We start from the raw sequence: 72,089 nt of genomic DNA, 5'->3' as shown, positions 1-72,089 counted from the left end.
TAATGTAAAGATGAAGGTTCTGTTTTTTTGAAGATTCTTCGTTAGCCCGAATCGAAAACGGCCCCTCTCCTACAGAAAAAAAAAACTAGGCTTTCTTTTGGTGCCCCACAAAAAGTAGGTCCTTGATATCTGTGGATTGAATTTTACATCTCGTCTACAATATGGAGTTTTGGACAACGTGTTAAAAAACTGTGAATATTTTAAAAAGAAAATTCTACTATTTGGGGAAGCAGTGGGGCTCTGACGGTGATGTCACTAAAAAGGAATACTACTAGAAGTTGGGTCCGCCCACCCATTGACTAGATTTTGGTTTGGTTTCCCACACGGTTATAAGCAGAGGAAAAAAGGCAGGTTAGTTTGGTGAATCTTCGGCGCAGATCTTTTAATAAAATACTCATAGAATATGATGTTGGCCTCCGATTTGGATATTCATATATCTATCCCGGTTGGAGTGCAATAAATAGGTTTAGCCTAGATGTGTCCGAGGTCTTTACTTTACAAATCAATAATAAATGCTAAATTAGTTTCACAATTATATAAAAATAAGAATAAAGTGCGTAAGAATAAATATTGTATTAATATAAGTTTGATGTTTATAAAATTGTACATGCACCATCTTATGTGTTAACTAAAAGTTGATCTATGTCGTTTAGTTTTTAGATCAATGGCTACTATTTATTGCTGATCTCATCTTTTATATCATTCTTTTCTTGCCATAACAAGCACATTGCTTACAGAAATACAGATACTCTGCTTAATATATATTGGATTAGAAAAATGATATTTTCCAAGTAAATGAGATTTTCTTTCCACCATATTCCACTATTAATTTCACTATTTTATATATTATTACAAAAAAAAAATACTACTCTCTCCATCAGCCAAAAGTGGACCATTTTTACTATATTGGGCGTTCGCAAAGAGTGTACCACTTTCATTTTATAGAAATTGTCTCACCATCCAGTTTAATCTTTTATCCTTAGAAACACTCTTTATTTACAAAAAAAACTCACCCTAAATTCAATCTCAACCACACATCTCATAATGTGGTGGGACCCTTTCTCCACTACATCAAAATCATCACCAATTTTATTAAATCCCATGCCTAGGCAAAGTGGTCCACTTTTGGCGGACGATTGGAGTACTATTTTATAATTAATCCTAAATAATATTTCTCTCGTCCCTTTTTTTGATCAATAAAATAAATAAATAAAGGTAACCCCGGTACCAGCAGTACCAAAATTAGTACAGCAAAGGTAGCATGTACTCACGAGAGCACCACGTAGAAAAGGGAACACTCGACTCCACAATTTGAAAAATCTTATTTCAGCTTTGGATTAATTAATCTTAATAATTAATTATTTAAAAAATGATTTACCCTTGCTTTGGATTAATTAATCTTAATAATTAATTATTAATGCAAAAATTGGAAATTAAATATAAAAATAATTATCAACTCTACTTGAATTAGTGAATCCTGAGTAATTATCTTAAAATAATATTGAAATACAATAAATTAAATAAAATATTAAAATAATTAGAAACTTGAAAAGTTAAAAATAAAATGCAAAATAAGACACTAAAAATGAGATCGAGTAATTCCAAGTGATATTTATACTGGCTTATAGGAAACAATAAATCTATGCAGCCACATTGTGGCCACCCACACACTAATATAATAAGGATAATATTGATTTATTTAATTTATTTTTTTAAATAAAATAGGATTTAGTTATTTTATTATATTCTCTATATTGTACTTATTTTTTAAAATTTTTTTTTGCATTTTTTATTTTTAATTTATTTTTTAATAAAAATAAAAAAGTTACCAAAAAATTGCAAAAAAATTACTATAATGTAGATAATATGATAAAATGACTAAATCTTATTTTTATTTTAAAAAATAAGTTAAATAAATTAAATTATTTTCTACTTAAGTAAATTGTGGGCAGCCACAATGTGGCTGTTTAGCATTACTCTATAGGAAATGAGTTTTTTTTGTGTGTGTGTGTGTGGCGCCGCAATTACATGTGTGCCCCTAATCCGATAGTAAGGCTAGAGTAATGAGGGAATTTTACAGTAACATCCTTCTTGATAATAATCGATACAACCATTCAAATTGACTAAAATTATTAATGCTATTTGGGTAAAAGTTACTCAACTTCCGACAAGGGAAAAGTAATGAAAAGGGGGCAAAGGCAAATCATCCAAAAGACGCATTATGGTTGGAGAGCCGAGGGAGTGCTATTATATTCATATCTTCTTCTTCATCTTCTTTTAGAAAGTTACTCATTTCGTCCCACGAATTTTGATACGTATTTCTTTTTAGACCGTTCAACGAATCTTGATACATTTTTAAATAAAGTACTCTTTCCGTCCCACGAATCTTGACACTATTCTTTTTTGGACCGTTCCACAAATCTTGACACATTTTTAAATAAAATAATAATTAATCCAAAAATAAGGGGTCTTAATTGCATCATCTCTCTCCTACTTTATCACTTAATAACTTTCTCTCTCATATTTTATCACTTTTAAATTTTATTACCTACACATTTAAAACACTAATCTACAACTTCTTAATTTTCATGCTGAAACTAAATGTGTCAAGATTCGTGGGATAGAAGAAGTAATAATTATTACATTCTCTCTCCTACTTTAACACTTTTATTATCTTCTATCTCCTACTTTATCACTTTTATACTTTATTACATACACACTCAAAACATTAATCTACAACTCTTTAATTTTCGTGCCGAAACCAAACGTGTCAAAATTTGTGGGACGGAGGGAGTATTTCTTTTAATTATAAAATTATCATGAGAAAAAATAATAAGAAAATTCTATCTTTGAATTTCTCATTTTCTACAAAAGAAAATTTCACAATTTTTCATTCTTTCTTTTCACTCCAAGAAAGAATAAATGTATCATATCAAAAATGAAGGGATATATAATATTATCTCTCATTGGAGTGAAAAGGATAAATGAAAAATGGTGAAATTCTCATTTGTAGACAATAAAAGAAAATAAATGATGAATTTAAAGAGAAAAAATATTTTTATTCCTTATTTTCTCATGATAAATTTTAAAAAAAAAAATAGCCCTGTATTACTCATATATGAATGTATGTTTCTGATATTCTATTTTCTTCCATACATATGTACACTCGTACATATTTGAATAAATTGTTATACTTAAAAGGGGTTATTGCCCCTAAATACATGAACTATGACCAAATTCTAGTTTATAACACCACCTTTAGATTTTGCCCCATAATTCATCACCTTTCAATTTTTTCTGGAATCTCCCATGGCCAAAGTTTGGAATATTCAAGAATAGCCCCATTATAAAATTCTTTGTACTTCGACCCCTAAAACTTTTGGTTTTGGACTAAAAGACAATTTATACCTAAAAAATATATAAGATTGGGCTTGAATGGTATATCGGCTGGAAACTTTCCTCGTGCCCGATAGATTACCTGGTAATCTGGGTCTGGACTGTAAAACAACGCCACGTACTTTCGAGCAAAAAACAGTTTAAAAGATCCTTGTTTAAAATGGTATCAGAGCGGGTTTTTATAGAGGAATTATATTATTTTTAATTTATTTTATGATTAACCTATGTGGGAGGAGACTCCATTAGAAAATATGGATCCGGACGAATGTCCGAGATGTATTGTGTACAGGAAATCTCTTCAAGATTTGGAAAGAGAAACTACTCGTCTTATAGACGATCTCAACTGGAATAATCGAGCCCTCGTGACGAATATTAGGCGAGGAGAAGATGCAGAAATTATTCGTGATATCATCACGGGTATCCAATCATACCATGAGACTCTCATGGGAATCGTCGGGATCAGAACGGCGATTGAACAAACCAGAGACGAGGCCCATCATTCGCACGATTGATGGAATCAAAAGACAAGGCGAGTGTAGCTTTTCCAGGCTACCAAAAGATCGAGCCAAGCTCTTCCGACAACGTCAATTTGCGGGAGATCCAAAAGACGGTGGAATATTATGGCGTCAAGCTGTACGATCTACCGATGGAGCTGAGCAGAATATCACTCAAACAAGAGGAAATATTAACCCTCTTGTGTGATATCCAGAAAAGAATGAAGGAGATCGAAAGGAGAAAACCATGTTCCGGGAAAATTCGGAAGCAATGGTCCAACGACCCGACGAATTCCCCTATATTTGATGCAACACCCAAGGAGTTGCAGCCGAAGGATATAATCCGAATCATGAAAGGCAAATATCATGAATAGCCTTGACAGAATCGGATTAGAAGATCTACAGGAGTTAGCAGAATCCTTTGCTAACCTCAATATGGTGGATCTAAAGATGAACCAAGGAGATGAGGTGCCCAAAACCGAGCACCAAGAAGAAAGTTCGTCAAAAAGAGGTGGGGCTTCAGATGATGCAAGCCATTACCAACGAACCAAAAGACGCAGGCCACAGATGCGGGACACTCCTGTAGGGAAGGCCACACTTGAACCAATCCATCCATATGGATTGATTCTCAACCTCGACGAAGCCAGTTTCAAAGATTGGGAGGATCTCATTGATGAATGGGCTTCAGCTTTGAATATCGTAGTCACCACAATTGAGTACGATAAAAAGGAGTTTGCCAAAATCTTCGAAGCAAGTCTGGGAGGAATGGCAAAACAATACTGGGAAAAAATCGAAAGCTCAGCAAGGGAAGAACTGTTTTCTAGCTCTAAACCTTATGAAATCATTAAGGAGGCTACTAAACAGATCAAGATCCATTTCTTGGGAATGGGTTTTTTCGAAGGATCCGCAGAGGAGAAACGCAAGAAATATCATCAAGCACTCTACAATCTAAGATTAATAGTGCTGGAGCCAAAAGCTCTTGATGAATTTCTACGTCTTTATACCCTATATGTTCATATGGGAGTAGTTGATGATACAACCGCCAAGGACCTCTTTTTCACAAAGTTTCCAAGTCCATGGAGGGAGATGCTCATCAACGAATATGTATCACCGGGAGAATATCCCCTTGATAGTGCCTCAAGAAGGATGTCCTATGTCCACAAGAAGCTGTCCGAATGGTGCCAGAAGGCGGCGGACTTAAGGAATCTCAAGAAATTGAGAAGACTCAACAAGAAGTCCCCATTGATGTGCGACAACATTGATCTTCCAACAGAGATTGGTGCCGAGTTGCTGTATCAAAGGAGGAGCCGAAAGAAACATAGGTATCAACCCTATGAAAAGAAGTCCAGAAGAAGTTCTTGGAAGCCAAGAACTATGTGGACCAGACAGAAGGCACGCTCCTACAAGTCAGGCCAACGGAGCGGACCATCAAGAAACCGATTCTCAAATCAAAAGAGAATCCCGGCGAGAAAAACTTTCAGGCGCACTCAAGCCAAAGCAAATGAAAGTTTTAAGGATTGCAACTGCTGGTCGTGCGGTGCACAGGGGCATATTTCAACCAATTGCCCAGACAACGAGAAAAGGCAGATAAGGAGATTCGAATCCACACCGGATATCGAAGACGCAATCTACCACCAGAAATTGATGCCCGTGTATCAATTTGAAGATATATCCTCTGATGAGAGTATATATGAGCAAGAAGAAATCTTTAGTTCTGAGGATTCGGAGATGACCGATGGATCAACTGGAAATGAGTCAGACTAAGGAGGAACACGAGGTCCACCACATCCAGAAGGAGGATCAGAATGGATTCACGAGCCATTTTCTGATTCCACAGGAAGAAGTGGTGAAAAAGCTCGTAAAGAAACTCAATAGGGAAACCGGAGAGGTACAAACATACCAGGGGTTTTCCAATGGGAGATTGAATCGAGTTTTTAATAGCTTGATACCATCCAAAAGGAAGCATCATGTCTATTTTGGTGTCACAAACCGAGAAATGGCGCTTCCAATGGAGATTACAAGTAATCAGGTGGAAATCCAGCTGGTTCCTGCTGAAGATATTAGGCAGGATCTTAAGAAAATGAAGCCAGAAGTCGCAAGCACGATGAAATGGATTCATATTGGAGCAATTCAGTTGGTAATCAAATCATCCCTCTCCCCAGGGACTGACCAACCAATTGATGTCGCACTTTGCGACAAAAGAATCAGAGATACTAGAGCATCAGTTCTGGGAGCCTTTTCGGGCAATCTCTATGCCAAAAGGATTATAACCGAGTTCTATCCGCAGATCGCTTATAATCTACAAGATTCATCCTTCAGTCGAGCCCTGACCCTCTATCAGGACTTCAAAAAGAAGGAGCTTATGACAGATGGAAATAGGCCATACTCACTGACTTATCAAGTCTCGTATGCCTTATCAAATTCCCATCACACAGAATTATTTCTGGGAAAAGAGTTCATTGAAATTCCAGAAATATTTAAGGAGGTAGCCAAAGCAGTCAAACCAAACCGAGTGGAGATTCCTCAGATCGGAGAAATCGACATCGATATTGGAGACAAGACGGTGCTTAGCCATACTCAAAGTCTCAGACTAGGAGCACCGAGGCTATCATTCCAAGGAAATAGGCTAACTTCAGGGCCTATTACAAGGAGTTTCTCTCAATCATATGAGAGAATGGCGATCCAGGAAACACCAGCTCCAGACATGAAGGTTAAACTCAAATGTCCCGAAGGATGGAGACAGGTTTTCACGAGATTTGATACAACAAGCAGGGAAAACAAATTTCCTTGTAGCTCGTTGTATTATCTGGCAAATCCAGGGGATAACCGATATATTGGAACTCTGGAAGTTGGAGGCTTTGAAATCCAAGCTGAAGGCCAAGCCGGACAAGAAGCGGACGTCCTGATCTTAGGACGAGATTTCCTTGACAAATACAAACCATGGTCATGGAAATCAGGAAGAATGGAGATCACAATCGGACGCCAAAGATTGATGATCCAATGACAAGCCCGTTCTCGATATACATCTCTGTTGGGATGTTATACGAAAAATACAAAGCAGAATACTTTGCTGCTTATGTGGATTCAGGAGCAGGAATCTGTACAGCAAAACGAGGAGTCTTTCCAGCAGAAGTGGAAGAAGATCTACCTCGAATTGCAGGAAGGGATTTCTCCAAAAAGATTTTGCTCCTATCAAAGGGAGTAAAACAGACGGAAATACTGATCGGCGGTGCAGGACAGACACCTTGGTACAAAGTCAAGACTCCACCGATATATTTCCATGATACCGGAGCAGATATATTATTCGGAAATAATTTTCTGCAAAGCTTCAAGAGGTACATACAGGACAATGAAGCCAGGCGGCTAGTGTTCACAACCAATTGTGATCACAAGATCATTGTGCAGAGGCTTACTGGAGCCTTACATCGCTCAATGCCAATCAAATTCCGCAGCAAGCGTGGTGATGATGGCAAACTCCGGCGACCCCAAATGAAGGATCAAAGGAGATTCGGAGAAGTTTTGCTCAAATGCAGAACTGAGGGATTCCCAAATCTCTCTGAGGAAGAAACTCAAATCCTCAAAGTATCCCTGATCTCACACAAAGATATCAAGGAAGAAGAACAGGTGTCCATGGCCGACGTCAAAAGGAGGATTCAGAAAAGTTATCATGAGAATCCTTTGGCATGGTGGGACAGGAACCAGCTTAGAGCAACCTTGAAAGTTAAAACTGGAAAGGAGCATGAGTTCGTAAGGTTCAAACCTATCCTGATGAACCCTCAAGATCAAAAGGATATGGGAAGTATAATCAAGGAACACCTTGATTTAAAGTTGATCGAAGATGGAAGATCACCCTACAGCAGTCCTGGATTTCTGGTGAGAAATCATGGGGAGATCAAGCGAGGAAAGCCAAGATTGGTCATTAATTACAAAGGGATTAATGACATTCTTGAGTTTGATGGATACTTCATCCCAAGCAGAGAACACCTCATCAACTGCATCAGAAGTGCAAGGGTATTCTCAAAGTTCGATTGCAAATCAGGTTTCTACCAGATTCGCATGGAGGAAGGAAGTAAGAAGTTCACAGCCTTCTCTACTCCACAAGGACATTATGTATGGAATGTCATGCCAATGGGGTTAGCCAACGCGCCTCAGATATTCCAAAAAAGATGGATAACCTTTTCAAAGATTATTCTTCGTTTATGTTTGTTTATATTGATGACATCCTTATTGCATCAAAAAACATTCATGAACATGTCAGGCATCTGGAGATCTTCGCGGATGTTTGCCAACAAGAAGGACTAGTGCTGTCAGAAAAGAAGGCAGTCATTGCTACCCAGAAGATGGAATTTCTGGGGATCGAGATCGACGAATCTGGGATCATTCTACAAGATCACATTGTGGAAAAGGTCCAGAATTTTCCAGAAGATCTCAAGGAGAAAAAACAGCTCCAAAGCTTTCTCGGAGTTGTCAATTTCGCAGGGATGTTCATCAAAAACCTTGCGGAACATAGAAAGATCTTCAGTCCACTACTGAAGAAAGATGTTCCATTCATATGGAAGGAGGAACATCGGGAGGGTATGAAGAAGCTGAAAGAGATTTGCAAAAATCTCCCGAAGCTTTCAATACCACAAGACGAGGATGACTTGGTCCTCTACACCGACGCAAGTGATTTATGGTGGGCAGCAGTGCTCACAAAGATCACCCCATATGGAGAAGAACCTTGCAGATACTGTAGCGGTCTTTTCTCCAACGACGAGGCTGTGCGATTGGCACATTAACGAGAAAGAATTCTTTGCAGTGCGGAAGGCGTTTAAAAAATGGCCGCTTTTCTTACTGGCTAAAAAATTCGTTTTGAAAGTTGATAACACTAACGTTAAAGCTTTCTTAACAAAAAAGTTTGAATCTAAACCTGAAAAGGCTAGATTAATTAGATGGCAAGCAGAATGCCAATATTATGATTATGATATTGTCGTTTTGAAATCTGATCAGAATGTTCTTGCAGATTTCCTTACAAGGGATGGAGCTCCCTGAAGCGGAGGCCATCGAGGCAATACAGGGGCAGCTCTTTGAAAGCTTAGAGCTGCTACAACAAGAATGGCAGAAGTGTGTACTACACACTAAACAAGCAGGAAAGATACAAGCGGCTGATGAAGCCAAAGTATCTAGCCAAATTGATGTCTGTTTCATGAAGATGTTCAATCTTCAGGAAGCAACTGAAAAGCCGCTCTTGCGCGCAGTCCGCTGAAAATCGGGCTAAAGCAATGCTTTCCGTACAGGGCGGATTACCTGTAGCAGGGGATTCAAGTACCCCTAGCCCAAGTCCTGAGAGAATGGCTTTACAGCCGGACGCTCGAGGAAAAGATGTTGTTAAGGGGTCACTCCCTGAATCAACATGTCAACCCTCCACCTCTGGGGAAAAAGAGGGAGAGATCAGCCTTAGGCCCATGACAGGCCAAGTTAAGGTTGATACTAATCTTATTATTTCTTCTCCTTCTTGGCAGATGTATCAAGATAGGTGGGAGAAACTTCTCACGAGGAGGGGCATTAATCCGGGAAATTGCCGGGTTGATGTTGCAGGAAAATATCCAAGGGTTTGGATGACTCCAGGAGCCAATCCAAACGATGTTAAGGAATGGTATGAGTTTGGGGCATTAGCCTCAGTTTATACTACTTCTCCGGCCTTCACCGAAATTAAGGGTCTACCCAAATGGATCCAGAAAACGGTGTTCGACACATGGGAGAACAACGAGTCCCTCAAAAGGGGAGACGTTCTGGAATTGTACTTTTTTAGTGCAGCACCAGAGCCAGTGGGCAAAGGAGTTTACGAAGCCTTCCATTTCATCAAGCTTCGGAGACCAGATACAGGAGCATTGAACCGAATCAAAGTTCCTGAGTTTAATGCTGCCATCGTCTCAACCTTCACGGAGGATCAAATCTCCACGAGACGAGCATGGGGACTTTGGGTCTGTCTAACAGAGATGGACAAAATGAAGTCCAGATTCAAGTTCTCTCAGAACTCAGATCTGGGAAAATTCCTGGTCAACACCATGACAGGAACCACAACCCAGTTTGCCGAAAATTCTTTCGAAAACAAGAGGCAGACAATATGGGGAAACAAGATAGCGGGGAGCAAAGAGACTCGTCGCAAATTCTGCAATATGGCTCATGTGAGCCATTGGATCGAGAGGATCTGCGACCAATGTTCGTCGCAGAAGGAGCCAGAATTCGGAAAAGGTTTCCTCCCGAAACCTGACAGAAGAAGGTTCCGGTCTGATGAGCATGACGAGCGACAGACACCAAAGGGAAGAACTCCTCGGGCACCAAAAAAGTAAGGTGGCCGACAGAGCAGAGTGAATCATGTGATTCACAGTAAGGATCGCACCCACAAAAGAAACGACAAAAGTGGGTGGAATGACAGGAGGACCACTCAGCACTCCAGGACAAATGTGAGTGGAAAGAAAGCAGCCGGCCCCTACCAACATTATCACAAAGCGATAAAGCAAGGGCCCAGCACAAGTGACAACACCAACAAGTGTCGGCAATAATGGCCAACAAAAGAAGGTGGCTGTCAATTTCAAGTAAGCTGGCCACGAGGATAGCATCCAAGGCCAACCACCAAGCAATAATAGAGGGCATCAGACCTCTATAAAAACACAAGAGCTGGAGAGAAGGAGATTATCGAAAATTTTCACAACTTTCTCACACTACACACTCTCTCTTCAGAATCTATCATTTGTAATTTTTATTTTCTGTTTTTTAAAGTTTTTCAAGTTTTTAGTTTTAGTTTTTTTTTTATGTACACAAGTATTAGCTACTATGAGTAGCTAAACAAGTTGTCTCCTCCCTTGGGGAGTTTTTATGAAATAAAATTAATTATTATATAATTCCTCTATAAACGCTTAGTTTTTGTCCAACTATTCCGGGTTGAGTAAAAATTATTTTTATTTTTCCGACATATTATTTAGTCGGCACTTAGTGAAGGAGAAGGGTTGCAACCATCTCTTGCGAGTGCGTGGTTGGTGCGTGCCAGGTGGGCAGACGAGCCGTAAAACGCAACAAGACCGACTCCTGAAGAAGACCAGTCGACGAAGGTATAGTGTTGGTTTAATTTAAGAATTATTTCGAAGTGTTACGGAAGCATGTTGGGCCTGATTAATTGTTAAAACTGTTTTGAAATCATAATGAGGGTATTTTGTCTTGGCTTTGTTTGATATGGGGGTTATTTTGCAATTTTGATTATTTTGGGGTAGTTTTAGAATTTTCAGAAAATGGTCATGGGAGAAACTAGAAGAATTATAAAGGTGGTGTATTATGGAGCAAAAACTAAAGGTGATGTTATATTCTAGAAAATTGGGAAAGTTGATGTATTTATTGGCCAATACCCCTACTTAAAAAATCACAATCATCCAAAGTTAAACACACATGACACTTTTTACTCCAAATCAATTTGAATACTAGTACTTTTTATTATGTTTAACAACATTACTAATAACATGTTGCGCTCTAATGACGCTTTAGTCTTCAATTCTTGTCTTTGTCCTCCTAACAATACAGAGATAGACTTTATAGATTAATTATCTAAGACTCTTACGTTAAAAGAAGACTTAAAGCAATCGTTTCACGTTTGCAGATGATAAAATGAGTGCGATGAATGTGAGCTGGGTGAAATCAAACTTTCAAGTCGTGCGAAAGAAAGAGTATCTTGCAATCTTTATAGAGTTTCATGTCCTGGTCAGTTTGCTTCATTTTTCACTTTCATCGTATAGCCGTTGCAAACCTCTCTAAAAAACAGTCAGTCAACATGCTTCTGGGATGTTGGTTGAGAACATGCTTATGAAAAATAGGAATAAATTGTTCCATTAACTTAGATCATGATCTAACCTCAAAAGTAGCTAATCATCTAAGAGAAGTTATTTAGATACAAAACAATAAGAAAAGATAAAAGGGTGAGAAATATTAAATATTTATCTTTACTTTTGAGAAATCAAAGGTCAATTTAAAGGAAAACTTCCGAAATATATTACTTCCTCCATCCCACTCCAATAGGCTCATTTTCCTTTTTGGAGTGTCCCACTCCAATAAGCTCATTTTTCTTTTTGTGTAAAGAAGTTGTATTTAATTGGTGTGGACCACATCACTTTACTTTACTACCACTTTTCTACTAAAAAGTAAATTTTCTTAATTTCCGTGTTCAAAAGAAATGAGCCTATTGGAGTGAGACGAATGGAGTAACATAAACTTAAAACTAATAATAAAATGTAATCATCCTTCTATTTGTGTGTCAGAGTCAACGTTAATTCTTAACGATTATATTTTGGGGTAACAACATTTTGTTAACGGGTGAGTACTTAATGTACTTTTAGTTCCAATATAATATGAAGTTATTTAATGTGTGTCAGATCATAGATAGGTGGATTCATATGAAGTTATCTACAAGAATGTATATGTGTATTCATATCATACCAACGCTGTTTTCACACCAAATGACTCCCACTAAATTTGGTGTATATAGGTGGATCCCATATACTTATTTTTAAATTTTATACTTATTTATGTTACTTACTCCGAATCAATTTTTATATTTTTTATTATTTATCTTAATTATAAATAATGTTATTGTGGTCGATTTTGACAACAAGTTAATCTAATAAAATTAAGAAAAAACTAGCTAAAACTTGGTGCGATTTTGCTGAGGAATAGGCTGGATTAGGAGAGAATCCAGAAGGTCCAAGATTTTCCGTCGAGCTCGCAGAGTCGAAGACAATGGCAGCGACATCGAGGGAACCAGTAATTTCGGTGAGTTTGTGTGTAAATTAAAGTTAAAGAACGGTGAAAGGATAACAAGCGAAAATAGGATTTTTTTTATTATTATTTTTTTTATCGCTCAAGTAAATTTGACAGAGATTTAGGAATTCAAAATGATTCGACATGTACAATAAAATGGCTATCTTAGAAATGCCCAAAAAGATCGGAACCAGAAATCGAACCGTTGAACCGAACCGTGGTCAACGGTTTCGAAACTGAAATCGTGGTCAACGGTTCCAAACCGAAACCGGAAATGTGACTCACTGACTCCACGATTCGATTTCAGTTTTAATTTTCCCGAACCAGCGGTTCACGGTTCCAAACCGTGGAACCATTCATTTTTTTTTTTTTTAATTTTTACTATATTTTGAAGTGTTGTATGAAATGTAAATAATGTTGAACCATTTATTTAGATTTTAAATGATTGAGATAAATAAGCATCAAATGTAAAAATGAGAAATGATGTATTTATAGACGTTTCTAGGCTAAGGGAATTTTTGTTCTTTCACATTTAAATACAAGAGGATATTTTTGTATTTTCAGCTCTTTATCTTATTTTATCTCCCAAGAAAAATTCGTCATTTTCTAGACTTAGAATTAGGACACAATCAAGTAGTGCTATTATAAATAATTATTATAATTATATTTTGTATTTAAAAATATTTGCCTTGATACCGCACCCAGACACAGTCACATGTATAGAGACAATATTGCGCATTTTTTTTTCTTTTTTCGTGATTGCGTGTATGTTATTTATTAAGAGCATTCGCAGTGATGACACCCGATAGGCGGGGTACTCTCTCTTCCCAACGGCTCTTTTAGCCGTTTTCTTATTTTTTTTGTTTTTTTTTTTTAATTTCTCCTTTCTATAAATACCTCTCTATTCCTTCTTCGAACAAACACACACACAGATTCTCTCTTTCACTCTTCATCTATTTCTCCTTCATTCACACATTCAAAAATGGAGCAATTCGACGATACTTCGTCATCTTCATCCGACGGGATCATAGAAAAGATCATCGATGAGCTCCAGGAGCAGCAACAGTTACTTGCTGCGATGTACTCCCAACCGGCGTCGGAACGTGTTATTCATCACCGTCAATACGTCCACCGTAATCGTGAGGGCGCCCATTTACGTCTTATGCAAGACTACTTCAACGACAATCCGACGTACGGGCCTACATTTTTCCGACATCATTTTCAGATGTAGAAGGAGCTGTTCTTGCGCATCGTCAAGGCTGTTCAAGGTGAAGATAGTTACTTCCAAATGAGCCATGATGCACGAGGTCGAGACTCTCTCACACCTTTGCAGAAATGCACGGCGGCTATCCGCCAATTAGCCATCGGCGTCAGTGCGGATACTTTCGACGAGTATCTCAACGTCGCCGAGACAACGAGACGTCTATGCCTCAAGAAGTTCTACACGGCTGTCATCCAAGCTTTCAGAGCCCATTATCTTCGCTGTTCAACGTCGGCGGACATCCAACGCCTTACTCAGATGCACGAGGTGCGACACGAATTTTCCGGGATGCTCGGGAGTCTTGATTGTATGTATTGGGCGTGGAAGAATTGCCTAAAGGCGTGGCACGACGCATATACACGTGGTGATCAAGGGAGCCCACCTTGATTTTGGAGGCCGTTGCATCCCACAATCTGTGGATTTGGTATGCCTTCTTTGGCGTTGCTAGTTCGAAGAACGACATCAACGTTCTAAACCAGTCGACTCTCTTCTCCGACGTATTGGATGGAACGGCGCCGTCGGTGATCTTTCAAGCCACTCAACGCTATTACCAGATGGACTACTACTTGTGCGACGACATAAATCCGGAGTGGTGTTGTTTCGTCAAGAGTCCACCGATGGCGACCAATCCGAAGGAGGCGAGGTTCAAGAAGATGCAAGAATCGGCACGGAAGGATGTCGAACGTGCCTTTGGAGTGCTTTAAGCTCGATGGAGAATCATTCGAAGTCCGGCGCGAGGTTGGTACGTCAAGAATCTCAAGGACATTATGATGTGTTGCATCATTCTCCACAACATGATTGTGGAGAACGAAGGTGATAGAGCTGCCCGGCCATTGGAGAGATGACGACGCATGACACGGGGCGTCTAGCAGTGACTCGAGGGAAAGTGCTCGAGCAACCCCGATTTGCTTCGAGGAATATGTTTAGCCCTATTTTGTGATGAATCGCTGGGTGTTTACGTGTTATATTGACTTTTATTTTGGTCTCTTTCACTTAAGAGTTGAATGATTTGAGCTTTTGTGCTAATTTTGTTGTCTCAGGATTTTGTGCTCACATTGATTGATATGTGAACAAAATTAAAGTCAGAATTTAGTTGAATGGTCTGATGAAGAATCAAAGTTCGTCTCGATACGAGTTCGTAGGCGAAAACGGATCTAAAATCCGACTTGAAACGAGGGAGAACGACCAAAACAAAAACGCCGCGCGCACGGCGCCCGCCTAGCCTCGCCGCTCGCCTACTTTGGATCTACGAAAGGGGTAGTAGGCGGCCGCCTACTTCTCTAGGCCACCGCCTACTTCTAGGCCACCGCCTTCTTCTAGGCCACCGCCTACTTCTAGGCGGCCGCCTACTGCGTGATCTGGCAGTTACGAATTTTTTTAGTTTAAAACCCATCTCTAGGGTTTCACTTTATATCTTCGAACCCAGCAGCCTCTAGGGGCGATTTCCACCTTCTTCTTAAGGTTTTTAGAGTTTCAAATCAATTACTTTCGATTGTGGATTCATTGGATTGCTTTGGATGTCAATTAACATTTCATCCGATTGGATTTCCTTGGATTGCTACGTTTTGTAAGAACTCTTTTGATTCTCTTTGTTTTATGAATCCTTTGGTTATTTGAGTTTTTGTTGCTTGTCTTTAATGAATATGATGATTGAAGATCATTGTTGTTGATTCTATATTCTCTTGGTTATATGAATCTTTTGATTAATTGAGTTTTATGTTTTATGCTTTGATGAATGTGATGATTGGAGATTATTATTGTTGAGTTTAGATAATCTTGATTTTATGAATCCTTTGGTTAATTGAATCTTTGTTTTATGCTTTTGATGGATGTAATGATTAGAGATTATTGTCGTTGAGTTTAGATAATCTACGTGATTCGTAGTTCGTTGCTATTGCTTACGTTTTTCCCTTCTTGTTGGTGAAGGTTTAGAGATTTCTTTTTATGGAGATTAAGATTTTCTTTGCATTAGAATCTTATGCTTGATTTAGTTTATTGCCTAGGTAGTAATTAATCTTTGATGTTTATGAGTTTATGATTGTTTGGTTTAGTGTTTGAGTTTGAAACTCTAGTTGATTTCATTAATGTTCAAATGTCATGTTTTAGTCCTTATATGTTTTCTACCTTAGTTAATGTTTATTGTTCCTTTCTGTTTATGCCTTGGTGATTAGAGAGCGAGTTAGTGACAGACCCAATTACCTGATTAGAGTGTTTAGGTTTATTTCTTGTTTTCTGTGCGTAGCATGATCAAAGCCCTGTTTAGCCTTCCTTGAGAGACGACTTGGGTTAGCTTATTACACTAGGACGACCTCGTACGATTGCGAGTCAATCCATTAGGTGTTTTGGGTTGAGTCAAATTTTGGCGCCGTTGCCGGGGAAGGCTTTAGGCATTTGATTGTGTTGCATTGTTTTCCGTGTTTATTTTTGTTTATTTCTTTTGACTCGGTTATTTTCTCCCTCCGGTGCGTTTGATTTGTTTGTTCGTGTTGTGTATGCAAGGACGTAGAAGCTTGAAGAGAAAGCTTGCACCTTACTACGACAACATTCATCGACCTCGGGAGGTTCTTTCAAGCCTGGAGAAGGAGTCCGAGTCCAGTTCGAGAAGTTTTGTGGAATCACAGTTTCAAGAGAAAAACTGTGAAGAGAGAATTGCTTCCGATCCCATCCTGAAAGCCGTGGAGGAGACGCCTTCAGTGCATTCTGAAGAAGAAAAAGAAGAAGCTCGGCCTAATCCTGACCAAGAAGCAATGGCGGAGCAGAATGTCCAGTACATGGGAGATTTTTCCAGGCCAGTTATTGGGACCACTAGCACTTCTGCGATAGTGCTTCCCACGGCGGTCCGGAATTATAATCTGAAGCCCAATGATTCAAACCTGTTGCCGCTCTTTTATGGGATGCCCAGTGAGGACGCCTTGCAGTTCATCCGTGATTTCTGCACCCAAGTGCAGACCTTCCCACTGCTGGAACTCACCGAGGATCAGTTGAGACTCAAGTGCTTACCCTACGCACTCAAGGACCGGGCGAGAACGTGGTTGCTGTCCCTACCGCCGAACTCCATCACTACATGGGGAGAGGCGTGTGAGAAGTTCATGCTCAAGTACTACCCTAATCACAAGACTCAAGAGATTAGGAGCCAAATAATGAACTTCATGCAAGGAGCTGACGAGCCTCTCCACGAGGCTTGGGAGAGATTCCAAGAGCTCCTCCGCCAGTGCCCACAGCACCAGTTATCACCTGTCATGTTGATGCAGTTCTTCTATGACGGATTGATTCAGACGGCACAGTTTATGGTGGACAGTACAGCAGGGGGCAACATTGCCCGGAAGACAGCTGATGAGCTCAAGGAGATTTTCAACACACTTGCAGCGAGTTCTCAACAGAAATCAGCTAGAGGAAGGAGGGTTGAAGCCAATGCAGTAGCTCCCAACAATGAGCTTCAGAAGCAAGTAGCAGAATTGATGAGGCAAGTTCAGCACCTCAAGATGAACCAGGCAGAAGCCCCACCAGTTCACGCGCCACCAGCAGAAGGATGTGGAATTTGTGGCGATTTTGGTCATGGAACCAACGCGTGCCATCGCATGGGGGGATTCACACCTGAAGGAGAAGCAGAGGTCTATGCTGCTCAGAGCTATCCGGGGAGGCCTCAATTTGAACAGAGGCCTATCTTTAATCAAGGGCAACAAAGCTCCAATTCGGGTTGGAGAGCTCAGCAGCAGAACTACACTCAAGCTTATCAGCAGCAGCAGCCCCCGCAGTATCAGCAGTATCAACAGTTCCCTATGCAACAAGGGAATTTTCAGCAGCAGCAGCAATACCAGAATGCCTCCCAACAGTGTCAGAAGCAAGCTCAACCGCAGAAGCCGTCTCTCGAGGACACCATGCAGTCCTTCATGGAGATGACCAAACAGAACATGGAGTCTCAGAGTGCTACCATCAAGCGCCTCGAGACTACAGTTGGGCAACTTACAGGAGCCCTAAATCAGCTGCAGCAAGAACAGCCAACTGGGAAGTTCCTAAACCAGGACAAACAGCCGCGTCAAGCTCATGCCGTGGCGGTAATCAAGGAAACTACCCCAATAACCACGGGGAAATGGAGAAGCAGAACCGTGCAAGCAATCAAGGCAACCCAATGCCCTAGTGAGCCACTGCCACCTGTCACTGTTGCACCAGACCAACCACCACCCAAGCAAGGAGATCCAGGTAGCTTTATCGTTGATATTAGCTTAGGAGGGGTTGAAAAGGTCTTGGGAATGCTTGATTTGGGCGCGGCAGTCAATTTGATGCCGCTTGATATTTTTGAGAGGTTGGGAAATAAAGAGCTTAAATGCACGAACATTAAGATAGAACTAGCTGACGGCTCCATTAGCAGCCCACGAGGCCTTGTCGAGGATGTTGAGGTAGTCGTGAGGGGGATTAGTGTTTTAGCTGACTTTGTTGTACTTGATGTGGGAAAAGGGATTAGAGGCGAGAATGGGCATCTCGTGCTACTTGGCCGACCCTTTATGGCTACCACCCATACTCGCATCGATGTGGGTACGGGAACTGTAAGTATGGTAGGGGTAGGTAGAGCGGTAACATTCTCAGTTTTTGATAAAAAACCTACTACCCCCACTTCCTTAATTCAAATCTGCTCTTATGTTGAAACATTTGATGCTTTGGATGAGGATTGTATTGTGCAGGAATTCCTTAATAAGTTTCAGGAGGAGGACGAGATTGTGGAGGAATTCCTTGCTACCTTGCAGGATGAAGCTGACATTGAGCAGGAATCTGTGGATAAGCTGCACGAGGAAGGTGATATTGAGCAAGGTTTTCTGTGTGCCTTGCTCCTAGAAGAGAAGCTTGATGAGGTTGGGTCATTCAATCTCGTGGGATGTGTGGATAGAGGGCCATCCCAGGATACGAGCATGGAGGACTCATTTGGAGGACCCGCAGCTGCAATTCAAGAAGATGTGTTTACAAGGGCGCTAAGGCAGCTGGATCTTCAATCGGATTTTGGTTAAGGGGTTCTCTTAGTCGGGCTGGCGACTTAAAAACTAGCGCTGCATGGGAGGCAACCCATGTTTTCTTGCTTTTTCTTGTTTCGTTTTTCTTTCGTTTTGTTTGTGTTGTGTTTTGTTGCTTCTGCTGTTTGGTGCAGGTTGTTGCGTTGGAGACTGCTTGTTCTTTGGATGAGAGAGAGGCAGACATCGTGGGACACTACAGACTCACCACTGGATCGGTATTTAGGGAAGTTTCCTCTTTCACCTCTCTTTTTGTTTGCACTGAGGACAGTGCCAGATTTTAAGTGGGGGGGTGTTTGTTGGTAGTTGTGATCCTATGGGTGCCTTTTTGTTGTGTTTTTGGGCTTTCTTGTGTGGGGCAAATGGTCTCCTTTATCTTGATTGTTGTTTGGCTTCAAGTAATAATGCACACTTTGATGATTTGTTCACAAGTAAATTTCATGCTTTGTGTTGGCTTGGTTGCTATCTTTGTCTCTCAGGCTATGCATATTCCTCTCTTGATGTAAGTTGTTTAATGTTTTGGATGCAACACCCTTATGAGTTATTCTTGACGTGATTTGTCCGGTAGATGCTAGAGGGAGTGTTTTCATTGTGATGGCCTATGATCTTATCCCTTGAGTTTGAATGTTGGTTTGTTGTGAAGTTTTCTATAGCTTTGGGTCTCTGCTCCTCTGACAGTAGTGTTATGAGCATGGAAAACCACGTGAGAACATTTTGGATTACCTCCAAAAGTGTTGATCTCACGAAAGTTGGCCCATCTATTGAGAATGGAATAACATCACCTTTAAAAGAAAGATGTATAAAATTTGATTTGGTTTGATTGTTTATCATCTTCAAGGAAAATGGGATTTGATTATAAAGGCAATCACATTAGGGAATTCACCTCTAGCGGAGAATTGGGTCTGATCGGATTGAATTGTATCATGTGGTTGTTGCTTCTTAAAATCTTAACAATGGACATCTCGTGAGGAATGTGAAAGGCTAAGAGACTTAGATTGGTTGGAGATGTGAATGGTGAGGAAGTTTTCTTGTGAACTATCTTTTGGTGTCGTGACTTTGCTTGAGGACAAGCAAAGGATCAAGTGTGGGGGGGTTGTTTAGCCCTATTTTGTGATGAATCGCTGGGTGTTTACGTGTTATATTGACTTTTATTTTGGTCTCTTTCACTTAAGAGTTGAATGATTTGAGCTTTTGTGCTAATTTTGTTGTCTCAGGATTTTGTGCTCACATTGATTGATATGTGAACAAAATTAAAGTCAGAATTTAGTTGAATGGTCTGATGAAGAATCAAAGTTCATCTCGATACGAGTTCGTAGGCGAAAACGGATCTAAAATCCGACTTGAAACGAGGGAGAACGACCAAAACAAAAACGCCGCGCGCACGGCGCCCGCCTAGCCTCGCCGCTCGCCTACTTTGGATCTACGAAAGGGGTAGTAGGCGGCCGCCTACTTCTCTAGGCCACCGCCTACTTCTAGGCCACCGCCTTCTTCTAGGCGGCCGCCTACTTCTAGGCGGCCGCCTACTTCTAGGCGGCCGCCTACTGCGTGATCTGGCAGTTACGAATTTTTTTAGTTTAAAACCCATCTCTAGGGTTTCACTTTATATCTTCTAACCCAGCAGCCTCTAGGGGCGATTTCCACCTTCTTCTTAAGGTTTTTAGAGTTTCAAATCAATTACTTTCGATTGTGGATTCATTGGATTGCTTTGGATGTCAATTAACATTTCATCTGATTGGATTTCCTTGGATTGCTACGTTTTGTAAGAACTCTTTTGATTCTCTTTGTTTTATGAATCCTTTGGTTATTTGAGTTTTTGTTGCTTGTCTTTAATGAATATGATGATTGAAGATCATTGTTGTTGATTCTATATTCTCTTGGTTATATGAATCTTTTGATTAATTGAGTTTTATGTTTTATGCTTTGATGAATGTGATGATTGGAGATTATTATTGTTGAGTTTAGATAATCTTGATTTTATGAATCCTTTGGTTAATTGAATCTTTGTTTTATGCTTTTGATGGATGTAATGATTAGAGATTATTGTCGTTGAGTTTAGATAATCTACGTGATTCGTAGTTCGTTGCTATTGCTTACGTTTTTCCCTTCTTGTTGGTGAAGGTTTAGAGATTTCTTTTTATGGAGATTAAGATTTTCTTTGCATTAGAATCTTATGCTTGATTTAGTTTATTGCCTAGGTAGTAATTAATCTTTGATGTTTATGAGTTTATGATTGTTTGGTTTAGTGTTTGAGTTTGAAACTCTAGTTGATTTCATTAATGTTCAAATGTCATGTTTTAGTCCTTATATGTTTTCTACCTTAGTTAATGTTTATTGTTCCTTTCTGTTTATGCCTTGGTGATTAGAGAGCGAGTTAGTGACAGACCCAATTACCTGATTAGAGTGTTTAGGTTTATTTCTTGTTTTCTGTGCGTAGCATGATCAAAGCCCTGTTTAGCCTTCCTTGAGAGACGACTTGGGTTAGCTTATTACACTAGGACGACCTCGTACGATTGCGAGTCAGAATACGTGCAAAGAGATGCAATTCTCCGAGATAGGAAGATGCATGTTGTGCCCCAACATGATTTGATAGAGCACGTTTCGGACCTCTAGAGCCGGAATAGTTATTTTAGGATATGTCTTTAAATTTTTAAGATTTATGTAATTTTTAGGATTTTAAAATTAATACAATTTAAATTTGAAGTAAATTGTGTTATTTAAATTTGTGCAATTAAAATTAAATGAAAAATACAAAATTCAAAACTAAAAAGATCAGGTCAGCTATCATGTCATCCCACTGCGGTCTCCTTGACCCAATGTGATCCCCCTTTATCAGGTCACCTATCAGGTCATCTCCACTGCTGATGCTCTAATAAAATTATTTTATTCAACTAGAAGGGTTACTCAAATTCAATATTGAAGATTAACTACGAGAGTGAAATGAGATTATTAAAAGGTATCAGTGTGATATTTTTTCATATTTTTCATCGTCGAGAACATAAGGTAATTAAAATAGGTGAAAATCACTAAAATGTAATAAATTTTTCTCTTTTTTTTATATCTTATTTTCTTATGATTGTTTTGCAACCAAAGATGTCTCAAGTTTTTATTATAATTTTGCACACCTTAAAAGAAATTACTCAATCCGACGCGAAAATTGTAGTATTATTATTATATAATATTTTCATTCATTCACAAAAATTATAGTTTTTTCTTTTTCTAAACTCCATCTTATATTTTAAATTTATTAACATTTGATATTTATAAAAAAAAATTAACTATTTAACATATTAACTCTGTGATTCCATTTATCCACTTAATTTTGATGAATCATTTTTTCCATCAATCACTTATTAAAGTTCGTGGCTCTAAACTAAACTACAAGATGGAATATTATTTTCTAATTTGCTTATTTATTCGGGACAACTTGGGTAGTGTTAGCTAGGAAACGTTTACTTTGCATGATAGATAAAATGCATCCTTGAGTATTTTTATTCTTAATGGAATGATTTTTTCAATCTCATCCTTTTAATGGGATATGAATCAAGCAAAATTAATTTAAATGATAGAAATAATATAGGGCCTTTGGATATTTTAAAGTTTCAATTCAACAAAATAAACAAGAGAGTAGCTAGCTTTACTATTTTTATCTATTAAAATTAATCCTTCAAAATAAACGCAATCTTAATTAAATAATTTTTTATGTTGTTTAATTTATTTTTCATTCAGGCAAAAGGACACATTATTTTTGAAATAGTAGTGACCATCATTACAAAAGAATATGAAATAGCTAGTAAGTAGTAGCTATTTTTATCAAAGTTTGAAGGGAAAATTGCACCTAATTACACAAACTTTGCCAAAAATCCATATTTGACGCGAAGTTAGGATTTTACATTTTAATACACCAACTTTCGTTGTTGTCCAAATTTGACACGACTTAATTCTTAAAAATTCAAAAAACAACCCCTTTTCGTAAATAATTATACAAAGACCCACTTATGTTATAATTTGGGACATTTAAACCAAAACAAGATATTTCCTTGTGATGTTTTCTTTTAAACCATTTTAGGCGCGGATCAAAGATTAAAAGAAAACATCATAAGGAAATATCTTGTTTTGGTTTAAATGTCCCAAATAATAACATAAGTGGGTCTTTGTATAATTATTTACAAAAATGAGTTATTTTTTGAATTTTTAAGAATTAAGTCGTGTCAAATTTGGACAACAACGAAAGTTGGTATATTAAAATGTAAAATCCTAACTTCGCGTCAAATATGGATTTTTGTCAAAGTTTGTGTATTTTCACGCAATTATCCCCAAGTTTGAAATACTAGTGGCCATTATTATAACAAAACATGAAATAGTAGCTATTTTTATCAAAATACCGTTCCCGACAGAATCTGCTGCTCGCCCACCGCTACCGACGCATCTGCTGCTCGCTTCACCGCCGATCATGATACATAATTTCGATCCAACACGACTTCAAAATACACAATGGCGGTTGAATACGGCAAGAGAGAGAGATAGAGATTACCTCTGTGTGTGTCTGGCCGCAAGAATCGATACAAAAAGGATTAGGGGTTATAGGACATGTTTTTTTTATTTAACATCATTAATGGTAAATAGGGCATTTAACATAGAAATTGGCTAGTTTTTATTTTTTGTAAGGGCGGCTACTATTCCTTTTTCCTATTTCGAAGAAGCTATTCCGCCTGATCCTCTCTATATTATTGAGTTTGGTATGAAATATATACCTTATGAAGCATAAAAAATTTGTTTTGCTGCATTTACAATTGATGGATTTTTGGGTGTATTCTTTTAGTAGGTGAGAGGTCTTCGTCGAAATTTCTAATTTGGAAGGTGAATTATTATTATTATTGAGTTGAGGTGAATTGATTTCACTAGCATTATGTTTGGTAGCATTATTAATTAAATTAAGTTTTTTTTAATGTAAATTATTAAAGGGTGTCTTGTAAAGTCCAACGGGCAGATAGGTGCCGCTCGAGAATTCCTATGATCGTACCGCAATTTTATTAGTGTACGCTCGTTAGAATAATGATTTCATGTTGATAAATGAAATTAAAGAATGTGTCATGCATATGAAATTCGGGAATTCATTAAAAATTCCGGTAAGAAATCGTTTTGGAAGAAAGAAGGAAATGCTAGGCACGATGCCTAACGGCATTCGGCAATTGGTTTCCATGAAACTTCCAGGAAGCAGAGCGATCCTTCTCCCCCACAAAATTCTTAACTGAATTAATACATAATAATACACACAATAATGGTTGCATTCAACAGAATCCAATCTCAGCAGTACTTTCGAAATCGTCCGCATGTTTCCGCGAACGAAGTTTCCTTCTTCACACAATTTACGAGGCCTCCACTTTTAATTACCATCTCTATAAATCATGACCCATCTCACATTACATTCATAAGATTATATAATATGGGAAAGAGAGAAGGCGTTACTGGTGTGGTGTTTGAGGATCATTTTCCGGCGATGGTGGAGAAGCTGGGAGCGGAGGGGTTTATGAATGAGCTGTGTAAAGGGTTTGAGGTGCTCATGGATTCTCACAAACAGCTCATCACATTCCACAGCCTGAAGAAGAATGCTGTCGTCTTGGGTTTGCAGGTCGACGATGATGATATGCTCCGGTGTATGTTGAAGGAAGGTGATTTGGACGGCGATGGATGTCTCGATCAGATGGAGTTTTGTGTTTTGATGTTTAGATTGAGCCCCAATCTCATGAATCGAGCTACCGATATCTTGTTTCAAGACTTTGATTATAACATTTTTTTATAAATTTGGAGATATTCTTGTTTCCGTTTACTGAATCGGGATCTATGTACATTTTAATCGCTGACATGAGTCAGAAAACTATTTACATATCTAGTTCGTATAATACTTACAACACAAACTATGCATGGCCATTACTTTTCTGCTTCATTCTTTCTTTTCTTTTCTGCTTTGCGGAATTTGATTCACATTTTTGTGGTTGTGTAAATTTGTAAAGATCTTGACAATTTCAGATATCGAATAATAAATTATTCGATTATTTAATTTTTGTAGGAGAGGAAAGATCGATACAATTTATTACTTTTTCGAAGTAATAAATTACTTTTCTTACATAGAGGAAAGATCGATTATTTAACTTTTGTAGGAGAGATCGCAATACAATTTTAATGTTCTAATATTATATTTAGGGTGTGTTTACTTTTTATATATCCCTCTAAATAGAGGGATAATATAAGGATGTATAAATTAATTCCTTTAAGTGGGGATCACATATTTTATATCTTGTTTGGTTTGAATGATAATACATTTATCTCTCCCTTTATATGTGGTATAAAATCTTTTTTAGGTATAAAATTATCCCTTTCCCAAGAGATAAGGGGCTACCCGAAAAATTATACCACCTGTCCAAATTTTTTTATACATCAAAGCAAACGAGGTATAAGATGGTAAATGTAGTTTATCCCTTCCTTATAACTCAAAGAGAACGCACCCTTAAAATAAATACAAACGGTATTAATTTGTACAATTGATAAAAACAAATAGACTTATCTAACTATCAAATGAACAATGTCAATGAGCTAATTGTTAAAACAATGTCAGTGTTTTCAGAAGGAGGACTATATGTTACGAAATTTTAAAATAAGGACTATAGTTTCTATTTTTACATTTACACTTTTATTTCGAGTCCAAAATTAATTATTTGAGCTTTTGGTGACACCTAAAGTTCGTTGTTGATGTGGTCGTGCCATGTCACCTTTTTGGCATTTTTTTTTTGTATTATCGATTTTTTTAGCACATTTCAAATAATTGGTTTTGGGCTCGTAATAGGAGTGTAAATATACAAAATGAAAGTTATATCCCTCATTTTTAAATTTCATAACATATAGTCATATTTTTGAAAACACTGAAAGTTACGGTCATGTTTTAACAATCAGCTCCAATATCAATAGCGTAGTATTAGAGGCTTAGAGCATCCGTAGTAGGGGCTCGGCGAGCGAGCGGGCGCCCGGCTCGCGCGAGCCACACCCCAATGCCGCACCCTTAGGGCGCGCTCCAGAAGCTGCTCAGTTCACCAGGTTCAGGAGAAAAGAGGATTGGGCCCGTGCAATGCACGACCCAATCAGACAATATCAAAATAGCAAGCATTAAAAAAAAAAAAAAACTTCAACAGCTGGATTGAGCTAAAAATGGCCGATTTTTTTTATTTTTTTTTATTTAATAGCCTTTGAGAACGACTCTTTCATTATTATTTTTTATTTTTTATTCCTATTTTCTTCTATAAATACCTACACTACTCTTTCATCATTGACTTCATTTTTCATATTGTTCTCTTCTCCATTATTCCGTACCCTTCAAAAATGTCTTTATCCAACAATTTTTCCTCCAATTCTTCTTCAAATTCTTTATCCGACAAAAAAGTTTCAAATCATGATCATCTTCAATTTCCTAATACGAGAATGTTAACCCTGGATTACTTTTCATACATCTTGCCACCAATTTCATGCAAGTGGCAAGTATTATTAATTTCGATCCTCATTTGAAAAAAAAAGAAGTGGAGATATATTCTCCACGATCGTGAAACCGGTGGTGAATGACTTTATAGGGATTACTTTTCCCTAGATATTGTGTATGACGATCCATTTTTTCGACGTTTTCGTATGAGCGGGGCATTATTGTTGCGCATTGTGAATGCGCTAGAGGTCGATCCATACTTCCAACAACACGGAGACGCTTGTGGGCGCTCGGGCTTCTCACCGATCCAAGAGTGTACGGCAGCTATTTGGCAACTGGTGTATGGTGGTGCCGCAAATTCCTACGACGAATATCTTCGTATGGCGGAAAAGACGGTGTTGAAGTGCTTGAAGCATTTTTGTGAAGCTGTAGTCCTCATTTTTGGCGTAGTATATTTGAGGAGGCCAACCACCGCCGACTGTCAAAGACTACTTGCAATGCACAAAGCGAAGCATGAGTTCCCAGGAATGTTAGGGAGCCTGGACTTAGAATAATTGTCCAGTTGGCATGACATGGAGTATACACTCGAGGGGATCACGACGAGCCGGCTATTATTTTTTAGGTCGTGACATCCCAAGATCTTTAGATCTGGTATGCCTTTTTCAGAGTCGCAGGCTCAAACAACAACACCAACGTGTTGAATGAATCGACGTTGTTCAATGACGCTCTTTTGGAAAATCAAACAGCGATGTACTTCGGGCCAACGGTTCCCACCATACTAGAAGATACTACTTAACAGATTGGCAGATCGACGCCGGTGGTGAGGGATCAAGCAGCAGTCCTCAAACGGAGTTCAATACCGGTGCGCCGCCTATATGGCCCGAAACACAAACCTTCATAACAGCTATTTGCACACCAGCCTCGGAGATGATTTAGTCGAGCATATATGGACATGATTTGGTCTTATCGAGCCACAGCCTCAGAGAATTCTCGAGCCCCTAGACGTAGTAGTGGCAACTGACAATCGGCTCGTTGGAGCGTGGCTCGAGCCAGCCCAGTGAGTTGAGGTGGAGATGCCTTATATTTTACTTTTAAAAATATCCTTATTTTAAAAAAAAATTATACATGATGAGACCCTTTAAAAATGCATCAATTAACTATTTTATTAAAATTCGTGCTCAGCCAAAATGTTAGAGCATCTGTAGCAGAGAGCCCAAGTGGGTGCTTAAAAGTGGTCCCCACCATTTAAGCACTCACTCCCCATGTGGGAGAGCCTCCACCTTAACTGTTAAATTTAGTTTTTCATTTTATATTTAGTTTTAATGTTGTTTACAAGAAAATTTGACATATAATTTAATAATTAATATTTTATTGAAATTAAAATTTAATATATTATGTTAATTAAAAAATGAAATAATTAAAAAAAATATTATACTCCTTCCGTCCCAAACGAAATGACATTTTTTTCTTTTTGGGTTGTCCCAAACGAAATGTCCTGTTTCCTTTTTGGGAAAAAATAAGGGATAATAAGTGTCTAATTAAATTACTAATTTAGTCTTAATTAAAACCTTAATCTCTTAAACCTTAATTAAGTTACTTTATTGTAGCCTGTAGGACCCACTAAATTTTAACTTTATACAACACCACTTAATACTCTAATTAACTTGCTCCTTAATAACTGTGCCCAAAAGAAGCAGGACATTTCGTTTGGGACGGAGGGAGTAATAATTAAAGTGAAATTTATAAATTTACGGTGCTCTTATACTTACGGTAGACGAAGTGAGTAATAAATTTATAAATAAACTCGTGTCCTGTCAAAGTGTTATACTTGTGGCGAATGGAGTGAATAATAAATTAACAAATCCAGCTTACATCAAAATAGCATAGTTTAAACCTTTGCACACAAAAAATGGTCATAAAAACAAAAATATATCCAATCGAAGAATGCTATACATGAGATTGTTACTTCGATTATGCTGATGCAGCATCAGCGGCCATCCACTGTGGTGAGAGTGACATTGTTGATGGATGAAGTACTGAGATGGGTAGAAGTTGTACCTGCATCAGAATTATCACTTGATTTTATAGCAAACGCAGGTAACTTTGGCTTAGGAAGCTCTGATATTTCACTGCTCAACATTGACAGTATGGCTGAAACAGATGGCCTGTCTCTAGCAAATTGTTGGACACACAACAGCCCAATATGGATGCACCTCATTACTTCTGCGCGATAGCTCGAGCTCGATATCCTTGTATCTATCAAAGCCGAGACATTGTCCTCGTTCCAGAAATTCCACACCTGAAATTCCCCATTACATTCATGTCATAACTAGTTATTAGAAAAATGTGTAGGATAGCATCCTCACTGCAAATTCAACAAGTAAAAATGGATGTAACATGATCCCCTACTCCACATTGAATGCCTTCATATTCATTATTAGCTATAATCAGAGCAAGAAGACATGGCACATTTGAATTTCTGAGTGTGACAACATTATAAAAGATTATAGTCACCAATGAAGAAACAAACTAAAAGACATGCTATAAAATAACCAGTTGAAGTTAAATCTCAGCCAAAAATCACATCAAATTTGGCTGACCTGTCCCAAGAGATTCAAAGAGCCATCTTCTTGGAAGCCTTTGTTCCTTCTCCCAGTAGTAATCTCTAGCATCAGAACTCCGAAGCTAAAAACATCTGATTTTTCTGAAAATTTTCCTTCCAATGCATACTCAGGAGCCATATATCCGCTGAACGAAAATCAAACAGCTAGCCACCTTTAATTTGAGAAGGATTGAATGAACTAATTCAGATAAACTCACATGCCTTGAGCAAAAATATACTTACTATGTGCCTACCACTCTTAAGGTACTGACATGATCTTGCGTTGTCCCAAATATTCTGGCCATGCCAAAGTCTGAAATTCTTGCATTCCAATCGTTATCCAACAATATGTTGCTGGGCTTCAGGTCTCGATGGATTATCTTCAATCTGGAATCCCGGTGGAGATAAAGCAGGCCTCGACAAATACCTTGGATCACATTGAAACGCTTTCTCCAATCTAGGATCTGTTGTGAATGATCTAGACATAATTTTCAGGGCAAAGTAAGTTAAAAATCTGGGAAATCTCAGCAGCTATGGCATTGATAAAATTAGATGATAGACCTTGAACTAACCAAATAGGTAAAAGTCCAAGCTTTTATTAGGCATGTATTCATATATCAGCATCTTCTCTTTATTCTCAATACAGCATCCAATTAGTCTAACAAGATTCCTGTGTTGGAGTTTAGAAATTAGCACCAGTTCGTTCATAAATTCTTGCATCCCTTGTGTAGATGCCTGCGAAAGCCTCTTAACCGCAATCTCTCTTCCATCAACCAATTCTCCCTACAGTTGCAGTATTGTTATTCTTTCCGAGTGAGGTACAAAAGATATATAAAAGAGAAGAATAAGCTACCTTGTAAACAGAACCAAAACCACCCTTCCCGAGCTTGCTGTCTTCAAAGAAATTGTTGGTAGCATTTGCAACTGTCTCAAATTTAAACAGTGGTAACTCTTCAAGATTAACCTGACTTAACACATCTTGAAGAGATGAGTCGGCTAGAAAAGAGGGGTCCTGTTTTCCAAGTTGACTGCTTTTCTTTTTGCCTGATTCATGAGGAAACAACACACGGCCAAATGAAACGTGCAAAGCATTACAAAACCACGGATATACATATATATACCCACAAATATTACCTCTGCGAGCAGCAATCCATTTCCAAGAAACACATGCGCAAATAGACGCGATAAAGAAAACCACAACCACTACAATGATGATAATCTTCTTAGAGTCTTTCTTTTGATCTGCCAGAAGAATATACAGACAGTGTAAACAAAATCAAAGGTGAAATTCCAATCCGTGAGGGTGAAAATGTAGAAAAAAGGGAAACCTATTTCGGAATTAGCGAGGCGGATATAAAGATTAGAGCCGGAGTTGCTGGGGAATTTCTGAATGTTGTTTAAGGTTCCAGCCCACAATCTACAGCCACGACCGCCGTCGAAGCCGTAGGCAAGGCAGGAGCAGTTGGTGCGGCATCGGGTTTTGCACTGAGCTTCGGAGCCGGGGCGCCAATCCTCATTAACCGTGACTATGATCATCTGAACCTTGGAGAAGCCGTCAGTGGTGGTGGCGTTATTACAGTTCAAAGGGGAGCTCCTCACACAGCCGCTGCTCCAGTTTCCGGAATCCCATTCCTGATTGATCCGCGGCTCAAATCCCGGCAAACAAGAACAAATCGGGGAGTCCCTTTGGTAGCACACCCCGAATTCGCCACACCTGCCGGGAGTCTGGCAAGGGTCGCCGGATGTGTTGTTCACCTGCGCCCTGCAAAACCAGGGGCATAACAAAATCACAAGAGCAAAGTTGAGATGCATCATCATCGTCGAATTCCTACTTGCCTTTCACTAACTGAATTCCGTGTGCTGTTAACAAATTTTGAGATGTGGACTCAACTGAACCAATTTCGAATGCCAGCCGTTGACCCCACTTAACATTAGTATTTTTTGTAATGCTGGTCTCCCAACTCGGTCATGTGGTATCAGAAACGACATGTAATTTATTTTTAGGCTGCATTTATTTGTTTTAGTAAAATTTTTATTGAAAAAAGATGAGAAAAAAAAGATAAGATTTTTTTTTTCTTTTTTTACGATGTAATATACTCCCTCCGTCCCACTCTAATAGGCTCATTTTTCTTTTTGGGATGTTCCACTCTAATAGGCTCATTTTCCTTTTTGGGTAAAAAAGTTGTACTTAATTGGTATGGACCATACCACTTTACTACAACTTTTCTACTAAAAAGTAAGTTTTTTAATCAACGTGCCCAAAAAAAGTGAGCCTATTGGAATGAGACGGATGGGGTACCTAATTAGGGTATATTTTTAACATTTAATCGCTATTTTAATTTCAAAATTGATTACATATCCAAAGTTTGAAGAAAAATAAAAAGTTAATGGGATTATATAATCGGGATTGAAAATATTTGATAATTTAATTTAATATAGTGATGTCCAGTTTGAATCGGGCCCGACAATTCCGGCTCGAGGTCAACGATTTTGGCCTAGCCCTGAATCGGGAATGGTAGAGAGTCCAAACGTTGAATTCACCGTGTCCGAAAGATCCTACGTTGAGGCCTTCGACTAGATAAGTTAAGATAAAAAAACTACGTGAGCTTTGATTCTTCATTATTCAATGAAGATACGTAGGCCACTCAAATTTAATATTTATATTAAAATTGAGCTCAAATCCTTTATTCATTTTTTTTCTCCTTGTAATAAAAATTTATTTTCAAATTAGTTAGTTCACTTATTGTATTTTTATCTAAAACTAGTATGCCTATTTTATATATTGTAAATTTAATATTTTAAAAAATATATATATACACATATATAATCAAAAGTTTGTCCCAAGAGAAGCTACACGAGTTTTAATAAAAATTGGTAAAAATTATACATAAATAGTGTTTAAAGGCTTGTAAATATAAATTCGATGATTGACCCATTTACAAAAATGCAAAGTAATGATATTGGGGCAAACTTTTTGGAGACGAAAAGAGTATTATTTTGAAGCTTTATATTTAATTTTGACAAAAAAAATTTCATTAGGGAAAACTATGTGGTTGGTTCTAATCAGCGCTTGCGCTAGGCCTGCCAGCTTGGCCCTCCTCCTTATCATCCGGTCAATCAGATAAAATATCATTTGTTGTTACTTAAAGTGTCACTTGCAGGCATTAAAATTATCATTTGTAAGTATTATTTTTTTATATACAAAATAGCATTTACTTTTATAAAAAAAAACAACATTTGTGAAGTATCATTTTTTGTTATTAAAAATGCCATTTGCATCACATTTATTTAAGAAAAAATACATTAAAAGGGTAAAAAAATGTATTTTGTTTAGAGAATGAGAAAAATGAATACGTCCACTCAAATCCGAAAAGGGTAAATATGTCCACTCAAATCCACTGAAATTTGGGATCACGTTGAACAAATCCCGGAAATTTCTCTCTTCCCATTCTGGGACCTGATCCGTCAATGAACGTAATAGGTGAGCATTAGTATGTTCATTTGTTTTTCTACGAACATACCGACGAACATTAGTATGTTCATTTGGTTTTCTACGAACATATCATCCAGCATTAGTATGTTCATTCATTTTTCTACGAACATATCAACAAACATTAGTACGTTCATTGGTATTTTCTACGAACACTAGGTTCAAACTCATTAATCAACCAAATTTTTGCATTATTTTTGCAGAAATCAACCAACATAATTTATACAAAGGTTCTACCTTTAAACACCCACCTGGACTTTACAAACCAACATAATTTAACAACATTGATTTTGTAGTACAGAACCACCAAAATAGTAAAATTCATCTCTCAAAATCGAAAATAGGGGATGTAGATTTTGGGGATCGAGGCTGGAGGCTGGGGGATTAGGGTTCGGAGGTTGGGGAGGGAGGCGAGGGAAAGGGGAATAGAGGGGACGGGGGCGGTATCGGATGAGACGGAGGAGAAGATGTAGGCGAGGAGCAGCAGGAAGAGGAGGAGGGCGGCGTAGATTGAAAAAATGAAAGAGCGGCGGCGATTGGAGGTTGCGCGTGGGCACGGCCGCCGGATAATCAAGGCTAGAGGTGGTAGATTTTACGGATCGAGGCTGGAGGCTGGAGGATTAGGGTTCGGAGGTTGGGGAGGAAGGCGACCGAAAGGGGAATAGAGCGGACGAGGGCAGTATCGGCACAGATCTGGAAAAAATGAAAGAGCGGCGGTGATGGCCCGCCTCCCTCCAGAATTCCTGTGACAACGGCGGCTGAGGAGAGGACGGCGAGAAGGAGTAGCATCGCCATTGTTAAGTATGAGAGAGAGAGAGAGAGAGAGGGGGGAATCAGACGATTTGATTAGAGAGAGAGATAGGAGCATTTAACTAATAGATAGAGAGGGAGAAAATCAAATGACCAACTTAACTTTCTGGCAATAAAATAAACGAAAATTATAAAAAATTTCAGCCAAATATTCAACATAATCCCAGATTTCAGTGGATTTAATAAACCAATATTTAATTACATGAAAAATCAAATCAGGAAATTATATGAACCGTTAGATTAAGCAAGATCGACGCACAGGATTTGGTCTTTGTTCTCTATGTAGGGGAGTGGTCTCCATAGAAGCTAACCCTATATATATATATATTAAGTAATTTCAAAATGTCAACACATGCAATGTAAATAATTTCGAAATTTCAACACATGTCATTTAATTTATGAAAAAAAATACATAAAAAATACGTCCACCGTCCCTAAAAATTGTGACTTTATTACTATATTGCGACGTCCGTCACATCCCTGAAAAATTTGTGGTCTTTCCTTATTTTGAAATAACCCCACAAACTTTTCCTCTCACTATTATTGGCATATGTTGTTCACCTTCCATATCTACACCCATTAGGTTCCGATTCTCACTCTAATTAAATCTTCAAACGAACAGGCGGCGCAATGGTTCTGGCAGTCGGCGTAGATGGAGAAAGGCTGTTGTCGCACGTCCTAATGGAGGGTGGAGCGATGGTTTTGAATCGCGTAGGCGCGTTGACGACACGCGGGGTAACGTCTGGACGGCGCGACAGTTGCAGGTGTGGACGGCGGTGGACTGGCGTGAGCTGTGGTGGTGGCGGCGATATTGATCGCCATCTGCGTCTGACGGCGACGCTGTGTGCAAGAGCGGCGCACGGTGAGGAGGAGGCGGTGTATGGCGTTCAACCATTCGCTGGCCCTATGTTCCACCCCGACGACACGTCAGATCAGCCCCAAATCCCCAACTTGGCCCTACGGATCCCACACAAAGGTCCCCATTTTCAGCCCTCAAGAACACAATGGAATTCCCCGCCACAAGTTTCTTCTGATTCACAAAATTACTCCAACCAGTGGTCAAGAGATGCCTTCTAGGCGTCCCCTGATAAATATGCCTAAACTTCCAAACCTCCCCGTGCACATCCTTGCCCAAGATCATCTGCACAGGCGGCTCAGCCGAGTAATCCAACCTTGGAAATATGGTCTCCGCACAATACCTGATTGCATGAATTATTTTTGATTTATGTATGAATTATTTATAATTAACGGCTGAGATTACATTTTTGTGTATTGTATAATTCATTAAATAAATGAAAAAAATCATACGAATTTGTGGCTGAAGGGTATGATGAGTGGCTGATTGCATGAATTGTTTTTGGTTTATGTATGAATTATTTGTTTTAGCCTCACCCTATATTTGTTGCATGAATTATTTTTTATTTTATGTATGAATTTTTAACTATTTCACGAATTATATTTGGTTTATGTATGAATTTTTATGTTTTGGGATAGTCTGATTGTAAGAATTTTTTTTGGTTTACGTATGAATTTTTACGTTTTGGGTTAGTCTGATTGCATGAATTTTTTTTTGTTTATGTATGAATTATTTTGTTATAACAGACGTGAGTAAATATGGAGGAATGAAGTTATGGAATGTTATAATGTATAAAACGTGATCCCTTAAATTGTGGGAAAGATATTATTTAGAAAATTGTAATTACTTTCTTAACCTCCACCAGAATCTGCGTTGATTCCTACTAATATAATGTAAACAAGATCTGGCCGTTTATTTAAGAAAGATCAAGTGTCAATATTTATTATAGCGCAACCCTATATATATATATATATATATATATATATATATATATATATGATAGAGTTCTATGGAGACCATAAAAAATTCGAAGAACGAAGACTAAATCATGTGCGTCGATCTTGGTATATCCAAGGGTGATGATTCATCTGGTGAAGATTTGATATTTTCGTTAATTGTCATAGATATAGGCAATCAAATCTTTTATTTATGGAATATTAATTTGATGAAGAGTCTGTTACGTGAATAATGTATCCACATATTATGTTCATTGATATGTTCGTAAAAAATACTAATGATTTAATGTTCGGAAAAAAACAAATGAACATACTAATTTTCGTTGATATGTTCGTAAAAAATAAATGAACATACTAATGTTTGTCGATATTTTCGTAAAAAAATAAATGAACATACTAATGTTTGTCGATATTTTCGTAGAAAAACAAATGAACATAATAATGTTCACATATTATGTTTATTGACGGATCAGGTCTCAGAACATAAAGTTTCGGAATTTCTGGGATTTATTCAACGTGATCCCAGATTTAAGTGGATTTAATAAACCAATATTTAATTATATGAAAAATCAAATCAGGAAATTATATGAACCATTAGATTAAGCAAGATCGACGCACATGATTTGGTTTTTGTTCTCTATGTAGGGGAGTGGTCTCCATAGAAGCCAACCCTGAGTGTTTTTATTCTAGCCCACCCCTATATATATATATATATATATATATATATATATATATAGGGGGCGCCGCTGCGGCTGCGGTAGGGTCTTTTTCTGCTCTTCGCCGGCCGGTTTGGTTTTCTCCGGCCCGGCATGGATTCTCGCTTACTTCTTTCGGAGTTTCCTCCTATCTCTTCTAATTTCTCTCGGCCTTCTTCGAGGATGCCGTTCAATCCTGCTGGAAATCTTCACCCTTTGGCTGATCGATCTTCCTTGATTGCTCAAGAGTCCGATTCTGTTGATGCCTTGCTGTTTCCAGAAATTAGGGTTCAGCCGCCACCCTTGGTTTCTAGGGTTTCCACGTTAACTGCTCAGCCTTCTCCTGCGGTCCCACCGTTGCCTCTCCATGGGACGTTGTCGCACACTACAAGAATTCAGATTTTCAGCCACACACGTAAATGTGGGTAAAAGTAAGATTATGTGTGGGTATATATATTTACCCACACATAATGCAAATGTCAACATGTGTCACAATAAAAGTGTAGAGAAAAGTTTTTACCCACAGATATATTTATGTGTGGGTAAATCTGTTTATATTACCTACACATATATGTGTCGTCAAAAGTGATTTTTATGTGTAGTTAAATAGCTTTTTTGTTATAATATAATGCTGATGTGGAAATTACGTGGATGGTGACGTGGCATTTGATATTGACAGGTGACGATTTATATGTGTAGGTAATTGATATATCATATGTGTGGGTAATAAATTTTTATTATAAAATAATGATGATGTGGAAATTACATGGACGATGACATGGCATTTTATAATTGAGTGTCAAAAATTTATGTGTAGGTAAATGATATAATATATGTGCGAGTAATAAATTTTAATAAAAAATTAATATTTAGATATTCGTAAAAAATATTATTATTTTAAATTGATTAATAGGGAAAATAATATTTATTTTTGTCATAAATAAATTTAATTATGGATAAAATATATTTTAATATTTTTTTTTATATATTTATTTATTTCACAATTTGGTATTATTATTAACCAAAGTAGAATTGAGGGCCAAAAATAAGAATAAAAAAGACGACATATATTTCACAAAAAAAAAAAGCTAACATATATCAACACAAAACACCAATGTACATAACAAAATCACACTAATAGTAATCTGAACAGTAACACAAGAGTAGGATCAAATAAAGAAGGTAGTAAAGTATATAATCAATTCAGCTTCCACAGCTTTTTCAGATGTTTTAGCTCCAACCACGGCTTCATTAGACAAAGAACCGGACTCTGCCTTATCCTCACCGAGTTGGACCTGGGTCCCATCATTTAAAGGATCCATATTTCCTCCTTGTCGTAGAAGTTGTCGAGCAATCTAAACAGTAACACAAGAGTAGGATCAAATAAAGAAGGTAGTAAAGTATATAATCAATTAAAGGCACCTCACACTAATTAATGAACCATATACTGAAACTCTGATTGGTATGCACAAGTAAATCACAAATCACAGATTGAAAAACATGCAAAAATACACGAATAAAATGATTAAATAAATACCAAACCCACCAGCGTAGGAAGAGCAGCACACTACCAAGCCAATAAAAACGAAATATGAAGCATACTGCAAAAAGAAAAAAGAAACAAAAATGCGGTTAGATCTAAATTATACCACCGAAGAATTGTTTTGAATGAAAGAAGGAAATTAGTAATAGAAGAATGCAAACCTTTCCAACTTCATGTGTCATTTTGTGCAAATCCATTTGGTTTTTATCGAAACCATTGACCATCTCACCGAAAAGCAGAAAGAAAACAGGCATTGAGGAGCCGTGTATGACAGCTCCAAGGCTGTCGGAAATAATCAAAAACTTGTACACATCAGAAAAATAATCACTTAATAAGCAAGAACAAGGAGGAGAACAAAAGAATGGCAGCAGCAATTAAACAAAGATCAGCTAACCTATACTACTCTAACTCCACTTGGTCTCTTCCCTTCCATGGCATCCTTCTTATTCCGACAGTTGGAACAGATGAAAGGACCTTGCCATGGCTTCGAGCTCACCGAGAATATCGATCCAGCATGAATAAAGGCTGGTTTACCATTGGTGCAAATCAAGATTTCAGCAACAGAAATTCTATTTTTCATCATATACCCTAAAGAGCAGATTCATATAAACTAAAGTCAGGGGCTTATGAGTTCGATACCTTCACCACTAGACGAGCAGCAAGTTCGGCAGGCAATCCACGGCGCACGATTTTGCCGCCATTTCTGACGAACAACCTTAATTAGTCTATATAGCATATTTATAATATAAGCTAATTAAAAGCAAGCATTATTGATCATTTTGGTCATGGATGAGTAGTGAAACCTTAGCTGCAACACTTTGTGGATCTTTGGATTCTGCTGCAGCCTTGGGTTTCGCCTTCTTGGCACCAACGACGCATTGCTTCTTCACCGCTTGCAGATTCTCTGTCTGAATCAGAATCATTCACCTCCAACATATTAACAATGAAGTTGAACACTGTAGGCAGAGCTCTCCCACCTACATAGGCCTCTCCGCCTCTGCATCAACGCTCAAGTGCTCGTATCGAACTTCAATAGTTGGAAGAAAAGCAGAACCCGGAGTGAGGTCCTCTCCGGGGCATAAAAATCCGGAGTGTACATAGCCTTCGCCGACGACCTCCGGAGGTTAGAATTCTTCAGGTTCCTGAAAAAATAAAAAATTAATGGGGCCTGAAAAGAAAAAATAAACAGGAAATCAGTTCAATTAATTCAACGGAACCTACGCAATCAGTTCAAATAATTCAACGGAACCTAGAACGGAGGGGTTGGAAGGGAATAGATACGATTTTTGGCGGAGGGAGAAGAGGAAGAAAATGGGTTTGGTGAAGAGAGAGAAACCGAGGAATAGATACGATTTTGGAGGAAGAAGAGGAATAGATACGATTTTGGCGGAGGAAGAAGAGGAAGAACGCGGTGCTGCGTGTTCTGGCCTGGAGGCGTGCGGCGGCTGATGGAGCAGAGCGGCATGCGGCGGCGCTAGGGTGCAGAGCGGCGGGCGGCGCTAGCGTGCAGAGAGGCGGGCGGAAGTTAGGGTTTCGACTAGCTGCAAAGGGTGAATCGACGCAGATCAGTGGAGATGGAGATCCCTCTTTGCGTGAATATGTACTGCGATTGGGTTAGTAGTGGAGGTGAGAGAGAATTTTGGTGGGGATGTGAAGTGGCGTAGTGGGAAGTAGTATCAATTAGATATTAATTAGAATGGTTTTTAGTGGGAGTTTTTACTGCGCAGTCGCTTTCGTCCGATTCATCGGTGCTCGGCAGTTCCCAGCAGCCGCCGCTTGTTACGGTAAATTTACCTAGGGTTAACCGGTCTTCAAATGTCGACTCTAGGGTTTCTGCGCTTCACACTTCTTCGGTTGTTCCTATTACTGCTCTTGTGCTTCATGATCCGATGCAACAGTTAGGGGTTCAGACGGTAAATGCTTCCTCTGCCGGTGTGCCCTCTAGCAGCTATGCCGGTATCTGTTTCCCGGAAAACAAGATGCCTCCGCCACCGGGGTTTCCTGGAGATGGGTAGCCATCTCGCCCTCTGCCTGGTTCGACTGATAGGCATGCTAAGGTTAAATCCTTCGCCGAGACGCTAAGATTGAAGTCGGGACTGCCTGCCGACATTCCGGCTCACGACTTTGCTGTTCTAAAGCCTTCGATGGAAGACGGTCGTCCTTGCCTCAACATCTCTCCGGCTTTCCATCAACGACAAGTCCGCTCGTTCCAATTTGCCGTGCATGGCCGATTGTTTCTTCGCAAAGGGGATGTTCCCCGTTTCACTGCTGATATTTATAATGAGCTCACTGTTTTGTGGAAAACGTCGCATCCCTGGGAGGTCATTCCCCTTGGAAAGGGTTTTTTCACTTTGAAATTCTCTTCACAGGAGGATTATTCCATTGCCTTCTCTAAGGTTTCTTGGCGCTTAAGTAGTGGAATCCTTCATCTTCAGGCTTGGGTTCCCAAGTTCAATCCTAATAAGGCCACGTCTACTCTTGCTCAGGTTTGGATTCGTATTTTCAATCTCCCACATGATTATTGGCATCCCGAGGTCCTCGCTGGCATCGCTAGGCAGGTTGGAACACCGATTATCATTGATGGTATGTCTGCTAGAGCTTCGGTGGGTTATTTTGCGCGTGTGCTCGTGGAGATGAATGTTGCTTCTGATATTCCAGAATTTTTGGATGTGAAATGTGGTGATAATATCTATGAAATTGAATTTAGCTATGAGAATTTACCGTATTTTTGTGGGATTTGCTCCGGTGGGCCATGCTGTTGAGGATTGCAGGAAAAATCGCTCTGAGACTGAACCTTCATCTCCGGTCATCCGGAGAAAGGATCAGAATTTCAAAGGACATAGCAGGAACGGCAACCGGTGATCTGCTGATTCTTGGCGGCCTATTCCCAAAGCCGTCGATGAGAATCTCCATGAGGAGACTCCTCATATCGCTGATTGTTTTAATGAAACTGGGGAAAAGAATGGCTTAAACGTGGCTCCGGATCTTGGCGTCTCGACATCAAATTCCTTTGCTATTGTTGAGACTGAGGATCCTATAGACAATGGCAAAGGACTGAATTTGCAATCTGTTGATCATGGCAAAGAGTTTCAAGAGGGGGTGGTGGAAGAAGTGGATGAGGAGGTTGACACTGATACGGGCTCTTCGCCATCAGATAGGATGCCTCCTTTGAAGATTGATTCGGACTTGACTTCTCCCGCCCCGAGTTGTAGTGATGTGACGCCAGAGAAGGAGTTGCCGGTGGATCCCCCTCGCGGCCGAGGGCGACCGAAGGGAGCTACGAAGAAGGGGAAGGTTCCTGATTCCTCTATCAAGCACCGACTCCGACGTATTATAGAGAATGGCCATGTAGCGGGCCGGGCTACTGGTGTTTTGCAGGAGGCCGTTCTTAACTCTACGGTGCCTGTGGAGTTCTTGAATAAAGTACAACATGCTCAATCTGGAGGAGCGATTCTGCAAAACTTTGTGATTCACTCCTCTTCCGATGTTGCCCGAGCTATGTCGGCGGTGGCCAAAAAGAAGAAATGGGGTGATATGTTGGATGATGATGATGTTGGGGACGAGGATGTTTTTTAAAATTTTTCTTCTTAGCTTTCGTTTCGTTTGTTTTAGTCTACCCGCGGTACTTTGTGGGGGGTTTTTACGCGGTTTTTGTTTGCTTTTAGTCGGGTTTTTTGTGATCATTTGTTAGCGTCGGTGCTCTCTTTTTTCTTTTAATAAAATTTCTATTTCAGTAGCATATATATATATATATATATATATATATATATAGGGGGAGTTCAATGGAGACCACTCCCTTAGATAAAGAATAAAGACCAAATCCTGTGCGCCGATCTTGCTTAATCTAAGGGTGATAATTTAACATTTAATTATGATTTTATTTCATTTATTTTATATAATAAAGGTTAAGTTTGTCATTTTGTATTTTCTTCTCCCAACTCATTCTCTATCTCTCTCTCTCTCTCTCCACCACACTGTTATTCTTCGGCGAAGCCGCCAGCAGTAGCTGGCGCCTCTCATCTCTCGGTCTCTCCTACTGCCTACTGGAAATCACTCTCCTCTTGATCGGCCACCCTTCGACAGCAGTTCAACAGCCACCGTCGCCGCCGCTTTTTCTTTTTTTAGATTTGGCGACACCTCATTTTCCTGCTACTGCTCTTCACCTCCATCTCCTCCTCCGTCTCATCCACCGTCCCCTCCATTCCCGCTTCCCTTGCCTTCCTCCCCAATCTGTCGACGCCGGCGTCGCCAAGGAGCTGCCGACGAAGACGGCAATGGTGAAGAGGGAGTTCACGTTCACTAGGCCGTCCAGGGCGGTCACATGGACGCTCGTGGTGGCGACCGTCGCGCCGTCGCCGGATCTGCAGATCTGCATATCGACAATGTTGTTTCGTAGAAAATACTAATGAACATACTAATATTCGTCGATATGTTAGTAGAAAACCAATGAACATACTAATGTTCGTCGATATATTCGTAGGAAAACAAATGAACATACTAATGTTCACCTATTACGTTCATTGACGAATCAGGTCCCAGAATGGGAAGAGAGGAATTTCCGGGATTTGTTCAACGTGATCCCAGATTTCAGTGGATTTGAGTGGATATATTTACCCTTTTCGGATTAAATAAATGTAATTAACCAATATTTAATTACATGAAAAATCAAATCAAGAAATTATATGAACCGTTAGATTAAGCAACATCGACGCACATGATTTGGTCTTTGTTCTCTATTTAAGAAAATAAGAATGAACTATATAGGGAGAAAAAAATCGAGACATTGTTGGTTTTGTAAAGATTTAAAGAGAGTGAGCGTTGACGCAAAGAGAAGAAAAGAAAATGTAACATATGTTTTGAAAATTATTACTTATAGATTATATTGTGAAAAGTTAATTATAAAGAAATACAAAGAAAATGTAAATGCCCGACAAAATGGTCTAAGTTAAACAAGAAAAATAACTAATAACATTCTATAACTTAACAGTGGTGAGAGACAAAGATGAGTGTAAGAAAATTGTGGTGTTTAACAATAAGATGGGCGTGCCCTTGGTAAAATAAGGCATAAATTAAAGAGTTAATTGCATATAAATTACTGAACTTTCAACAAATTCTCATTTTACAAACCAACTTTAAAATTACTTAACAACTTTTATTAAAAATAGTTTGCTATCTCATATGTTTTTCGGTCAAACTTAGTGTTAAGTGGCTGTATAAAATCCTACGTATTTAAATTTGTTGATTACTCAGATGGCGTTAATTTGAGCATATTAAAATGACATTGCTTATATATGCTTATAATTAACATCTAACTAAATTAGGGCATAAATTAAGAACCAGGCCTTGAAATCGATGAAATAATGCGAGAGGCTTAAAGCTGGTGAGAAAAAGAGAGGGGATAACGCGAGAGGGAGAAAGCAACACGAGAGAAAGCGAGAGAAGGAGATAGGAGAGAGAACCAGAAGTTTAGGGTTAGCTTTTAATTGTTTGTTGTAGAAACAACATCATTTTCATCCAGTTAAACAATACAACGCCATTTCTATTTTTTTACATGAGCATATTTACGCCATGTCACCACATCGGAATCCAACGGGATAGCTAAATGAGAAAAAAAATTATTTTCTCCGTCTCAATTCAATAGGCCATGTTTCGTTATTTAGATGTCCCAATTCAATAGGTCACTTCCTAAAATAGATAGTCAATACATAACAAATAATCTCACATAATTCAACCAAATGTCATTGTATTTCACACATAATTATCTTTTCCTTATTTCTCTCTCATACTTTTAGGACAAATATATCCTCAACAAAAGTTACTTTCTCTCTTCTTATTTATTATAAATTATTCATTTTTTAACATGCATGCCCAAGCCTTGTGACTTATTGAATTGAGACGGAAGGAGTAATAATTATTGATTAATTTTAATAAATATTTTAGGGTAAATTTGGTTTAAAACCATAATAAATTTTCAAATTTTGGTTTTTCCCACAAAATTTCATTCTTGTTTCAAAATACATAATAAATCACTTTTTTTGGAATTTCTCATAATGTGACTTTCCGACGAATTTTTTAAATGACGTGGCGCCGAACTTGAATGATGTGGCATATTTAGGGGTTAAGTACCACTTTCCCCCTCAACGTTGACACCCCTATCGCCTTTAACATCTTAACGTCAGGGTTGGCGTTGTTTACTACCTCAACGTTTCAAAACTAAAGCAAAACGCCCCCACGTTTTAACGGCCGCCCCAAGTGCAGCTCTAACGGGATCAAGCACCGTTAAAACGCAAGGGGCAATTAGATTGTCATGTCACATAATTTCTATGTAATTACATTGTATTGGAACGTCATTTAAATTTTTAATTGAAATCTGTCATCGTGGGAAATTCCAAAAAAAATATTATTATGAATTTTGAAACAAAAATAAAAGATTGTGGGAAAAACCAAAATTTGAAAATTTATTATGATTTTATACCAAATTTACCCAATATTTTATAAATTTTCTCTTTGTTAATAGTTGATCAATAATATGTTACTGATAACACTCATGTTTCCATGGTTTTTAATGTTCATATGATGTTACTTTTATAGGAAATTGAGTGTTTGATAGTTGTTTTGTGCGTATATTGCTTTATCTTGTGAAATATGATATTTGCCCGAACTTTGATGGATCTTACAGGAATCTTGAGATCGAATTTGAAAATATGTTATCAAATATAAGTTGTAGTTCATCTCGAGAGGAGTTCGTGAAAGTAAATGGATTACAAATTAAAGTTCGGACGAGGAAGATATGGTCGAAACAAAAACGTCGCGCGCAACAGTCCATAAACGACGACCGGGAGTTTGGTCACTGATTTCAGCTCTTTTTGTGAATGAGAACGGCGACCAAAACGGCGCCCGCCGAGTTGGTCGCCGATTTTTCTGTCTCATTTTCATGCTTCGCTTTGGAGAAACGACGGGCACCATTTTTGGGAGTTTTTTAGCACAAAAACGGCGACCCACTCGGCGGTCGCCGAGTCGGGTGATTTTGCGAGTTTTTCCATTTTTTAGAGTTTTGGATTTCAAACTCTGTTTTTTTACCCCTGACGTTTTATATAGGTCTTCTTTTGACCTATTTAGGGTTCCCAACTTTAGTTTTTCAGTTTCATAGCTTTAAATTATTATTGTTTTCCAGTTTTTAGAGCTTGGATTGAATTTCTGCGAAGATTGAAGATTCAAGATTTTTCATTCAGTTTTATTTAATTCAGTTTTTACAATTACGTTCTTTTTAATTATGTTCTTGTTTATTTTCATTATGTATGGCTAAGTTCTTTATCTGATTCTAGGGTTTGTAAATAGTTAACTAAATTCATGTGATTAATTTGTTAATACTTATTTGCCCTCTAGTTTATGATTCATAATTCTTGGTGCTTGAATTATTGTGAATTATCTAGTCAATAGCTTGTATGTTTAGCTATTCGGTTTGACACCTAGCGGAGATAACTGTTTAGCGGATTCAGGAATGTATGATATGAACTTAACCTTGAGACCTAGCGGAGATATGTGGATCATAGAGAGCTATTCTTATGTGCTTTTGAGAGTTAGTACATTTTCTTGAGACCTAACGAAGATAGAGAATTTACTAATCTACGATCGTTGCTGCTCTAGCGAGAGTTATTGATTAATTAAGTGATCTCTCATCATAACTGGATTAAACTGGTTAATAGGATTAATAGATTGATTATGTGGATTTAGTTAATTAATTTACAACCCTAGGATCAGTCGTTTTCATTATTTGATTTTTCTTCTTGAATTTTATTTCTGCTATTTGAGTATATTTTTAGTTAAATCTTCTTCATATTATGTTTGCCTGTCTAATGTGATAGTTTGTTTATGGAGTAGCTAGGGTTATTTCGGTTATCGGTCCCTGTTGAGGCGATACTCTGCTTACTATTTGTTACTACAATTGCGCTGTGTGAGTTGTGTTTTTGTTGCTAATTAAAATAGTGATCAGTTACTATTTTATTATTTTATATATATTGTAATTGTCTTTTATATTTATTACTCCGTCTACGAAAGAACTTTTTAGGAGAGAGTGACACAAGTTTTAAGAAAAAAAGGTGTTGAGTGTATTGAGAGTGGAGAAAAAGTTGTTGACTGTATTTGGAGTGGTGAAAATGTGTTATAATTAATATTGAGAGTTGTGCAAAAGTGAAAAGTAAGTAATTATAAGTGATGGAGTATAGTCCAAAAATAGGTAGGAAGTTTTTATGTGGACGTCCCAAAAAGAAAAGATATGAAGTTCTTTCGTGGACGGATGGAGTATAATTTTATCAGGTCCATTATTTATTTATTTTTCTGTATCTTTATGAATTAATTATTCATATTTACAAAATTTTATACTTTCTCCGTCTACAAAAAAACACTCTCTTTTCGTCATTTTGGAATGTTCAGTTCATTTTCAATTTTAAAAACTATCTAGCACATGGCGAGCCCTATTTTTTACTCATAATATAATTAATTATCATTATAAATACTATTTAATTTTTAAATAGAACCCTTTCTCTACTCACAATACAATAATCATTTTTATTATAACTCGTATCGTCTGTTACTATGACTATTTTTTATGGATAGATGGAGTACATTTCTAAGCTCGTGGTACAACACTAGTCTTTTTAATTTCTTACTTTTTTCTTTAGAGCTTTTTAGTATCTTGAACTTTTGTTTTACTTCATTTCAATTTACTTGTTCTAGAATCAACGGTTTTTTAGTTTGTTTTATAATTGTGGAAATATTTAACATTACTTATTTATTCATTGAAACTATAGATTAAAGATAATTAAATTACATATACTAGCGTCTAACCTGTCGAAATTCGACGGGAATTATTTTATGTCATTATTTATAATTATTTTATGTTATTTTTATTACTATAGCATATGAAATAGTTTATATATAAATTATTTCTTTAATTAATTTGACATGATCAAATTAAATTAGTAATACAATATTTGAAATAATATTAATCTAAATCACTTTAACCAATTAAATGTAGATTGTGATAATAGAAATACATTTTTATATAAATATTCATTTGATGAAGTTTATAAAAAGTTGATGTGGGATTGAAGATTTTAGAAGAAAAAAATATGTAAATTTAAAGTATGATATGTTGGATTTATCTAATAGTTTTATACAATTATTTAATAGTACAAACTTTATCTAATAGTTTTATACGATTATTTAATAGTATAGAATTTATCTATAAATTAAATTTATATGATTATTTAATAGTTTTTAAATGTAAAAATTGATTAGAAATGTATAAATAAATAAAAATGAATGAGAATTGAGGAAAATTAGAATGAAGTGATTATACGATGCCACGTAGGATAGCATTTATTTTGCTATAATGTAAAAATTGATTAGAAATATATAAATAAATAAGAATGAATGAGAATTGACGAAAATTAGAATGAAGTGATTATACGATGCCACATAGGATAAGATTTATTTTGCTATAATATATGTAGGATTTTATATAAAATTAATTTAATTCTAAAATATTATAAATATATAAAATAGAAACTGACTACATAAATGACTATAAATTCAAGATATTACTATATTTGCGTATTATTTTAACTGACTATCGTTATCAATTCCATTTTCTTAAGTTATTATATTAACTAATGACCAATTATTCGTCAAAAACTAATGACCAATTATTGTAGTCTATATGCCAAAAATTTATTTTAATAATATTTTTTATATTATTTTAAGATAATAATGTCAATGGCTCACTACATCCACCATAGGTTGAAATTTTGAAACTAAAGACAATGATGGAACACTATGCTAACATTGAGAAAGGTTAGTTATTTTAACGAGTGTTGCACCAGCGCAGTACGTTACAATTATTTTATACACTGGCATACACTATAATTATATGTTTATTAATTGAGTATAATTAAGGCAACTTAACCAATTTAGAGCCTCCATATCTTTTTATGAATTTTTTTAAGTACTCCCTCCGTCCCACGAATCTTGACACATTTTCAAATAAGATAATAATTATTAAATTCTCTCTTCTACTTTATCACTTTTATTACATTTTCTCTTCTACTATATTACTTTTATACTTCATTAACACTAATCTACAACTCCTTATTTCCCGTACCGAAACCAAACGTGTCAAAATTTATGGGATGGAGGGAGTACTAAGGGTGTGTTTGGTATATAAATTGAGATAAAAATGATAAATAAAACCTAGTTAAATTATAGGCGTTAGTTTTCAATGGACGCATAATTCTAATGTATTATTATTATTATTATTATTATTATTATTATTATTATTATTATTATTATAGCTTTTAGGATAAGTAAATTGCGTCTCAATCAATTTTGATCCGATGTTGAGTTTGTTGTATAAATCGTTGCAATAACAACATAATGTTTTAATTTGTAGTAAAATAGATATATCAAACAAATTCAACTGAAAAGTGAAGAAGAAGAGTCAGAGTGAAGACGCCCCAGAGAGTAATTTCACACAATACACATAGCTCTAGGAAAAGAAAAGTGTATAATACAATTGATAGATTCATCGGCCATGAAGCACACTAAGAGTGAGGTTGTTATTAGAGTGGATCACATGGGGTGTTGATCCATTTACTGCAAACACTGGCTGCTTGGGCGTTGCCAGCTCCACAATATCACCGCTCAGCATCGACAGCACCATTTCAATGGCAGGTCTATCATTGGGAAGTTCTTGGACGCACAGCAGACCTATCCGAATGCATCGAACCATCTCTTTCTCCATCTCCCTACTTGCTATGCTTTCCTTCACAAAACTCAACCCATTACCCTCACTCCACATTTTCCACGCCTGCAATTCAAACATATTATTTCATTTCAAAAGATTAATATGTGAAAGTTGACAACTACTTACACATCCTATAAGGCTCAATGACCATTCATCATTCCAATAGTGTGTGTTCTTTGTCCCATTCATAATCTCCAGAATCAGCACCCCAAAACTATATACGTCAGATTTTTCAGAAAATCTGCCTTCCATTGCGTATTCTGGCGCCATGTATCCGCTGTAAAATTTATCTTATTGTGTTAGCAAAACTTACAGGTTTATTCTCAGCAACATAACTGATACATACTATGTTCCTACGACTCTTGCAGTACTGCCATGGTCTTCGTTGCCTCCGAATATTCTTGCCATGCCAAAATCGGAGATTTTTGGATTCCAGTCTTGGTCTAGCAATACATTACTTGACTTCAGGTCTCTGTGAATTATCCTCAATCTGGAGTCCCTATGAAGGTACAAGATGCCTCGTCCAATGCCATCGATAATATTGTAACGCATTTTCCAATCTAACAACTTCTTTGCTGGATTTGTAGGACCTGCCAAATTAAAACATATATATATATATATATATATATATGTTGAAAATGATTTTATAACAACCTTTGCTGCTGAAAATGATTTTGAATAATGCATAAGAAGAATGAGATCGGTTGAGCTTGCCAAAGAGACAAGCGTCTAAGCTTTTGTTTGGCATGTATTCATATATCAGAATCTTCTCTTCTTTCTCAACACAACCTCCCAGCAGTTTGACAAGATTCTTATGTTGGAGTTTAGAAATCACAATCACTTCATTCATGAATTCTTGCACTCCTTGTCCAGAATCTGCTGATAGTCTCTTCACAGCAATATCTTTCCCATTCGCCAGAATTCCCTACCGTGCAAAATACACATACAAGATTTGATCAACTTGCCATTGATCAATGGGCAGAATTGAGTGCAGGCATCAAATTGTAAGAGTTTTTGTACCTTGTAAACAGGACCAAAACCACCCCTCCCAAGAAGATTATCTTCATGGAACTGGTTTGTTGCCTTAGCAAGCATCTTGAAAGTGAACTTTGGCAACTCCCCAATATTAACTTCGTTTGATTCATCTCTGAGTACGATTGCAGTTGAATCCGTTGTGAACATTTGGCCTGCTTCCAAAATACTTGTATCTTTTGCTTTATCCCCCGATTTGACAAAAAAAGCATGATGATCATTTTAAGAGTGGCATATATAGCAGCAAATACCCTTATTATGTTCAAGTAATAATAGGTGAATAGGCCAATACCTTTCCTCTTTACCATCAACCACCAAGCAATGAAGATCATAATAGATATGCAAACGCCTACAGCTACTGGAATTATGATGTACAACTTTCTCCCCTTGTGGCTATCTGGATAAAGAAAGTGATCATTTCAATTGGGTTAACTCTTGATTAATCATTCGACCCAACATTAAAAATTTCCTCACAATATTTATGAAGAAAATTACCGAATTCAGAAGCAGAGAGACGAATGTAGAGATCGACACCAACGCGATCAAACTCCTGAGTGTCAATCAAGGTATTGTTCCAAAACATACAACCAATGTTAGGATCATAAGCATAAGCTATGCAGGAGCAATTGGCCATACATGTGGTTCGACATTCGTCTTGCACCCTAGAAAGCAAGGGTTGAGCAAAGTCAGGAACCTTCATATACTGGAACCTCTGAAATCGATCTCCTTTTCCACATTGCAACTGGTTTCTCCTCCTGCAACCATTAGTCCAATTCCCTCTCCCCCATTCATCCTCCTTCGCGGGCTCAAATCCTCTCAAACATGTACAGATAGGCGACTGCAGAGCATTACAGCTACCAAAGGGCCCGCACTTGCCATAAACATCGCATTCGTTTTCAGGAGTCGTCCACTCCACGACCCATCTCTTCTCGATGCCATTCCATACTTTCCGCAACACATTTCCCGAAGAATTTACGCTGGCCGTTATGTACACATTCTCCTGCGGCTTGGTGTAGAAGAAATTGCCAGCGCTGTCGTTCGTCACTTGAGTGAAGCCGTCCAAGTAGGCGTAGAACATCTCCTTTATCCCCAGAAATATCAGCCCGTTCCACGGCCCGCTCCTCCAGTGCGGCCGCCCCTCATTCCATGCGAAAAGTTGTGGGATCCCGTTTATGACGTCGAGGCCGGCGGTGAAGCTCCCTATCTCCGGATCGCTGGTGTTTTTCCACGCCGACACCACCACATGCTTCCCTGTATTCACGTTCTGGCTCAACGTCATGCCCGGCACCACCACGTCCGTTGGTTCTGAGAAAGACTGCCATAGCGTGTCTCCCGTGGCAACGTCCCGCAAAACGAGATTTCCGGTGTCGAGGATTTGGACTGTGGAGTTGACGGGGGAGGTAGTGAGATTGGTGGACCAGACGGTTTGATTAGCTCCGTCTATGACCACGAGATTGCCGTCTTGGGATAGAGTTATGGCGCCAGAAGCATCTTTGAGGGGTTTCTCTCTGTTGGCGACCCATATCACTGTTTCCTCTGAGAAGGCGAAGAAGACACCTACGTAGCGGTTGGTGGTGTTTGCAGGAGTGAAGAATCCTAATTTGTATATCTGCTTTTCGGATACGATGGTTTCTGAATCTTTGATGACAACACCGCCTGAAATGGTGTCTTCTTGTATGCTCGAGCTCAAACATACAACAATTCCGAGGATTATAAGAACAAAGACTTGAGTGATTTCCATTGACATTGTACAAAATTATTGAGAAGCAATGGGCGGGTTGCTCGTGCATGTATTATATATATATATAGTAAAACATACGATAACGCACTACATAAGCACTCGCATTTTGATAGTTTAATTTGTAAATGAAAAATAATTGAAGTTTGTAAAATGATGATGCGACGGTGGGAGACTTGGAATTTAATTAATTAACTAATCTAGTATTCAACTGAGAAAACAAATAGTTTGCAATTGCAGCATTTTTTTCTCCATTTGCAAAGGTCGATGCCCAATTAGAATTAGGCTTAATTAATACGGAATAAGATTCAGTGTATAACACTTTATGTCCCACTTTGTGTCCTACTTTCAATTTTGTTTAATTTCTTATATATATATTTTCTTCAATTTCAACTTTTTATGCTTTAATTTAATTTTGTGATTATTAACTAGGGTTTATTCCATCAATCTAGGGTATATAATTATTTTTTATCATTTAATTTCACTTTTATTAGCTAATAATAGGTTGATAAATTCAAAGTCATGGTATATGCTTTTTAAAAAATTTAATTTTTTGAAATAAAAATTAAATATAATTCATAGTATTATAATAAAATTTATTTTTATAAAAAATATTTTTAAAATAATAGATATAAGCATGAGACACAGTGGCACACATAAGATTGTGGGATACTGGATCTCATCCCAATTAATACTCCGTGATTTATGAACAAAGACTTGAGTGATTCTCCGTGACATTGTACAAAAATATTAGGAAGCAATGAGTTTACAAAAAAGGAAAACAAGACACTTGAAGTGGGACAAATGGAGTAATTTATTATTATAAAATTAAGGTATATCAATTTCAATTTTTAGTAATAAATATTAATTAGAATTTATTACATAATAATAATTTTTATGTTTACAATAAATATTATTAAAATAATAAAAATTATACTAGAAGGAAATTGACGGAGTAAAGAAGTGTTCACATGTAAGAAAGTGAAGGAATGAGATCCAGTGTCCCACAATCTTATGTGTGCCACTGTGTCCCATGTTTATATTTATTATTTTAAAAATATTTTTTATAAAAATAAAATTTATTATAATACTATGAATTATATTTCATTTTTATTTCAAAAAATTAAATTTTTTAAAAAGCATATACCATGACTTTGAATTTATCAACCTATTATTAGCTAATAAAAGTGAAATTAAATGATAAAAAATAATTATATACCCTAAATTGATGAAATAAACCCTAGTTAATAATCACAAAATTAAACTAAAGTATAAAAAGTTAAAATTGAAGAAAATATATATAAAAAATTAAGCAAAATTGAAAGTGGGACACAAAGTGAGACATAAAGTATGGTACACTGAATCTTATTCCGAAAGTGAAGGAGGCTATTTTTTTAAAAAATTGAAGGACGTACGCACGGATCCCCTGGAATTTTACAAAAAAGCAAGAGTATTTTTATAAAGTTATATATTTTTTATAAAGAATAATAATAAATTTTAAAAATGTTGTTAATGAATATAGTGCTAGTTATTATAGTGATGAATCCACAACTCCCCCCTCCCATACACGTATATAATACACAGATTGCAAGTTGTTTCAAACTTTTCAGTGGGCAAAATCATTGTATTGTAAACATGGATATAATATATCCTTCCTTATTTAATGTAACAAGCTTAAATTTTAATTTGTAATTTTAAAAATTAAGGTTTCTAGTATTCATAATAATACGTTCTTACATATTCTTATTCTCTTTTGTTCTTTTTCTCTCTCTAAATTCTCTACTTTCATCATTTTACCACACAAGAGTTCTACCTTCCTCCATTATTTGAGTTGGCCTATTCAATTAGGTATTATTTTATAGTAACATATATATGAGTTGATATTCGTTTTCTAAGATGGATTCGATTATACATATGTTCAATTGATTCTCTAATTTAATTAAATCCCTTATATATATTGCTGGCTGCTAAATTCTTTGACTTTCATTTTAAATCTCATACAATGTTGTGTCACTATTGTTTAATTATTCATTGTTCTTATAAAAGTAATTGGATAAAAAAAAATGGAAGTAATCGACATTGTTTTGATTAATTTGCTTTATCTCCATATTGCTTGAATATGTATTTTTCTATTGCTTTTCTAATTTTATTTCAATCTATAGTACACATGAATCATAAAATATGTCTACTTTAATTGACTTCATTTGCTTAACCAATTGAATTGAATATTAAGTCAACGGAGATTTTTACATATGAATTACGCAATTACTTGTTATATTTTTCATTGTTTGTCAAAACTTATTTAATATATTGCATTAATATGTTATATTGTTTCTAGAAGAAATATGAATTTGTAATTTTTAATAATCCAGAAAATTATTAAAAGATGAATCGTTGAAGTTTTTGATGAAAGACAATGATATCTCTTTATTTTAAATATAATGTGTTCCTGATGAGTATATGAAATAAATTAGCATTCCAAAAGAATATTAAATATTAAATTGTATTTTTATTTTAAGCTTTCACTAGAAGAAAATTTGCTTTTAAGGACACCTAAAATTATCCCAATAAATTGCTTGTTGTAACATTTGACCTATCTCCACGTTGATTAATTTTTCGTCCATGCCAGTCTAAGCTAAAGCATGCACATATATAAAGACACTCCAAGGTTGTTGCAATAAGCATCTGCACGTGGATTGTAAATGGGCTTTTGTGATACTATTAATTGTTAGTATTTTATTTGAATTAATACGTCCGCATGTGCAATGAACGGAGTTCGTCCGGACGAGAGAGGGGCTATTTTTTAATTTTTTTTATTATTAGGGGTAATTATAACTTTTTACTAAAAAGTGGCTAATTTTTTAAAAAATTATTTCGTATGCTAAATTTTAAATTTACTATAATAAATAGGCTAATTTCATATATTGACTCAATAAAATATATTAATTCTAATCACTTTTGTGTAAATACACTACTTTACACCCTTAATATCATTATAATAAAAGAAAAAATAAAATTAAATGAGAATATAATTAAAAAAAATTGAAAATAAAAAAAGTAAGAAATATTCACAATCTACCTAACCCCCGCCTCCCTCATTGTAGCAGATGGAGGCGGGGGAATTGGATTTGCAGAGGCAAAGGCAGAGGGATGGCCGGGGTGAGCATTCGGGCAGTTCGGGTTAAAACCGAACCGAACCCGAAAAACTCGAACCCGAACTGATCCTAAAAATTCAACCCGAACCAAACCGTTTGTAGGGCCAAACCCGAACCAAACTGAACTGCAAATTTTCGGTTCGGTTTGGCAAAAACCGTTTCCTTTTTATTATTCCCAAAAATCTGTTGGAAGGCCAAAACAATTTGAAAAATTGAAAAGAATATTCACCTGGTGCTACAAATTCAAAAGGCACGAATTCAGTTGAAAAATTGAAAAGAGGGGTTGGGGCCATACATTAGGTTAGTGGTGCCACGGGCTAACCGAAACCGGCGGGCCAAACCTGAACTGGCCCGAAAGTCAACGGTACAGGCCCGGACCGTTGACCACGGGCCGGTTCTAGGACCGGCCCGCCAAGGAGCTCGATCCGGTTACGGTTCAAGCGGAGGGTGGCCCGCGGCCCGCCAGGCCAGCCCGTCGGTTCGGCCCGGAACCGTCGGGCCCGGCCAAATTTTTATTTTTTTTAAAATTTTAAATTCGAATCCTACATATTTTAATGTAGGATGATTTTAACTAAATGTAGTTTCACTATTTATAGTGTACTACACATGGTAGAGCATATGTAGGATAATTTTAATTAAATGTAGTTTCACTATTTATAGTGTACTACACAGGTAGAGAATCCTACATTTTTCAATGTGGGATAATGTAGCTTCACTATTTATAGTGTACTACACATGGTAGAGAATCCTACATTTTTCAATGTGGGATAATTTCAACTTAATGTAATGTACTACACATTGTAAAGAATCCTACATTTTTCAATGTGGGATCACTCAACCTAACTTATAAATATATAACTTATATTCATGTAATAACTTATAACTTATAAATATATAACTTATAAATATGTAACTTATAACTTATAAGGTCTAGGGATCAATTAGTTATTTAGTTAGTACTCCCTCCGTCCATGAAAGAACTTCCTAGGAGGGAGTGACACGGGTTTTAATAAAATGTTGTATAGTGTATTGAGAGTGGAGAAAAGGTTGTAAAGTGTATTGGGAATTGTGAAAAAGTATTAATAATTTATTGTGTTGTTTTAATTAATATTATTTGAAGAGAAAATTGATGCTGCATCAAATTAATTTATTGGGAATTGTGCAAGGTTAAATTATTAACTAATTATCGTTTTATTAACCTCCAATTAAAAAGGGTTTTTAATTTATGTTTATTACAAATTCACTAACTATCAGAATGCAATAAATTAAAGAATCAGTAAATGACTTTTGAGAATAAAATAATGGCACACATCCACTTTCATAGATAGAGGGAAAACTTTACATTTGGGAACGTGCAGAGTTTCCCACCAGATTTCGAAGCTACTATTCACTCCTAACACTATATAACTACAAACATGAGCAAAAAATTTACAGATTACTGCTGCAATCAAAAAAAGCCTACGAGAAAAAAATGGAAGATACATATCCAAGCAGTACAACAACAGCAGCCAATCTTCAAGATGTTACCAGCAAACAGGAAGAAGAAGTTGTCCATGGATCAAAAATGGTTTTTCATGACAAAAACTACCGACAGATATTATCTCTTACCTAATGAGATAGAGCCACACAGATCATGTCAAAGTAAGAGGTTCATTCAGAAAGTTATGTTCATGTCCGTGGTTGGCAGGCCACACTTTTCTAGTGAAGGGGAATGCCTTTTTGATGGGAAATATGGCATTTTCCCATTCACAACGCAGGAGCCAGCAAAGAGAAAGTAAAAAAACAGGAGCAAAGGCACATTAGAGACAAAGGCCATTCAATCAATCACTAAAGAAGTGATAAAAGCCTGTTTAATCCATATGGATCTCAGAAATCCATATGGATTCATCACAGATCTCAGAAAATCAACAGATCATATTCAGAACAACAGATATGATCACAGATCTCAGAAAAACCAACAGATATTTCATCACAACATATATCATTGCATATCTCAGCAAAACCAACATAGATTCATCACAGATCAGGCAAATACATTAAAGATCTCACCAATGTTACAGATCTCGAATGTAATCGAGCATGTCCTTTTTAGAGGCCCAAGGCCCGCGGGTGACAATGGGGTACCGAACCAGATCCTGCCATGGGGATAGTGCATGATCAAATGGATAGATTTCCTCAGTGGGACCTTCAACGGTCGGCGGCGGCGCCTCCAGAGCACGGACATATTCCTCAGGCTTTTTTGAGTCAACGGTTGGCAGCGGCGTCTCAGTAGAACGCCGATCGTTGAAATTCTCCGAAGGCAATGAGTTAACGGCCGTGGGTGGCGCCGCCGGGCCATGGACGTCGGTTGCACCACCGGGCTCCCCCATTTCCGTTTATGGAACGACGGTATCATCTCCCATCTCCGTTTCTGGAGCAACGGTATCATCCCCCAAATCCACCCAACACTCCTCGCCTGTAAGAGTATCGGAGGCAGGGGAATGAGGGGGTGACTGAGACATCGGCGGCGGCGAAGGAAAGGGTTAGGGTTTGAGAAGTGGGAAGAAAGGAAGACGGCGAGTGAGAGAAATTAGGGTTTGAGTTCAATGTGACTGTGAAAATCGAGAGAGTGAGACTTTATCGATTTTGAGAGATTTAATGAGAAAGAGAGAGAGAGAGAGAGAGATTTAATTCGAGTGATTCACAGATTTAATTAGTGAGACAGATTTTAATTCGAGAGAGAGAGAGATTTAATTTGAGATTGATTCCCAAATTTAATTACTTTGTTAATAAAGTAAGTTTAATGTGTGGGCCATATTAGGTTTTAGTGTAAATAAAATGAAAAAATAAGGGTAAAAGGGGTATTTTTTAAGTGGTGGGGTATTGTTCCAAAATAGGAAAAAGTAGGAAGTTCTTTCGTGGACGTCCCGAAATAAAAAAATAGGAAGTTCTTTCGTGGACGGAGGGAGTATTAGTTAGTTTACTTATTCAATTTTGAAGATAATGTAATTTGTATCCTTGTAATATTTTTTTGGTACATAGAATAAATTCAATAAAGATATCTATTTTTATGAATTCATTTGAATTTTTGATTCTCAATGTGTTAATTATTTTTCCTTTATTTTATTTCAATTCAATTGTCATTTAAAAAAATGACATAAAAAATATTATTATATTATTACGATTTTTAAGTTGAGTAAATTTGGAAATTATTTTACTTGGTAACTTGAGTGATTACAAGCTTTAAAAAACACAACATATATTTAAAAATTATATATTTATATGACAATAATATATAAGTTATTAAGTAATTTAAGACTTTAAGTTGAGTAATTTTAACATTTTAAGTTTTTAACATCATAATTTATAAAACTATATAGTATAAGTTGAGTAATTTTAATATTTTTTCAACATTTGTAAAGTAAAAACTATTACATGAATATAAGTTATAAGTTACAAGTTATATATTTATAAGTTATAAGTTATATATTACATGAATATAAATTATATATTGAGTGGATTTTGAAAATAGCCACTTTTATATAATAAAAATAAATTTTACCCACTAATATAAAAACTTTAAAAAATACCCACATTTACCATTTTACCCTTACATATAAAATTTTTACGAATACCCACTGTTTATTGGTTGTGAATTCAAATCGAATTCACAACTAAATTCACGTATTGGTTGTGAATAACAAGTGTTGGTTGTGAATTCGCATGAATTCACAACCAATAATATTTCAAGTTGTGAATTCACAACCAACATTATTTCAAATTGTGAATTCATAACCAACGAAACTTGAATTCACAACCAACACTATTTCAATTGTGAATTCACAACCAACGCTGATAATTCAGTTGTGAATTCATAAACTTGGTTGTGAATTCAAGAACATTTGAACAAAATTGAGCGATTTTCATCAACATATATCACCATAAAATCGAAATTCACATATTTCCAACAGTTGTAAGGATAGCAAACCAATAGTTTGAGAAGACAATACATCACAAAATTCGACAAAAAAGAATAAATGACCGAGATTAATCAACCGGAGACCCTAAGTACTCGAGCTCGTCGTCGTCCACCGCCTTCTCTCCGGCGGACTGTTCGCTAATATTTTCACCACGCCGCAAGTATACGGGTAGTTGTAATATATGGAAGCAAGGTCGTATCCCACAAGGATTAGTAGTTCAATCTAGTGATTATCCTAATTCATTTTACTAGACTATTTAGACTAAATGAAGGAGTGATTGGTTTGATTATCTAACTAAATACTTAACAAGTGCAAAGACGAATAAAAACAAGCAAGCAAAGTGGATTAATAAGATGATTAAAGCGATTTAGGGACTAGGCATCGATGATTAAGCAAAGGACTTCAATTATAACTCAATACTAATCTTGACGAACCTAATTATCTAGAGTGATCTCCCAACTAGTTCTAGCCCCCTCCCGGACGACTAAAACGGTAGATTACGGGTCATAGTTGCCGTCCCCGGTCAACTTCTAACCTATAACTCCCAAAAGCACACAAAGATCGACATACTCTCACCCAACTCTCAACCTCCCGGTTATCGAATTGATATGTTTCAAACACCTTATCTATTGCAATTATCCTCTCCCGATTCAAAGTGCAAATTAGAAATGCATAGAATGTGGCCAACAATCCATACAAGAAATAAATCAAGGGTTTGAAAAGATAATGTGCAAAGGAACAAACAAGATTTATATTGAGCACAAATAATCAATCCATTACAATAATCATCTAGCCTAATCCCCAAATCAAAGAGAAATTTAGCCTATCATGTTCAACAATAACATTCCCAATGAAAAGAGAAACATAAATGAAAAAGAGAGAAAGAATGAACAAATCCTATTGAGAAGCTTGCTTCAATCTTCTCTCATCTTCAATCCTTCTTCAAATGGGTAGGAATGAGTATGAATGTTGGGGATTAGGGCTTGGATATGGAGGTAGGAATGAGTAATGAATGTTGGGGATGATGAATAATGTGAGGAAAAGGGGAAAAATGGGGTTTAAGGGCTGAAAAACGCGATTGGGGCGTACTTGGGGATGCTCCGCTCTTTTCCCGCGGTCACGGCCCGAGTCCGCGGCCTTCAAACGTGGGGGATGCTCAGGGGACCCGCGGTCCCGCCCCGTGGCCGCGGGTGGTGACCGCGGGTGTCTCCTGAGTCGGGAACAGCTGACCCGCGGTCTTACCCCGCGGCCGCGGGTGGTGACCGCGGGGTACTGGGCGTTTTGCACAGTCCGCTCGTTTTGCTCCGTTCTCCCTCGTCCGGACTCGGATTTGGTCGCCGTTTGCGCTCACGGATTCCTCTCGAGACGTACTTCAATATCATATCTTCAAAATCCTCCAATTAATCCTTGATTTTTCCTGAAATTACTCCAAAACTACACAAAGATATCAAATCTTCATAAAACTAAATATTCGGGCACAAACAAGCATTCACAAGCAAAACATGAAGGGAAATGACAACAAAACATGTGGAATTGAGGTACGAAAACCATGTTTGTCAACCCCCCCAAACTTAAAGTGTTGTTTGTCCCCAAACGACGAAGAGAAGAGAAATAAAAGTAAACAAACATGTAAGCATGAATTGGTGTCATTTCAAGGGCTTCAACAATTTTAAAAATCTTTCAAAAGTGTATCACAAGCAGAAATGCATTCCAAGAAGTCACAAGTGATAGTGAGTTCAATATTATAGCATCGAAGCTTGAATCCTCACAAGGTGGATGTTTCAATGACGCACTCAACTCTCAAGTGTTTAGAATGGACGTGTTTGCACTCAAATTGAAACAAGTATGCAATCTACCATAAGCTTGCCATTTATCCTAACTCTCTATACTTCAATGTGTTATAAATAAAGATCAACAAGGGCTTTTCTTTAGGTTGCAATGAGAGCTCTTTGGTGAGGTGAGGTGTTTATAGGCAAAGTGACTCATATCCCATACAATTTCCAAATTGAATAAGTCATATTCACCATTGTTCTTTTCTAATCAATCAACCAATATCCCCACATTTCTTCTTTTTCACCCTATGAATACTTATCAAGACCATGATTCAAAAGGCAAATCAATCCCCTTTATACTTCTTTTATTCAACATTTCTTTTTGCTTTTCTTTTTCTTTACTTTTCTTTTGGAGCTCATAGGGGACTAGTGATTTTCACTCAATCAAAGTTAGACAAGTAATTTCAATCATTTCTCATACATTTTCATCAAAGTAACCACTAACAATCTAAGTTCTACCCATCATTGGTTAATTCAAAGAAAGGCTATAAGGCACAAAGATGGTAAACTAGGATCGCATGAGAATTTGGACACAATTTAAGTCAAGTGGCTAACAAGGATGGCCTTAAATCACTTCAATATTAACAACACATCTACTTTTATTTTCAAGAGAGGACTCATGGCAAGTTCTAGAGATCAACACACATGCTCAAATGATTTACACTCAAGAACAAAATGAGATTGTAAATGTATGACAATCAAAGGCTCAATTCTCACAAGCTCATTTTCTTTTTCAAGTTCTTGGAGAAACAACATTTAGCTCACTTGTCACAAGTTCAAACTTTTCATGCATAATCCACAAGTGATACACACAATTTTTCCAAAAACAAAATTCATATCATAAGCCCAACACACATTTCATCCAACTCATGTTTTTCAACAATCAAGCTCAAACTCAAGAGACATGGAAAAGCTCAAGAAAATAGACAAAATCTCATTATTCGAAAACTAAACTAACTAAATAAATAAACAACGGAATAAATGAGATAAGTAACCCATCTTCACGCTCCCCCCAAACTTATTTCACACAAAGGAGAAATAAGTCTGGATGAAGGAGAAAATGGTCACTTGTCTCGTACTCACAAGCGAGGTGGAGGCTTAGGCGGTGGCCATTTCTCATCAAATTTGCAAGCTCCATCCGCCGCGATCCAAAAATATGGTGGCTTTGCAATTCTTGAGACATCCCGGGCGTCATGGTAATCTCGTTCACCATCTAGAGTATCACCACACTCAAACAATTCCTTATTAGGCAAATCAAAATAAAAATCAAAAGATGAACATAAATAAAAGTGAAAGAAGCAAGCCTTCGTAGAATCGCCCGTGTCGAGGTAAGGATCGACAAAATTTATGACTTTGCATTCTTTGAAGCTTGTGCAGTCTTCATCTTTTTGGAATTGTAGAGGTTGCATTGGAAAAGTTGGGCTCTCGACTTCAAGGGATTTGGAGAATTGATCCTCACCTTCTTCAACTTCTTGAGGCTCTTCACTTAGCATTGGCATTGGTTCCTCATACAAGGTTCCATTTTGTAGGCTAATGGCCATGCACACATCATCAATTCGCTTTTGATTTTCCATAGTGGTAGCCAAAGACTTTCTTTGCTCTTCTAGCATAACATCCGAGTTTGCTATACTTTTTTTCTATCCAAGCTTGTGTAGCTATGAAGCATTGTAGAAGATCGTTTCTAACATTCGGTTTCTCCTCTTGATAGTACCGATTTCCCCCTTGAAAGCTTTCTTTAGTGAAATAAGAATTTTCATAATTCCAACTATTGAAATGGTCCTCATACTCCAATGGTGATTGCCACTCCATGGCATTGCACCCCATGTCATAATACTCGCCATAAGAAGGTGTGGGTTGGAAGGCTTCTTGAATAAATGGTTGCCTACAATTTCTTTTTGCTTCTAAAACTCGCAACTTAAGTTGCATCATCGCCAATTGTAGTTCGAGTTGCTCAACCAACTCATTCCTTCCATCATCCATTTAATATTTTTGGTGTTGTGTAACAATTTTCTTTTTCATCACCCTACCAACCAACAAAACAACGAGTCAAAACAAACATCTTAAGATAGAAAACAAAAATAAATCAAGTAAAATGTCTAAAGTAGTTAAGCACAATGATTCAAAATATCACAAACAATCAAACTAAACTAATCCCCGGCAACGGCGCCAAAAACTTGTTCGCTAATATTTTCACCACGCCGCAAGTATACGGGTAGTTGTAATATATGGAAGCAAGGTCGTATCCCACAAGGATTAGTAGTTCAATCTAGTGATTATCCTAATTCATTTTACTAGACTATTTAGACTAAATGAAGGAGTGATTGGTTTGATTATCTAACTAAATACTTAACAAGTGCAAAGACGAATAAAAACAAGCAAGCAAAGTGGATTAATAAGATGATTAAAGCGATTTAGGGACTAGGCATCGATGATTAAGCAAAGGACTTCAATTATAACTCAATACTAATCTTGACGAACCTAATTATCTAGAGTGATCTCCCAACTAGTTCTAGCCCCCTCCCGGACGACTAAAACGGTAGATTACGGGTCATAGTTGCCGTCCCCGGTCAACTTCTAACCTATAACTCCCAAAAGCACACAAAGATCGACATACTCTCACCCAACTCTCAACCTCCCGGTTATCGAATTGATATGTTTCAAACACCTTATCTATTGCAATTATCCTCTCCCGATTCAAAGTGCAAATTAGAAATGCATAGAATGTGGCCAACAATCCATACAAGAAATAAATCAAGGGTTTGAAAAGATAATGTGCAAAGGAACAAACAAGATTTATATTGAGCACAAATAATCAATCCATTACAATAATCATCTAGCCTAATCCCCAAATCAAAGAGAAATTTAGCCTATCATGTTCAACAATAACATTCCCAATGAAAAGAGAAACATAAATGAAAAAGAGAGAAAGAATGAACAAATCCTATTGAGAAGCTTGCTTCAATCTTCTCTCATCTTCAATCCTTCTTCAAATGGGTAGGAATGAGTATGAATGTTGGGGATTAGGGCTTGGATATGGAGGTAGGAATGAGTAATGAATGTTGGGGATGATGAATAATGTGAGGAAAAGGGGAAAAATGGGGTTTAAGGGCTGAAAAACGCGATTGGGGCGTACTTGGGGATGCTCCGCTCTTTTCCCGCGGTCACGGCCCGAGTCCGCGGCCTTCAAACGTGGGGGATGCTCAGGGGACCCGCGGTCCCGCCCCGTGGCCGCGGGTGGTGACCGCGGGTGTCTCCTGAGTCGGGAACAGCTGACCCGCGGTCTTACCCCGCGGCCGCGGGTGGTGACCGCGGGGTACTGGGCGTTTTGCACAGTCCGCTCGTTTTGCTCCGTTCTCCCTCGTCCGGACTCGGATTTGGTCGCCGTTTGCGCTCACGGATTCCTCTCGAGACGTACTTCAATATCATATCTTCAAAATCCTCCAATTAATCCTTGATTTTTCCTGAAATTACTCCAAAACTACACAAAGATATCAAATCTTCATAAAACTAAATATTCGGGCACAAACAAGCATTCACAAGCAAAACATGAAGGGAAATGACAACAAAACATGTGGAATTGAGGTACGAAAACCATGTTTGTCACGGACTTGGCTGGGCAGCTCCAAATCTGAAATTTCGATTTACAGATCGCCGGATTCGACATCACGACAACCACCAGCAGCATCTTCACCGCCGCTTGCAGCAGATCCGCTTCCGACGACAGCGCCGTCGACAACGTCGCTCTAGAGGTGGAGATCGAGATCACGTTCATCCACGGCAGGAGCGCCACACCGCAATGCGCCTCAGTCGCCGCCTGTCACACCCCAATTCTTGAATGAATAAATATAATGGAGGTGCAACTAATTCATAGAAATAAACAAGGAACAACCTTGTAAAAACCCGAAATAGGATAGAAAGTCGGGCTATGCCCCTTTGGATCACAAGTTTTGTTTCATGCTCCTGACAACCGACATTCATTGGCATAAATTTAGTAGTGAAAAGTCTAAGCTCGGTCAAATATATTATTTGAAATTTAACATGAAGATCTTAAGTTGGGAAAACAAAAAGACTGATATGAGTAATTGCTACAGCGGAAGTCTAACATAGGAATTTATCGCTAGCCTCAGCTCCGTCCCGTCAGCACCGGCCAGCCAACCTGAAAACATTTGAAAGTATTTTTGGGCTAAGTACTAATGTACTTAGTGGGCATGCATTTTCTGAAACATCTCATATTTTAATAAAGACAGTTTATCCAATTATACCTGACATAACTTAGAAGGTTTTAAAATGAAAGAAGTACTTCTAAGCATGTTAAAACATTTTCTTTCATTTGTGCGCACATGTCACACTCCCTTTCTGTTACTCGCTGTGATCCCGGACCTTTTAGCCACCGACGGATATCTGTCTCCTGCTTACTTGAACTGAGGGCGTAACCCAGACAAGTTTACTTTGACCTCGGGACGCTACCCAGGCAGGCCTGATATTTCTCATGCTCCGGAACACATCCAGCCGAGCACCCTTATAACGCCTCTGGTTAGAGCCCGATGGAGATCAACCCACCGAGTCAACTAACAAGTGTACACAATCCTCAAACAACGTATTAGGTCATAAGAGAACCTCAATTGATTAACTGTGCGAGCCTTAAACAGAGCAGAGTGCACATAAACATTTTATTGGATAAACAGTTTTCATTACATTAAATAAACAATTTGCATTTCATTGAAACATTTAGAGCTTAATAACTCAATCATACTTTGTACATTTGGAAAGTAAGCCCACCTGGTTAGGCAAAGCCTGAAGATCATAATCACATATAAACCTGTCTTGGGAAAGCAGCGCTAATCCCCCTGGTCACAAAGCCTACAAGAAATTCTATTCTTAATAGGTCTCATGAATCTAATCTTAAGTCATGGTGTAGTGCTTAATATTCTATGATTCACTTAGCCGGGTTTTCAAAATTTAATAAATAAATAATTGAAAACATTTCTCTTGAGTTAAGAACACCAACAATATTCTTACTCATCTTTCTTTAATAATTGGAATTATAAATAAAACCAATTAAATCATAAATATTTTTTTTACAAAATATAATGCAATTTCATGTCATGCTTAGCATATAATAAGTAATTTACTTAAAATATGCACATAATAATAATATGATATTATTATGAAAATTTTCTCTTTGAAAATAATTAATTAAACTAACTAATAGTTCAATTAATTAAAATAGAGCAGTCCAATTAATTAATTAATCAAGACAGCCCAAAGTTTTAAAATAAAACTGACCCAATTAGGATTTAAAATAAGGCCCAGTTGAATTAAACTAATCAGCCCAACTGATAAATAAAATAAAGGCCCAACTGTATAATAAAATAAAAACCGGCCCAACCACAGCATTAAAAACGGCCCAAGTCAATTTAATTTAAAAATCGGCCCATCAGGCCCAACCTCAAGCCCTACCTAGCCCAACACTCCCAAGCCCAAACCCTTCCCTTCTTCCCCCCTTCCCCCCTTCAGCCGCACACACTCTAACACAAACACACGCACACTAACACGCACACACTCAGATGGAAGAACACACACACACGCACGCCAAGAACTCGGTCTCTCTCTCCCTCTTCCAGAAGTAAGCTCGCCGGAGGAGCAGCGGCGAGAAGCCACGCCATCCTCGGCTCTCACACACACACACCCATGAAATCCGCTCGCTCTCTCTGTGTTACAGACACTAGAAATCCGCCGCTGCCGGAACTCATCCGAGCAAGCGGCCACAACCACTAACTCTTCAGTTCTCCCTTCTCTCGCCCCCGTCTCTCGATCTCTCTTTATTCTGCTCTCACGGCCGCTGGAGTTCCCATCACCGGCGACGACAACAGCGTCGAGCTGCCGCAGCGCCTGAACCCCAGCCATCCCTCTTCTCCGCCTCCGGCCGTGGCCGAGCGACAGCGGCAGGGCCGCCGCGCCATGGCCTCCCTCTGTGACTCCCGCCGACGAGCAGCAGCCGGAGCCGCCCGTAGCCTCCTCCCTTCTCTCCCTCCGGCCTACAGCAGTAGATGGAGCAAACTGCCGCCGCCGTGGCCTCCGTCTATGGAAACCCAGCCGGTCCACCCCTCTCTCTCACCGTGGCCGGGCGACAGCAGCGCCGCTGCCGTGCCATGCCTCCGTCCACCTCCCGACTCAGTTCACACAGCCACCACACTCGTCTACCCGACTCGACACACCAAAAATCTAGACTTGACAAACATAAACAACACTCAAGACTCCTCCTTTCTTCATTTTCTTTTAAAAAAAACAGACATGCTTCTTCTGTAAATAATTATATATATATAAACAGAGTGTATGCATATGTATTTTTTTTTTTTTGTATATGTCACTTTGATCATTCGTGATATGTGAAATCTGAATTATTATGTGGGGCATTTGGCTATGTGCACTAGGGAGTTAGTTCATAGATGAAAACCTTGAGGGTTAATGGTGGTTGGTGCTTGGTGCTTGGTGGCTTCTTTTGAGCGTTCTTGCCTTCTTGAATGCAGATGAGAGTTCTTGAATGTAACATGTTTTTTTTTTAGAATGAGTAAAGTCTCCTTGGTTTAATATAATAGAGATATGGCAGAGATTGAGATATGGCAGACAGAGAAGAGTGGACGAATGATTGCTGTGTAGGAGTAGGTGTAGTGGATGTATTGCAGTAGTGGAGTTGGTGGTGTGCTGCAGTAGAGGAGTTAGTGGTGGGAGTAGGTGTAGGAATAAAAAAATAAAATAAAATAGGATATAAAAAGTCTTTCAGATTGTACTATGAAAACTGTAATAATCGTTCAGTGTTTGCTTAAATAAAAGCTCGTAAAAATGCTTTGAATGCTAAATTAAATAAATATGCGACACACACAAATTTAATAACTAAATTTATAAATGTTTTTTTTTTTTAAACACTTTTGTTGGAATTAAAATAAACTCTTTTTCTCAATCCGGCGTGAATCATCTTAAATCTAAATTTAAAATAAATTCTAAATTTTGCTCGGGGAAACGGGTATTACATCCCTCCCTCCTTAAAAAAAATTCCGTCCTCGGAATTGCATATCTGATAATCTAGCTGGGGATATTAGTCTTTTATTTCATTCATCTCTTTCGTGGCCTTTTCCATCCTTTGATGGTTCCACTACATGACGAGAACAATATTATTGCCTCGTAAAACTTGAACCTTGCGATCAAGTATCTGGACTGATTTCTCTTCATAACTTAGGTCCTGGCTAGGACTTCTTTATCTTGCTTAATCAAATGCTTTGGATTAAACACATACTTTCTTAATTGAGAGACATGAAACACATTGTGTATGTCTCCAATACTGGGTGGCAATGCCAACCTATAGGCTACAGGGCCTATCTTATCTAGGATCTCAAAAGGTCCTATATAACTTTCTGAAACGTATAACTCCCTTTGAGGGAGAAACTTTGAGGAAAACTCGATCCCCAACATTGAATTCTAACTCCGATCGGCGTTTATCGGCGTAAGACTTTTGTCTATCTTGAGCTTCTTTGATTCTTTGTTTGATGTGGTCGACCTTCTCAACCATCTGTTGGACCAGTTCAGGACCTAACAACTTTCTTTCACCCACTTCATCTTAGTAAAGTGGTGAACTACATTTTCGGCCATACAAGACCTCATCTGGATTATTCCAAATGTTGCTTGATAACTGTTGTTATAAGCAAATTCTACGAGAGGTAACAAATCTTCTTAACTTCTACCTTTGTCTGCGATAATTGTTCGCAACGAAAATTTTAGAATTTGAATCGTTCTTTCTGACTGTCCGTCAGTCTGAGGATGGTACGTTGTGCTGAAGTTCAGCTGAGTGCCTATTGCTTCTTGTAAACTTTTCCAGAAACGTGAGGTGAATCTAGTGTCACGATCTGACGTGATAGATACAGGTACACTGTGAAGGCGTACCATCTCTTTGACATATAACCTTGCAAGTTTCTCCAATCCAAAAAGTCATTTGAATTGGCAGAAAGTGCGCTGACTTTGATAATCGGTCTACTATGACGCTATATCTCTTTTCATTCCTGTTCACCAGAAAATTTTCTTTAAATTCTGGTGCATCTTTGTGCTGCCTGGATGTGCAGTGTAAGGAGTATCATGAGTCTCGCTCATAATCTCGTTCATTAATTCTTCTTATTGTTGGACACACAATCTTTCACCAACCATAAGTGCATTATCATTTGCTTCAGTGAATCCTTTCGTTTTATTCGTTCTTGCAGCGAGACGCATCTTCTCCAAGAACCAATCTTCTTTTTGTGCTTGCACAATTCTTTCTCTCAAATTAGGTTTAGCTGTCAGCGCAGCTACACAACCCGATACTGAATCTGGGGAATAAATAATCTCTAAACTGAGTGAGGCGAACTCACGAATCAGCTCCTTCTGTTGGGTAATGAAATACCCTAGCTTAGCCTTCGTCTTTCGACTCAGTGCGTCAGCTACTACATTCGCTTTTCCTGGATAGTAACTGATGGTGCAATTGTAATTCTTTACTAATTCGAGCCATCTTTATTGTCTCATGTTCAAATTCTTTTGCTCGAAGAAGTACTTTAAACTCTTATGATCTGTAAAGATCTCACACTTAACTCCATAGAGGTAGTGTCTCCAAATCTTCAGCGCGTGCCCACGGCTGTTAGTTCTAAATCATGAGTTGGGTAGTTCAGCTCATGAGGCTTCAATTGACGAGACGTGTATGCTATCACTTTTTGATTTTGCATCAACACGCAACCCAATCCTAGTTTCGAGGCTTCAGTGTACACCTCAAATTCTTCATTCTCTCCTGGTATTGCTAACACTGGTGCAGTAGTCAACCTAGTCTTGAGCTACTTAAAACTTTGTTCGCACGCTTCAGACCAAACGTATTTAGTCCCTTTCCTCAAAAGTTGAGTCATTAGCCTAGCCAATTTTGAGAATTCTTCGATAAATCTTCTGTAGTAACCTGCTACACCGATAAAACTTCTAATCTCATTGACATTTGATGGTGCCTTATATTCCTTGACTGTTTCGACCTTGGCGGGGTCTACTTTGATTCCTTCAGTCGACACTATGTGACCGAGAAACATAACTTCCTTTAACCAAAATTCACACTTATTGAATTTGGTAAACCATTTCTCATTGCGCAGGGTTTTAAGTACGATGCGTAAATGCTCTTCACGTTGTTCTTCGGTCTTAGAGTATACGAGGATGTCGTCGATAAACACTAAGACAAAACTATCGAGATACTGATGGAAAACTCTGTTCATTAAGTCCATGAAAATTGCTGGGGCATTCGTTAAATCTAAGGGCATCACTGTGAACTCGTAAAGTCCATAACGCGTTCGAAACGCTGTCTTTGGAATGTCTTCTCTTTTCATCCTGAGTTGGTGGTAACCAGATCTTAGGTCAATCTTGGAAAACACACCGGCTCCTCTCAACTGATTTAACAGGTCGTCTATCCTTGGAATATGATATCTATTCTTATGAGCTTGCTTCAACTTCTTATAATCAATACACATCCTTAGTGTATCATCTTTTCTTTGACATCTTTAATTAGTGCTCCCCATAGTGACATACTATGTTGCATAAAACTAGGTCTGATGAAAATTTGGTAATTCATTGGGAAAAATATCTTTATACTCTCAAATCAGTTGAACTTTCTTAATTGTTTCCTTCGTCCTAAGTCACCTTCTCAGATTGACTAGGGAATTCTAACATCAAACTTTTCTCATCATCTTCGTAACTTTCACTTCGAGGATTAATGGCACTCCTTCTGCCATGTAAACTTATTTTCCCATTTCCAAATGGTTATTTAATGGGGGTTTCTAAGTTTCCATTGTGGTGGCGTTCCAACTTTATTCTTGTTGTAGCTTCTGGCACTTTAGCCAAAGCATTCACTCTCTTAGCATTGAGCCTACTAGCCTTGGGGTTGGGTTATACCTTAAGTGTAGTTATAGTGCTTTCCTTCTATTTAAGGGTTTCCTTTATTTCTTTCATTCCATTTCCTTTTTCTTTACCTCCATCTTGAGGTGGTGTACATATCTTGTTTGTGCGTGAACTTTTTACTTCTCCATTTGTTGTAGTGACTCGTGGTGAGAGTCTCGTTCATTGCTTGTTCCTTCGTAATGTCTCCCTGGTTCACTAGGAAAATTGAATATCTCATGACGCGATTCATTTACGAACTCCTTTACGCATTTCTTATTATTGTCCACCATGTGGACCACATATTGACAGCTGGTTGAAAACTAATGATAAACTGAGTAATTCTAATCGCTAATATACTTATCGTGATAAAAGGATATTCTATTGTGACAACTATATAGTGCGAGTCTCTATATATTGTGATGATGCTCTACCTCGAGATCAAAAATCTTAATTGACAATCACCGAGATCTTAGTCATGTGGGCTGGCCAGACCCAACAAAACGAATCACTCAGTCAAATGGGAGCTTCGCCCCTAATCATGTCAACGTCTTATTCATGTAAGGCTCTAGTCAAACTTCTAACTTAAAACACTTACTAACAAGTACTTCATCATAAGTCATTGATACCATGAAAGTCCATTCTATGCCGTTCTAGCAAAGCTATCACGACTAACATCATAATCATAAGCAACATAAGTTCTTATGTGAAAAACTTAATCTCACTGCTATTGAAATAGCTCAAATGAATCCTTAGTCTTAAGGCATTGCCTCTATGTTGTAACATATCTATGTTAAACATTTCTATCTTACCAGTCTTTACTTAAATCGATCAAGCGGTGCTATCACGACTAATATTCTCAAATCATTCTTGGGTGGTACTCAAACAGTTTGTAAGAGGATCCACCATTCTAATCGTATAGGCAGCTAGCCTAAAACGACAACATAAAGCTTTCTCATTCGTTCATTCTCTTTGAAACTTGAAACATGTTGACATTAAATGCCACATGAAACTTTTCTATTGCCGGGAAGATTCAAAGAATCTAACTCGACCATACATTTGGTATTCGTGAAAGGCTCAATAGTCCTGAACACGACTTTAACTCATCTTATCGTTAAGGGCTCGGGTAGTCCCAAACACGATACTTACTTATCTTATCGTTAAGGGCTCGGGTTGTCCCAAACACGATACTTACTTATCTTATCGTTAAGGGCTCGGGTTGTCCCAAACACGATACTGAGCTTGGTTATATGAGTCGGAGACCCAAGATAACAATATGAAAGCGATTAGCAATTCATAACTTATAACATATGGAAAGTGATAAGCAATTCACATAGCATCATTCATTGAAGCGCACACTTTTTCTTGGAAACATTCATAACAACTGAAATACATATACGTATATTTTTTTTTTTTTTTGAAACTATTATCGTACCTTAGTTGCGGCAGTGTGACGGCGAGCTGAGGTTTACTGACATTCTCAGAAGTCTAGAGGTACTATTCTAGACTCGACATCAAAAGCTTATGGTTATCAGAAACATGAAAGAAAACTCATGCTCTGATACCATTCTGTCACACCCCAATTCTTGAATGAATAAATATAATGGAGGTGCAACTAATTCATAGAAATAAACAAGGAACAACCTTGTAAAAACCCGAAATAGGATAGAAAGTCGGGCTATGCCCCTTTGGATCACAAGTTTTGTTTCATGCTCCTGACAACCGACATTCATTGGCATAAATTTAGTAGTGAAAAGTCTAAGCTCGGTCAAATATATTATTTGAAATTTAACATGAAGATCTTAAGTTGGGAAAACAAAAAGACTGATATGAGTAATTGCTACAGCGGAAGTCTAACATAGGAATTTATCGCTAGCCTCAGCTCCGTCCCGTCAGCACCGGCCAGCCAACCTGAAAACATTTGAAAGTATTTTTGGGCTAAGTACTAATGTACTTAGTGGGCATGCATTTTCTGAAACATCTCATATTTTAATAAAGACAGTTTATCCAATTATACCTGACATAACTTAGAAGGTTTTAAAATGAAAGAAGTACTTCTAAGCATGTTAAAACATTTTCTTTCATTTGTGCGCACATGTCACACTCCCTTTCTGTTACTCGCTGTGATCCCGGACCTTTTAGCCACCGACGGATCTCTGTCTCCTGCTTACTTGAACTGAGGGCGTAACCCAGACAAGTTTACTTTGACCTCGGGACGCTACCCAGGCAGGCCTGATATTTCTCATGCTCCGGAACACATCCAGCCGAGCACCCTTATAACGCCTCTGGTTAG

General features: G+C 37.7%; 2 protein-coding genes, 3 long non-coding RNA genes and 1 pseudogene across 9 annotated transcripts in view; all 6 read right to left on the bottom strand.

Moving 5' to 3' along the window:
- LOC130985639 (G-type lectin S-receptor-like serine/threonine-protein kinase B120) overlaps positions 1 to 125 on the bottom strand; it is a 3,764-nt pseudogene extending 3,639 nt beyond the window's left edge.
- A 28,122-nt stretch (positions 126 to 28,247) lies between these two features.
- LOC130985636 (G-type lectin S-receptor-like serine/threonine-protein kinase SD1-13) lies at positions 28,248 to 30,970 on the bottom strand. 2 transcript variants are annotated; one of them, XM_057908710.1, is made up of 8 exons: positions 30,839 to 30,947; positions 30,331 to 30,764; positions 30,137 to 30,244; positions 29,856 to 30,046; positions 29,575 to 29,785; positions 29,246 to 29,480; positions 29,001 to 29,148; positions 28,248 to 28,699 (listed from the first exon to the last, which is right to left on the bottom strand). In XM_057908710.1, the coding sequence occupies exons 2-8, from the start codon at positions 30,536 to 30,538 to the stop codon at positions 28,388 to 28,390; spliced, it is 1,413 nt and encodes a 470-aa protein (XP_057764693.1). In that variant the 5' UTR covers positions 30,539 to 30,764; positions 30,839 to 30,947; the 3' UTR covers positions 28,248 to 28,387. The 2 variants fall into 2 exon arrangements, with proteins under 2 accessions (XP_057764693.1, XP_057764692.1); XM_057908709.1 differs by having other exon boundaries at positions 30,331 to 30,970.
- A 5,885-nt stretch (positions 30,971 to 36,855) lies between these two features.
- LOC130985640 (uncharacterized) lies at positions 36,856 to 39,018 on the bottom strand. 3 transcript variants are annotated; one of them, XR_009089034.1, is made up of 7 exons: positions 38,574 to 39,018; positions 38,156 to 38,494; positions 37,992 to 38,055; positions 37,747 to 37,877; positions 37,514 to 37,634; positions 37,356 to 37,410; positions 36,856 to 37,164 (listed from the first exon to the last, which is right to left on the bottom strand). It is a non-coding gene; the product is annotated as an uncharacterized LOC130985640 (long non-coding RNA). The 3 variants fall into 3 exon arrangements; XR_009089035.1 differs by having other exon boundaries at positions 38,156 to 38,520; positions 38,602 to 39,018; XR_009089036.1 differs by having other exon boundaries at positions 38,602 to 39,018.
- Positions 39,019 to 47,893: 8,875 nt separating this feature from the next.
- On the bottom strand, positions 47,894 to 50,939 carry LOC130985630 (G-type lectin S-receptor-like serine/threonine-protein kinase At1g11330). Its single transcript, XM_057908701.1, has 7 exons — positions 49,684 to 50,939; positions 49,481 to 49,585; positions 49,177 to 49,370; positions 48,871 to 49,081; positions 48,503 to 48,746; positions 48,283 to 48,433; positions 47,894 to 48,219 (listed from the first exon to the last, which is right to left on the bottom strand). Exons 1-7 carry the CDS (start codon positions 50,933 to 50,935, stop codon positions 47,935 to 47,937), a joined length of 2,442 nt encoding a protein of 813 aa, XP_057764684.1. The 5' UTR covers positions 50,936 to 50,939; the 3' UTR covers positions 47,894 to 47,934.
- A 12,931-nt stretch (positions 50,940 to 63,870) lies between these two features.
- On the bottom strand, positions 63,871 to 66,502 carry LOC130985641 (uncharacterized). Its single transcript, XR_009089037.1, has 2 exons — positions 66,330 to 66,502; positions 63,871 to 64,732 (listed from the first exon to the last, which is right to left on the bottom strand). It is a non-coding gene; the product is annotated as an uncharacterized LOC130985641 (long non-coding RNA).
- Positions 66,503 to 71,549: 5,047 nt separating this feature from the next.
- LOC130985642 (uncharacterized) overlaps positions 71,550 to 72,089 on the bottom strand; it is a 2,632-nt gene continuing 2,092 nt past the window's right edge. Inside the window, exons 2-3 of one of the 2 annotated variants that reach the window (XR_009089039.1) lie at positions 71,814 to 72,089; positions 71,550 to 71,707 (exon numbers count right to left, since the gene is read on the bottom strand). The exon at positions 71,814 to 72,089 is cut by the window's right edge and continues 322 nt beyond it. This is a non-coding gene — a long non-coding RNA (uncharacterized LOC130985642). The other variant, XR_009089038.1, reaches the window with a different exon arrangement.

Source organism: Salvia miltiorrhiza, chromosome 5 (genome assembly GCF_028751815.1).
Source record: "Salvia miltiorrhiza cultivar Shanhuang (shh) chromosome 5, IMPLAD_Smil_shh, whole genome shotgun sequence".
NCBI classification, from domain to species: domain Eukaryota; kingdom Viridiplantae; phylum Streptophyta; class Magnoliopsida; order Lamiales; family Lamiaceae; genus Salvia; species Salvia miltiorrhiza.
Note: the sequence above shows the minus strand (reverse complement) of the source record. Positions and strands in the feature narration are given on the sequence as shown.

Bases quoted from the DNA above. Each gene is read 5' to 3' on its own strand.
- LOC130985630 (XM_057908701.1), bottom strand. From the start codon at position 50,935: ATGTCAATGGAAATCACTCAAGTCTTTGTTCTTATAATCCTCGGAATT. The intron at 49,371-49,480 runs GTATTGGCCTAT...CGGGGGATAAAG, and splicing joins GTTGATGGTAAAGAGGAAAG to CAAAAGATACAAGTATTTTG. The intron at 48,747-48,870 runs GCAAGCTCAACC...TTAATTTGGCAG, and splicing joins CTTAGACGCTTGTCTCTTTG to GTCCTACAAATCCAGCAAAG.
- LOC130985636 (XM_057908709.1), bottom strand. From the start codon at position 30,820: ATGATGATGCATCTCAACTTTGCTCTTGTGATTTTGTTATGCCCCTGG. The intron at 29,149-29,245 runs GTAAGTATATTT...ATTTTCGTTCAG, and splicing joins TTAAGAGTGGTAGGCACATA to CGGATATATGGCTCCTGAGT. The intron at 28,700-29,000 runs GTCAGCCAAATT...GGGGAATTTCAG, and splicing joins CTTTGAATCTCTTGGGACAG to GTGTGGAATTTCTGGAACGA.